The 72089-nt window shown below is 36.4% G+C and overlaps 1 protein-coding gene across 2 annotated transcripts; it reads right to left on the reverse strand.

Annotated features, from left to right (window-relative positions):
* Nucleotides 1–17918: 17918 nt before the first annotated feature.
* On the reverse strand, nt 17919–56290 carry NAF1 (nuclear assembly factor 1 ribonucleoprotein). Of its 2 annotated transcripts, XM_025874404.2 has the most exons (8): nt 55772–56289; nt 51176–51344; nt 38534–38627; nt 35357–35439; nt 29110–29270; nt 25881–25932; nt 23048–23150; nt 17919–18796 (listed from the first exon to the last, which is right to left on the reverse strand). In XM_025874404.2, exons 1-8 carry the CDS (start codon nt 56104–56106, stop codon nt 18333–18335), a joined length of 1461 nt encoding a protein of 486 aa, XP_025730189.1. In that variant the 5' UTR covers nt 56107–56289; the 3' UTR covers nt 17919–18332. The 2 variants fall into 2 exon arrangements, with proteins under 2 accessions (XP_025730189.1, XP_025730190.1); XM_025874405.2 differs by lacking the exons at nt 35357–35439; nt 38534–38627 and having other exon boundaries at nt 55772–56290.
* Nucleotides 56291–72089: the final 15799 nt, after the last annotated feature.

Consider the following 72089-nt stretch of genomic DNA (forward strand, 5'->3'; position numbering starts at 1 on the left):
ATTTAAATGCAATTTCTCAGTCCCAGTAGGCACATTGCAAGTGCTCAATATCTCCATGTTGCTAGTGGCTACCATATTAGAAAGTGCCAGTATACATCATTTCCATCACAGCAGAAAGTTTTATTGGGCAGCACTAGTCTAAAGTTTCCATTTCCTATAGTAATGGAAACTGTTCTTTTTTCTCATTTTCATCCCTTTGCTTAATTTTTTTCTCTTCTTTCTTCTGCCTATTCACTCCTCATCTCAATAGAGTATCAACCAATATGATTTTAGTTTCAAAATGAAATTAAATACTTTATTTTAATTAAAAATTAATTTCAAAAAACGAAATCTTATGTTTCCTGAGAAATTTAGAGAACAATATAGAAAATGATGTTTCATTTTGTTTTTTTTTATTATTCTGATTGAGGTATAATTAACATACAATACTATATTAGTTTCAGGTGTACAACACAGTGATTTGACATTTGTATACATTGCAGGATGGTTACTGTAATAATTTGAGTTACCATCTGTCACCTTACAGAGTTAACAAAATATTACTGACTATAGGCCCCATGCAATACTTTACATCCTCATGACTTATTTCTTCTGCAAGTTTGTACTTCTTAATCGCCTTCACTCATTTCACTCTCCCTGCAATTCCCCTACCCTCTGGCAACCTATTCTCTGTTTCCATGAGTCTGAGTTCTGTTTTGTTTGCTTTGTTTTTTAGATTCCACATGTAAGTAAAATCCTGTAGTATTTCTTATTTTACTCAGTGTAATACCCTTGAGGTCTATCCATGTTGCCACAAATGGCAAGATTTTATTTTATTTTTTACAGCTGAGTAGTATTCCATTGTGTGTGTGTGTGTGTGTGTGTGTGTGTGTACACACCACATTTTCTTTATTCATCCATCAATGGACAATTAGGTTGTTTCCATATCCTGGCTACTATACTTAATACATCAATGAATATAGGAGTACATATATCTAGAAAAGGATATTTGAAACACTCTGCAGAGATGAATATTTAGTTACAAATGTAATTCCAACACGAAGATCTATTCATCAATAGTATATTAGGCAAAATTAGTAAACAAAATTCATTTTGATTTTTAGTACTACACCTTAGAGAGAATTCTCCATCCTCTTCTCATATTTTCAAAAAGAAAGGTATATTTCAGAATTATTTCTCCACACCTACCTATATAAGGAAAAGTGACTAATCCCATACTCTTTAGGCCATTCGCTGGTAGTGGGGACCACTGGGCCCCCAGAACAGAACCTTGTGTTTCCACTTGCTAATGGCTAAGTGCTCAGGTTCAACAGGCACCTTCGCCTGCTCCTGCAGGGGCAGTTCAGATACACGGTGCTCTCCCTGTGCTGTTTTCTCTCCAAAACAAGCCTTTTCCTTTTCCTTTTTTTTTTTCTTTCAAGTTTAGATCATTTTGCAGGAATGAGTTGACTTCAATCCAGGCAAGAATGATGTCACTTCGGTCCCAGATCTAGGAACATTTTACAAATAAGCTAGCTTTAACCTGGAAGTCCTGCTTTGGTTCAACTATTTAAAAAATTGGTTCCCCTGGAGCTATTAGGTCTTTACCAGTTATTCCATTAGCCAGAACCTGGGAGAGGAGAAAAATCTTTAGAAAGATAAAAGCACAATATATAACAGTGCTTCTTAACCCTTTTTTTCTCATTACTGCCCCCTTAAGAAGCCTTTCTAGACATTTTTTTTCCCTAAACCCCCATCATGAAATTTTAATACCTCGGATTTCCTATAATTACCGTCTGTATGCTTGTGCTTTGTACATAAAAAGAGTAAGAACTTGTCACTTTCCAAAAATCAGGTTTTATCTCCTTAGCAACAATATTGCCTCCTTTGATAATGCCAGATAAACAGGAATTGAAATATCAGAAATAGATACTATTTTCAAGATCATTTACTTATGTTGTAGTGCACTGTCATGAATATTTCAAAGCTTGTAGTTTGCGAGTGTGGAGATTAGAAAAATATTTTTTCCTCCTGCGTACATCATAACTTGCATACATTAGTAGTTTAGTAAGGAAATAACCTCTTTGGGCTTTCTGAGAAATCACAGTATCTGAAGTCACTGGATCTTGATCTTTGAGCTCTTACGTCATTCTACTCCTGCATTTTCAATGCCACTGCTTACAGGCAGGAAGAGGGGGTGGTTAGGGTCAGAGGGAAGTGGGAAAGGGTAAGGGAAAGGACATGGAAGGAGGGGAGGAAAGGAGGAAGATACCTACATAACAGCATATAACATTTATTCTATTTTCGAATAGTCATTCAAATCCATTAGCGAATAGCTTACCCATGTCTCTTGAAACCTCTGAACATGAGAGATTAGCACTTGGAGAGCATCTCTTATTCCCCACCCTCAATTATTTTTTAAAAATATTTATTTGTTCATTTGAGAGAGAGAGCGAGCGTGCAGGTGAGGAGAGGGACAGAGGGAGAGAATCTCAAGCAGACTCCCTGCTGAGTGTGGCGCCAGATGTGGGCTTGAGCTCACAATCTCACCACGTGAGATCGTGACCAGAGCCGAAATCAGGAGTCTAATGCTCAACCAACTGAGCCACCCAGGTGCCCGCCTCAAACCCTCAATTATTAAAATCACTTCCTAAAAAAGAAAGTAATATTCAAATGTTGAGCACTGAGTTCAATATGAAGTCTGCCATACTTTAAAGTAATCATTGCTAAAGATTTACACTCACCTATGTTTCGTTTAGTCAAAACTTTCCTCCTGTATTATTTGATAAATCAACAATTTTTTGGCAAAAATCATCAACTCTTACAATTAAGACAATAAAGCTTGTCACTGATACTTTCCTTCATTATGCTTTGCACAGTAATAAAGAGAAGAAATATGGGGATTTTAAAGTGTAATGAATTATTGTTCTTAAGATGTAATCAGTTAAAGTAGCAGGCAAAATGTACTCTTTGATTTACACTATCACTCATTCATTTGTTCATTCAAGAAATATTCACCGTGGGCATCACGTGCCTGGTGCTATGCCCTAGAGGAAAGCTGGTGCTGGGTGATCATTCTTGCCCATCTGTGGAGCTCCCACTTTCCAGGTTAGATCCTCACTAAAAAAGGGCTTAATGTCTTTTCCCTTTGGTTATATTTCTTTAACGAAATTAGGCTTCAGAAGATACAGTTCCTTCTTTTCTCTCCCCAAATCTTTGCCATAAGTTGACAAATTATTTAGAAGTCTCCATCTGAACCTATCACATCCAAGACATGTCTGTTTGGAGAAGAAATGAGCTTTTCAATAAAACAACTCCAGTTATACAGGGTCTAGTGCTTTAATGCTAATATTACCTTCCTAGACTATACTGAAACATTGGCCCGTGACTGTTATTTATTCATCTGGGGACAAGCGAAAAACAAGTTGTAAGTATTTACTCTGAATTCATTAAAACTCCTTTATTTTGGGGGCACCTGGGTGGCTCAGTTGGTTAAGTGGCTTTCTTCGGCTCAGGTCATGATTCCAGGGTCCTGGGATCGAGTCCCGCATTGGGCTCCCTGCTCAGCAGGAAGCCGGCTTCTCCCTCTCCTTCTGCTGCTGCCCCTGCTTGTCACGCTCTCTCTCTCTCCCTGACAAATAAATAAATAAAATTTAAAAAAATTCCTTTATTTTCTAGTGTCTAAAACATTTAAATTTGTCTAGGAAGAAAAAAACATCCTCTTATTATAAGGCTATTATTTGTTTAAAGTATTTTTCTATGAATTAGTGCATAGAGAAAGTAACATTTGGAAACATATAGAAAGAACACAGATGGTAACAGGGGACGGACGGTGACAACATGACCCTACCTCACTGAGACAGAAAAGCATGTCACAATTTGCTTTGTGACATCCGCCATTGGGAAGGAGAGCATTCTTCCATGGAGAGCTAAAATCTGACATCAGTCTGCTTAGAAAGGTGTTCGTCAGGACAGCTCACACTCCTGCACTTCCAGGTGATTGCAGTCCTCAGTGAGTGTGAGAGTGGCCCATAAATAGGATCAGGTGAAGTAGGAATGGCTAGGGACACATGTCTGATCTTCTGATCTGAGGTGAAATGAAAATACAATTTCTTAACACAGATTGTGCTTTTAAAATGCAGAGATGGAGTCTTTACTTTGTCGTGCCCTCATTTTGTCTTTCTTCACTGCAAATGACATGTGAGGTGGCATCCTCCCCATTGAGTATGCAGATCTGCAGATCATTAAATACGAAGGAAGACAGCTTTTCATTATTTATTTAGCCAGAACAAATAGTACATGAAATCTGTGTGTTGCAGACGGGGTTTCCATGGAGACTATTCTATATGAAAGAATGCCTGACCAGGCTGGAAGATTTACTGTTACCGTCACCAGCCATGGCAACATTTGCAAATCCCACCACCATCTTGACTTTAAAAGTAATTTGCATGGTAAATGGACTCTACCTCCTCACTGTTCTGGAAATCTAAGGTCAAGCAAAAATGATGCCTATGTGTTTCAGTGCATTTCTACAGATTTTAATGTGGCTTTTAGTTTTGCTTTTGGTTTTTCTACCCAAAAGAGCTACAGAGCTGCCTGAGATTGTTTCTCCTTTCTACAATGACTAGAAATAGCGCTGATTTTCACATATGGTAAGTTAAACCCCAGAAATTACTCTTCATAGGGCTCCTTAGTAAATTCCTTGTCTTAAGCGGATCCTGCAAAAAAAAAAAAAAAAATCTCCTTATATATGCAATAGCCAGATGTGACTCTGGCTCTTGTATATGTACCCTTTGTGGGTTTTTACAAAGTGACAAGTGTTGAATATATTCTAGATAGAAAGCTGAAGGATTGACTTGATGTTAAACAAATTGACAGATACCAGAATCAAGGGAGAAAGGAATGAGGACCAGCAGAAAGGGAGGGTGCAGAGGGCACATTTCTTTGGTCGTTGTCAATCCATTTAAAATACTTAAATTCAGAGAGCTACCCCTAGAAAACTGAAAGTAGGTTAATTCTCTACTTTGATCGCTACTATTCCCTCCTCATCTCCAAGCATAAGGTAAAAGCCATATGCAATCCTTAACTGTTTTTCTATTTTTTTAAAGATTTATTTATTTATTTGAGAGAGAGAGAATGAGAGATAGAGAGCACGAGAGGGAAGAGGGTCAGAGGGAGAAGCAGACTCCCTGCTGAGCGGGGAGCCCGATGCGGGACTCGATCCCAGGACTCCAGCATCATGACCTGAGCCTGAGGCAGTCGCTTAACCAACTGAGCCACCCAGGCGCCCTATTTTGTTTTGTTTTGAATGAGGTGTCTAAGGCTTGACTAACTGGAAGGAAGGAGTTGTCATCAACCGAAAGGGCAGGAACTTCCTTCCGGTGGGGCAAGCTGGGATGAAAGTTTAGAACTCCGTTTTGCACATGTTCAGATATTTGTTAGTCATGTAAGTAAAGATGTCAGGTAGCTTTTGGATTTCTGAGTCTGAGCAAAGTCTTGAAAAGAGATGAGTGTACTTAGAAAACAGAAATGCACCAGGCACAAAGCCCTGTGGCACTTACATTAAGAGTCAGAGCAAGAGAACAAACCAGAACAAAAGACTGAGAAGCAGAGCTGCCTCACCCCGTAGAGACCATTTGTATTCTTGTCTGGGTAAATGGCATCTCCTGGAATTGTGCAGTTGATGGCCCATCTGAGAAAGCATGACCAGTGAGGCAGAATAAACATGAGAGTTTGATATTCTAGAAGCCAAGTGGGAAAAGCTTCAAAGAGTAGAAAATTATCAACCATGAAAAGAAGCGTGATGAAGGCAGAGACTAGACCACTGTAGTTTGCTTTGTAGAGGTCATTGATGCCTTTGACAAGAGCAGTTGCCACTGGTCAATAGGGGGCAAATGCCTAATTAGAACACGCTAAAGAGAAAACAGAAGAATTGGAGAGTGGGATTATATAGATCATTTTTAAGTAGACTTTTTTTTCAAAAGAGAGCAGAGAAATAGGGCAGTAGCAGGTGAATTGGGCCAAAAAAGAATGATTTCTTTTAAATTATAAGTTGGAAGAAAGAATAGACATAATCTATTGTTATTCCAGTAAGAGATATTATTATTATTATATATTCTTATATATTACATGTAATATTACCATATTATTTCCAGGGAGGAAAGATTGGTGATGTAGGAGCAGGGAGGGAGAACTGTTAGAGTGATGTCTTTAGTAATCAAATACAGTGTACAAATGACATGATAGCCTTCAAATACAAGCACCCTCTGAAGAAGACAGTCACAGAGGACTGGAACTGATGCAGGTTGGTAGATGACCATGGTGACGGGACTCTGGATGCTTTGTGAGGTGTCACAGATTGGGTTCTCTGGTGGCAAACTGAGATGAAGTTTAGAATAGTGTATGTGCATTAGGGATCAAAACCTATGGAAGGGAGAGGGAGGAAACAGGATTGGGTTGGAAGAAAAATTCAAAGTACAATACATGCCGAACAAAGCCTTAACCAACTCCAGAGAGAGAGAGCTCTGAATTTGTCCCTCAGGGATGTTTATGCCACCCCCATTCCACTGTCCCTAAAAAGACATTGGATTTGGGGTCCCTCTGGAAGTGTGCACTCTTGGGCTCTTGTTAGGTGAGGTAGACCCCACAGTAGCTGCTTGCAGGGGAGCATAGCTGCTCCCAGTTCTCCCAGCAGCTGGGCTAATAGCTCTCTCGTTGAAGGGGGTGTGTGTGTGGAAAATCATCTCTATGTCCATTGCATAGAATCCTTTATTTCAGAACAAAGAGGCAAGGAAATGGATACTTGGAAGTTAGGAAGGACGGTGAAATTGGGGGTGGGGGGAACAGAGGGCTTGCAGCTAGGAGAGGTATGATGCTGTCACCCAGGTGAATGACCGGTGAATGGACTAGGGAAATACAGAGCATTTCCAGGCAGCTTTAAGAGCCCATTTTATGTTAGGAGTTAGGAATTTCAAGCTATACCAGACAGTGTGGCGCTTTAGTCTTCTCTAATCACGTTCAACTGTGTATGTAGAAAAGAGTGAGAGAGTGAGAGAGAGGAAGAATTGAGAAATCAAACAGTTACTAGGGGGCCAGATTGTTGAGGGATTTGCAGGCCATTTAAGGACCTTGTCTTCTTACTCTGAATGAGATGAGAAGCCATTTCAGGGTTATTTTAATCCTTCTTATTTTGAAAAATAATATACATATAGGAAATTGCATAGAATATAAATGGACAGCTCATTAAATCATCACAGGTGATCAACCATAGAACCCTATCCAGGTCAGGAAACGGCATGGCCAGCCCTGTGAAAGGCCCACTCTTGCCCTCTCCCAGGGATTATTCCTTTCCTTGCTGTTAATACTATTTACTCTCCAGACATTTACGGTATTACTTTCTTGCTTTTTCTTGTAATCGTTGTGCTATCAAACATTGTATCTGTAGAAACTAAAGATTAGGTTAGCTAGTTTTTACTTTTCTTTTTTCATCTTCTCATAAATGGAATCAAACAATATATGCTTTCTGTGTCTGGCATTTCTGCTCTATAGTACATTTCTGACATTCACTTATGCTGTTGCATTTGTAAGTTCAGCCAACCACAGGGTCAGACTTGGGTTTGGTTTTCAGAAATTTTAAGCCTGCAGCTATAGAAGATAGTTTTGTGGAGGAAGTTGTTTTTGTTTATTTCAGAACAACATAGAATTTTTCTGAGTCCATACCCAGATTGTGACATTAGAATTTTCTTCCTTTTTCTTTTTCTTTCTTTCTTGCTTTCTTTTCTTCTTTTTCTTTCTTTCTTTTTTCTTTCTCTTTCTTTCCTTCTTTCTTTTTCTTTCTTTTCTTTCTTTTTTCTTTCTTTTTTCTTCCTTCCTTCCTTTTCCTTCCTTTCCTTCTTTCTTCCTTTTTTCTTGCTTTCTTTTCTTTCTTTCTTTTTCTTTCTCTTTATTCCTTCCTTCTTCCTTCTTTTCTTTTTCTTTTTCTTTCTTTCTTTTCCTTTCCTTCCTTCCTTTCCTTCTTTCTCTTTTCTTTCTTTCTTTCTTTCTTTCTTTCTTTCTTTCTTTCTTTCTTTCTTTCTTTCTTTCTTTCTTTTTTCTTTTTCTTTCTTTCTAGATTTTATGTATTTATTTGAGAGAGACAGAGGGCAAGAGAGAGTATGAGTAGGGGGATCGGGGCAGAGAGAGAGGGAGAAGCAGACTCTCCGCTGAGCAGGAACCCAATGCAGGGGTTCCATCCCAGGACCCCAGATCACTACCTGAACCCAAGGCAGATGCTTGTGGCTCCTGGTGAGGTTAGAATTTAAAGCCCAGAGCTCAATTCCTCCTCTCTCCAAACCTTCAGGTGTACTTAGAAGCAATCAACCCAAGGCAAAGTCTTTATTTTTTATAAAGTGTTTTATGGCAGCAACTACTTGATCACTTAAAAACTTTGTCTTCCTAAACACAAGCTAACTATACAGTTGCTGCATGCCTAGGGCTACTCCTGTTTTATTGACCATGACAATGGGTCAATGTTACCTTTAAATCTAGTCAGAAAAATAACTCCAGATTCTTACCCTTAAAATTCTATTTCTTCTACTCAAATTCAATTCCATTCAAGGTTCAGTCAGGAAAATATAACCATTAAAAAAGTATTATGAGAATAAGAAGTGTTACTATGGAAATTAAAACATACACAAATGTGGAGGGAGCTGGAAAAGGGATGACAGGAAGAAAAGAGTTGAGAAATAATAGCAAGTCACCACCAGGACAGAGGTGGGATTAGGTAGGAGCATGCAGGAAAATCTCCACAAGACTCCCTCTTCCTTCTTTACAAAATTATATTAGTATTTCCTATCTCACAAAGGATTAAAACATATAATGCCAAATATATCCCTTTTCTCAGAGACTAACACCTTACATAGTCACTCAAATCATAACCAGAGTGTTATTACAGAGGATTTCCCTTCTCAACCCCACCCCCTAACATTGCAAGTCCTTATCAATTCACATTCCTGAAATTTCTATCATCCAAAACCACATCCCTATTTCAACCCCTAGTAAGTCTTCATCATCACTCTCCGACACTGCCTTCATCAATAATTTCCTGATCTGCCTCCTTCCATCCTTCCATTTCGTCCCTCTAACTCATTCTCCCCGTTAGTGGTATTTATAAGATATGAAAAAAAAACAGAAAAAGTCAGTAAACCAGGGTAAAACTCAAGCTCCCCAGAGCTCTCAGTCATCTGGCTTCAGTTCCTTTCCAGGTTCTGGGATCGGTTTCCTCCGTTCCAGCCACACCCTCCACATCCATCATACCTATCCGCCTGCTGGCTTCTAAACACCTTGACTGGTTTTACACTTCCATAGCTCTTCTCAGGCTTATCCCTTATATTGTAAGAATCAGCTCCAGAATCATGTCCTCTGTAAATTATTCCCTTTTCTCCCTTTCCCCAATCCCTACGCAAGGTAGAATTGACCTCTCTCACCTCCATGTTCCCACCATACTCTGTACAAACATATACTTGTATGATACAGCACCTGGTACCCTTGTTTATTTCCAACGGCTGCACTCTAAGGGTTGTATCCCCAGCATTAAATAGATGGTCAATAATAAGCACAAAACAGACGTTTATTAAATTAATGAGCAGTTGAAAGCTCAATGGCTTGGGATGCCTGGGTGGCTCAGTCAGTTAAGCGTCTGCCTTCAGCTCAGGTCATGATCTCAGGCTCCTGGGATCAAGTCCCACGTCGGGCTCCCTGCTCAGCCAGGAGCCTGCTTTTCCCTCTCCCGCTCCCCCTGCTTGTGCTCTCTCTCTAGCTCTCTCTCTGGCAGATAAATAAATAAATTCTTAAAAAAAAAAAAAAAAGGCTCAATGGCTCCGTAACCCCAATTTCCACTCGGGTGGTTAATCTAAAGAAATATTAACAGCAAATTATAAGTACCTCCCTATCAGTTGTTACAAGACATTCACAAGATTTGTGCTTCTATTGTTTTTTTTTCATATTTACAAATGAATCTAGTGCCATGATCTCAAGTGGCTTTCTCATCCTGAAGCCATTTTACAAAGTAGAGAAAATTTGGAGGGGAAAGGAAATATCTCCTAGAATACTAAGCCTTCTCTTCTTAATCTTTAGTTTTAAATTCTCTGGAAACCTTATTATATATATGTATATCATTCATTATTCTTTGCTATCTGTAAGGTTAGCTCTCTGAAAGGTATATTTATGGATAGAGCAGCATATATATAATCTTACTGGATGACCAATATAGAGATCAGCCCAAAACCCCACAGTAAATTTATCATTCTTTGTTAATAAAGAATTTAATAGTCATATTTTGATATCATCTAAAATATGAATTTTAAGCATATTTTATTATCTTGAGGAAAAAAGATCATTAATTTTGCTGTCAAAATGCTATCATTTCCACATTAGTGTTGATAGAGTATTATCAAAACCAGTTCCAAAAAACAAGTGAATCCATTTTCTACTGATCTCTCTGGGCCATTTTTGAGGCACATCTAACCTGAAAATCGTTGCCAAAATAGATTTCTGATATCCTGAGAAATACTTTCAAGTTATTAAATAAAAACAATTATCAATAACACTGTGGCATTCATCGGAATGAACACACATAAACCACTGTATTCTAGAAACACAAAGTAGAATCCCACAGGTTATGAATCAGCAAGAAGCATCTGGCAACAAGGTTGCAATTACTGTCTCTTGAATACCTTTTGCGTGCTCAGAGTACAGAGAGATGTGATCAAACAGTACTGGTCCTCAAGGAAATTATACTTCAATATGGGAGATTGATACAATCAGTTACAATAAAATGTCATGTGTATTATGACCATGTAAGTAGAGTACTCTATGAGAATTAAGCCTATTATTATATTTCATGTTGCATTCACAAAAATGAAACTTTTTAAATGAACATTTTGAACGGGATAATGCTGCTTGACCATGCTGGGAACAGTCTTTAAATGCCTACTCAGTTCAGAGATCTATATGTAAAAGTATCTAGATATATTATCTGACTGAAAATTTATGAAAACTAAAAAAGTATATCAATTAGCATGGCTGAATTCACATTTTAATGAGCAATCTATACATTTTCCTTTTCTGTAACAAAAATAAATTATACAACTTTAAGAGATAGTTTATATGTAATCTTCCACATCCTCTGTCCTGAGGAAATGGGAGAGATGCCATTGCTGATTATGCCTGGCTGGTCTCATCTTGGCTTAATCTCCACTTTTCCTTCCAGAAATTTTTCTGGATCATCTGTGTTCCATTCAGGTCCTTCCCTTTTCAGTTGTTCCTATGTATGGACATTTATAGTATTGGTAGAAATGTCCTTAGACTGTTAATTTGGTCAAATTTCACCTCTCATCACAATATGCCTAGAATGAGTTCTGTAAAATGGACATAGACAACTAAATTTGTTAAACTGAAGATACTGCCCTGTTCTCGTAATGTAAGAGTGACTTCCTATCTAAAGTCTAAATTATAAAGAAATTCCCCATAGTGCAGAAACATACATGCTGGACATTTTCTAGACATCTAAGACTGTTAAATGTTTACTCCTGGCTATACTCATTTGGAAGTTTTTCCTCTACAGCCATTTGAAACCCAAGATTGTCTAAGACAATTATTTAAGTTGAGGTCCATAGATATATTTTTGCAGGTATAAAAAATCTGTAAGAAACTGAAAGGAGATTTGCATAGAAATTTAGTTTCATAACTCAATGTTTCCCAAACTGTGGTCTGTGGATATGTTCTTGGAGATCCACAACACTTTTTTTTTTAAGATTTTATTTATTTATTTGACACAGAGAGAACACAAGCAGGGGGAGTGGCAGGCAGAGGGAGAGGGAGAAGCAGGCTCCCCAGTGAGCAGGGAGCCCAATGCGGGACTTGATCCCAGGACCCTTGGGATCACGACCCAAGCCGAAGGCAGATGCCCAACTGACTAAGCCACCCAGGCACCCCTCCACAACCCAACACTTTTTAATTAAAGAATTTGTGTATTATCAAATTTGAGAAAGATTTATACTGTTATACCTGCTCCAAAAGGAGAAAACTTTTTGAAAGACTGACTCTCCATCTTCTTTCTCTTCATATATTACTTTTTTTTGTTGTTTTTTTGTTTTTTTTAAAGATTTTATTTATTTATTTGAGAGAGAGAGAATGAGAGACAGAGGGCATGAGAGGGAAGAGGGTCAGAGGGAGAAGCAGACTCCCTGCCGAGCAGGGAGCCCGATGTGGGACTCGATCCCGGGACTCCAGGATCATGACCCGAGCCGAAGGCAGTCGCTTAACCAACTGAACCACCCAGGCGCCCATCTCTTCATATATTACTTAAAAACAAGATGAAAGTCAAGGACCCTCTCTCCTAGAAAAATGTACATCTCAGGTTTTTAGTGGGTTCTAGAAAACTGGGGAACAAACCTCAGGTTAAGAACCACAAAGTCTACACTAAAGAACAGTATTTTCCTAACCTAATACAAAATATTTTTTTTTAAAGATTTTATTTATTTATTTGAGAGACAGTGAGAGAGAGAGAGAGAGAGAGAGAACATGAGAGGGGGGAGGGTCAGAGGGAGAAGCAGACTCCCTGCTGAGCAGGGAGCCCGATGCGGGACTCGATCCTGGGACCCCAGGATCATGACCTGAGCCGAAGGCAGTCGATTAACCAACTGAGCCTCCCAGGCGCCCCTAATACAAAATATTTTAATAGTTCTTCTGGGCCCCATGATCTTCTCATAGGGGTTGTCCTCTTAGCAAGACTAGAGATAGAGATCTCTTAGAAATGTTCACTACTATAAATTTCTGCCAGCTATCATCCATGACAAATATTTCCCAAAACGTGTTCTGGTAAGTAATGGTACAGAGGGATGTTCTATGAAGAAAAATAAATATGAGAAGCAATATATTTTATAGTCCATATATTACATTGGACCATTTGAAATGTCTTACTGTGTAGGGAATTTCATATGGTTCAAACTAACTACATGAATGTTAACAGTTACCCTTTGGGTCATATATCTTGTTAGAAACAATGTTTAGCCCATATATCCTTACTGTAAATAAAAAGCTTTCACCATATAAGGTTAGTTTGTTCTGTTTGGGGGATGGTGCCATGAAACTAACTACAAAATAAAGCAATGGAACATTTATTCCCATTTTATCAACCTTATAAGTAGAAACAAAAGGTACTAAAATATGCATTATAATCAGGCTTTTTTGTACTAGCCTTCGTGTGTGTGTGTGTGTGTGTGTGTGTGTGTGTGTGTTTTATTGAATGTGAAGAAGAAAATTTTGATATTTTTCTTCATTGGCTATTTTCATTATGTTTGATACACAAATTTGTCCCTTGTTTCCAGGGCACTAAGTAACTGTACATGTCTAATACACCAATGGTAACAATTTAGGTACAGAAAGCACACAGAGACAAAAATGAGATGCAATTTCATTGTTGCAAATAGCTCAAAACAAGTACTTTGGTCTGACAGAAGGTATTAAGAAGATATTTCTCAACTTTAATTTCAGGCACACTACAGTAATTGTTTCCTTGGTTTTCTGGAACATAATTGCCACATAATCTAGGATCAGACTAGTTCTCAGAGTGAAGTAAAGAAAGCTTTTGGAGGGCGCCTGGGTGGCTCAGTTGGTTAAGCGACTGCCTTCGGCTCAGGTCATGATCCTGGAGTTCCAGGATCGAGTCCCGCATCAGGCTCCCTGCTCAGCGGGGAGTCTGCTTCTCCCTCTGACCCTCCCTCCTCTCATGTGCTCTCTCTCTCTCTCTCATTCTCTCTCTCTCAAATAAATAAATAAAATCTTTAAAAAAAAAAAAATGAAAGATAGTGTTGGAATTCTGGCAATTTATTTGCAGAAAAAGATACAAATGTTTTTTTTTTACCCGAAATGCATTAAATTATAAATAGTGTAGAATGTATTAAATCATAAATAGTGTGACTGCAACAAAACCTGGCAATAAATTCTCATAAATAATTCTATTTTTTCCAGCTTGCATTCTATTAAAAATATTTTTTATAGTTATACCGCAGAATTATTGGTATCAAATTTGCAATGTCATAATATTTTATGAATGTACATGAACACAAATTCATTTTCCAAAATAATCTAGTTTTAAATTTGTAAATTTGGGTGCCTGGGTGGCTCAGTTGGTTAAGCGACTGCCTTCGGCTCAGGTCATGATCCTGGAGTCCCGGGATCGAGTCCCACATCGGGCTTCCTGCTCGGCAGGGAGTCTGCTTCTCCCTCTGACCCTCTTCCCTCTCGTGCTTTCTATCTCTCATTCTCTCTCTCTCAGATAAATGAATAAAATCTTTAAAAAAAATAAATTTGTAATTTTTTTTGAAATAATCTATTTAAAAATCTATTTTCCCTAGTACTTAATTGTAGGAGTACATGACTATTTTCAAAAATTCTAAATACCCTAAACATGTGAAGACAGCATCCTAAGTAAAAAAATTTCTCAAGCCAACCTCAGGTACCCTAGTGAAAGAGACTGGGAATGGGTGAGAAGTAGACAAAGAAAGGACTTACTGTTCTTCCTGTGGTTGAATTCCCCTGATTTGTGTCACCCAGAAAGGAGGCAGGATTGCCACCTTCTACAACAAAAAAGATCTCAGGGATGGGACACTGTATAAAAGAACTAGTAGAAAGCATTGAAAACCAGTTATGATTTTTTATGCAAATTTTATATAATTGAATGCAAACACTAACATTATTGTCCAAAAAGAACATATAAAGATGATGCATTATGGAGAAGCTGAGTGGCTCAGTCGGTTAAGCGACCGACTCTTGGTTTTGGCTCAGGTCTTGATCTCAGGGTCGCCAGATGGAGCCCCACCTTGGGCTCTGCACTGAGCAGGGAGTCTGCTTGAGATTCTGTCTCCCTCTGCACCCCCCACCCTTGCTTGCTCTCTAAAATAAATCCTTTAGAAAAAAAAAAATTCTTTCTCGCTCTTTGCCCCCAAACCCTGCCCCGCTGGTGGTGCCTGCCCTCAAAAAAAAAAAAAAAAAAAGATGCATTATGTCTGAGGTTCTGTCTCTCCCTAAATCATTATGATTGTTATCTTAAGAAACCTTGTCCTTCAAAAATACACTAAGATTTTTAGCACCTGGAGATTTAAAATACCACTTCTATCTATTAGTTTAAAATTATAGTAGACTAGGGCGCCTGGGTGGCTCAGTTGGTGGAGTGACTGCCTTTGGCTCGGGTCATGATCTCAGAGTCCTGGGATCGAGCCCCGCATCGGGTTCCCTGCTCAGCAGGAAGCCTGCTTCTCCCTCTCCCACTCCCCGCTTGTGTTCCCTCTCTCACTGTCTCTCTCTGTCAAATAAATAAATAAAATCTTTATAAAAAAAATTATAGTAGACTAGAACTTAGATTCTATTCATGTCTTAATCATTAAATGTTCTGAAATTTTTAATGTACTTAGTGTACACCAACTCCAAGGAAGCAACAAAAAAATGTAACACACAAAGCAGTGGAGGTGGAGGGCAGGGAAGAATAAATCAGAATGTGGGTGAGAAGAGGGAAAAAGAAGGGAAAGCATTCTATATTCCTCACTAACCCGAAACAATGGAGACCTGGGCACACACACAGGCCCCCTGCCATTGCTTATTCCTTTCATCTCCCCTACGTCCAATTAGTATTGACAATTAGGTCTACTAATCATTTAGCTGCACAAAAGAGATGGATACACTTTGGTCCTGAAACTACACATTCTATTCCAGGTCTCCACTAGACAGTCTCAACCCAGTTCTTTCAATAGCTATTTCTATTAAGTAGACATGTCATCCAGTTACCATGAACTTCACTATCCTTTTTGGGGCAGGGGGGAAAGGAGGAGAGTTATTCATCTTAGTAAAACAAATATGTTAGCTTAGGCAATCATTTTAATTTTACCATTTGCAACATGGATGGAGCTAGAGAGTAAAATGCTAAGTGAAATAATTCAGAGCAAGACAAATACCATATGATTCACTCATATGTGGAATTTAAGAAACAAAACAAAGGAAAAAAGAGAGACCAAGAAACAGACTCTTAACTACAGAGAACAAACTGATGGTTACCAGAGGGGAGGTGCGTGGAGGGATCGGTGAAAAAGGAGATGGGGATTGAAGAGTACACTTATCATGATGAGCACTGAGTAATATACTGTTTAATCACTTTATTGTACACCTGAAACTAATATAACATTATATCTTAACCACCCTAGAAATGAAATTAAAAATTTAATAAAATTTAAAGAAATAAAAAAGAACATTGGGAAAGCAGACCAAAAAAAAAGAAAAAACAATTTCCTAGGTCTCATCTTACATCTACTGAGTTGGAATCTGGGGATAAAGTTCAAGAATGTGCATTTTTAGTAAGCTTTCTGAACCTTAGGTGATTACAGTGGGTGATTTCTGGGCACTCTGAAGTTTCAAAATCCCTCAGTTAAGTATAATGAGGAAGCATACGGGATATAACTGTTTAAGGTAGCAACTTATTTGAAGATAGATACCAAATGGTATATCATTCAGGTCTATGTTTCATCAGATAATACCTACAGTCAGACACCAGTAGTTGAGGCACAGAGGTTCCAAGATTTTTTAAAAGCCATGGCAATTACAATGGCTTGTTGATAAACTGTAAGTGAATGTTAACATCTCACTCTTTCCATTCTTGTAGAAAAATGTTTTTAGTACTTCTAGATATAATCTCAATTCTGAGAATATTCTATCAACCAGAAAAAAAAAGACTGCCCTAAACTATGAAGGTTACCTCCTAAAGAGAAGCTACAAACACATTTCAAGAAAGAATAATAAAGTACAACATATGATAAAGTCAATGTGTACCAAAGCAAGAACTTCTCAATTGGGCCCCAGGAAACTTACAGTCTCCCCAGCCTCTGGGGATGTGAAGGACCTGTGTGCAACCAGAGTCCACGGGGTTGTGATGAATGATCTCCAGATTACCCCAATGATGTGCATAAAAATATTATTTTCTAAGAGTGTCAAGGAATAAAAGATTGGGAAGCAACAATTTAGTAAGAGGTACTGATGTGAAAATCAAGAAAACTAGGTTCAACTCCTTCTCATCCCACTGAGTTACCTTAAATTACTTAAACTGGAACCCTTAGGTTCCTCATTACTTGCTAAATGACGACTAGTTTAACCTACTTCTAAGGCCTCTTCTATTTCTAAAATTCTGTAATTTTCTTTGCATTTACATTTCACGAAGTAAAATAATACTTAGTGGTAATTTAATTAAAAGCTCTAAATTCAGTCATTCAATAAATACTTATTAAGCACCTAATCTGTGCCAGGCATGTGAGAATCTGGAAAATAGATATAGAAGATAGTGTCCTAAAATGGGGTTACATATACTTCATTGTGAATAAATATTATATTTTATTATGAATAACCAGTGTCCCTTTAATTAGTTAAATAGTAAAGTCTACTGAATAATGCCTAAGTTCTAGAAACCTGTAGATAATGAAAAGCTTGCCTGTGCAAAATTAATAAATGTGAACTTCATAGTCAGAACATCTACCAATATTGAAGGGTTTTCTTCTCTGTATCCTTCACTTATTTAAAAAAAAAAAAAAGGGTGGGGGCACCTGGGTGGCACTGTGGGTTGATGTCCAACTCCTGGCTTTAGCTTGGGTTGTGACCTCAGGTTGTGGAATCAAGCCCTGTGTCCAGCTGTGCACTCGGTGCAGAGCCTGCTTGGGACTCCCTCTCCCTCCGCCCCTCCCCACCACACTCTCTCTCTCACTCTCCATCTCTAAAGCACTGGGTGTTATACGCAAACAATGAACCATGGAACACTATATCAAAAACTAATGATAATAATGTATGGTGATTAACATAATAAAAAAAAGACATTTACCTTTACTGGTAAATTGCATTGACAATCAAAATCACTTTTCAAAGTATACATTTGTAAAAATAGTTTATTTCAAAGACTCTCAATAAGACTTCAACATCTTATTTTCAGATATACCAAGACAATCGATGTGTTCAATATATTTTAACCCACGATGAAAGTTGCTCCAGATCTATTAGACCTATATACATTGTTAAATTGAGCAGGGATAGGGAAAACATGGACTCAGTTTTAATTAAATATTACATAGTTAGATTTTTTTTCCTCCACAAAGTGAAATTTTCATATGGATACAATTTCACAAAGGTTACAAATATATATCAACTTACGACTGAAGGAATCATTTAGTATTTTACAATGTTAAAAATCTAGCTCCATAACTGCTTTCTTTAAAAAAAAAAAAAAAAATTCTTCCCATATAATATAAAAAATCCAGATTTCTCCAGAAACCTAATATAGTCACCTAGTAGTAGGATCCAAAATGGGAAGAAGTACTATCCCCAGAAGAGGGTGGTGGAGGCAGTGGTGGGGGGGGCGGGGGTATGGAGTATGGTAAGGGAATTAATGGATGAGATGCCAGGTTAGGTGCAGCCCACCCCAGGTTTACAGATGCAGGTGGTGGAGGTGGAGGGAGTGGTGGCAGAGGAGGAGGGAGTGAGAAACTGTGCATGTCAAACACTGGAGGAGGAAAGGGATACTGTGGCATGATAGGATTCTCTTGCCTCTGAGGTGGAAATCCTGAAGTCTCCTGAAACACCATATGCTCAGAATTATAAAACTGTGGCGATGGAGGCCTGCCGTGGCAAGGTCGAGGATATCTACCCCGGGAAAATCCTCGTGAGAATTCTCTGTTACGATATCCTTTTGAATGCTCTGAAGCAGAGCTATGAACATTCCAATTCTGATGTACTTCTGAAAAATTTTCACCTTTGAGTGAAGAAAAAAGCATAAAAACAAAATTAAAATTAATTTTAGTACATCAAAAAACACTGCTTAAAATTTCAATAATGCCTTTTCTTTAACTTCTGGTATTGTCTTATGGTAACTAAAAAAGCATAAGGCTTAAAATTATCAATTTTTAATGAACCCAAAAGGCCAGAGGATCAGGAAGGACAACAGATGTCTCATCAGAAACCATAGAGGACAGAAGAAAGTGGCTCAACATTTTCAAGTGCTGAAAGAAAACTCAATCCAGAATTCTAAACGGAATGAAAATATCCTCAAGAAAAAAGGGAAACTAAAGACATTCCACAATGAAGAAAACTATTAATTTATCTCCAGCAGGTCTACATTGAGAGAATGACTAAAGCAAGTTCTCTAAGCAGAAACAATAAAAGAAACTTGAGACATCAGGAAGGAAGAACATGACAAAAATATGAGTAAATACAATAATGTCCTTCTTTGAATTTTCTAAATGTTTGACGGTTGAAGCAAATATAATTGGTAACATGATTCTAATTGTATATATGAACTATTTAAGACAATTTACATTATAAACTAGAGAAAATAAAGGAACATAAAGAGGTAAGGTTCTACAAAAACTGGCAAAACAATGACACCAGTAGATTGTGATAAGTAACGTATATACAATTTAATACCTAAATTTAATACCTACTGAAAAAAGTCATACAAAATGATACATTCAAAAACACTACAGATAGGATGCCTGGGTGGCTCAGTTGGTTAAGCAACTGCCTTCGGCTCAGGTCATGATCCTGGAGTCCCAGGATCAAGTCCTGCATCGGGCTCCCTGCTCGGCGGGGAGTCTGCTTCTCCCTCTGACCCTCTTCCCTCTCGTGCTCTCTATCTCTCATTCTCTCTCAAATAAATAAAATCTTTAAAAAAAAAAAAAAAACCACTATAGATAAAATAGAATTCTAAAAAATGTTATAGTGCTGACAAGCAGTGAGATAAAAGAAAACAGAAATGAAAACTGGAGCGAATGAACAGAAAAGGGCAGACAAGCCCTAAAATATCAATAATTACATTAAATATGAATGGTCTAAATACATCAGTTAAAACACAGGGAATGACTGGCAGAGTGGGTTAAAAAACATAACCCAGGGCGCCTGGGTGGCTCAGTTGGTTAAGCGACTGCCTTCGGCTCAGGTCATGATCCTGGAGTCTTGGTATCGAGTCCCACATCAGGCTTCCTGCTCAGCGGGGAGTCTGCTTCTCCCTCTGACCCTCTTCCCTCTCGTGCTTTCTATCTCTCATTCTCTCTCTCTCAAATAAATAAATCTTAAAAAAAAAAAAAAAAACATAACCCAACTATATGTCTACAAAATACTCATTTCAAAGGATACAGTTGAAAGTAAAAGGATAGTGAAAGCTACAACATGCAAACATTAATCAAAATAAAGGAGCAGTGGGACGCCTGGGTGGTTCACTCGGTTAAGCATCTGCCTTCAGCTCAGGTCATGATCCGAGTCCTGGAATCGAGCCCCATGTTGGGCTCCCTGCTCAGTGTGGAGTCTGGTTCTCCCTCTCCCTCTGCCGCTCCCCCTGCTAGTGCTCTCTATCAAATAAATAAATCTTTCCGTTTTTTTTAAAAAAAGAAAGTAGTTACATTAATATCAGATAAAACAGATTTCAGAACAAAGAAAATCATCAGAGAAAGAGACAAGAAAATTCAACAATATATATATAAAGAATTATACACTGTGACCACCTCTGGTTTATTCCAGTGATGCAAAGGCTGGTTCAATATTCTAAAACCAGTGTAATCTCCTTATTAACAGGCTACTGACAAAAAATCATGTCATCTTATCAAAGTACTGTCAAAATTTAACACTCAGATTTTTTTTAAAAAGCTCCAAAAAGGAATAGGTAGGAATTTTCTTTACTTGATAAAGAACATCCACAAAACCCCTATACCTAAATTATACTTAATGATGAAAGACAATGTTTCCTCCTAGGATCAAGAACAAAGCACATTTGACTCAACATAGTGCCAGAAGCTAGAGCTAGTAAAAGAAAGAAAGGGAGACAAAAAAAACCGCACAGTTTGAATAACAAAAACAGAAAGAATATTCTCCCTATTTGCAACTGACATAGTTGGCTAAGTGAAAATCTCAAAGAAAAAACTCCTAGAGCTAGTGAGTTCAGCCGGGTCACAACATATAAGCTAAACGTACAAATAATTTTATTTCTATATTCTAGCAACAAAAACATGGACACTGGAACTAAAAATGCAAAACCATTTACAATGATTTGAAAAATTAAATATTTAGGTCTATACTAATGAAAACAAAAAACAGAATTTGTAAACATGACAAAATGTTGCTGAAAAGAACTAAAAATCTAAATTAACAGAGATGTATACCATTATTGCACAATGGAAGACTCAATACAGTTAATTTATCAATTCTCTCCAAACCAATAAACAGGTTTTACATGACTCTCATTAAAATCCCAGCAAGTTAAGAAGAAAAAAAAAAGGGGCGCCTGGGTGGCTCAGTTGTTAAGCGTCTGCCTTCGGCTCAGGTCGTGGTCCCAGGGTCCTGGGATCGAGCCCCGCATCGGGCTCCCTGCTCTGAGGGAAGCCTGCTTCTCCCTCTGCCCCTCCCCGTTTGTGGTCCTGCTCTCGCTGTGTCTTTCTCTGTCAAATAAATAAATAAAACCTTAAAAAAAAAAAAAAGTAAGACTTTTGCCAATATAGAGAAGATTATTATAAAATGCATATGGAAAAGCAAAGGAACTAGAATAGCTAAGATAACTTCGAAAACTTTTAGGAAAAGAAACCAGAAGAAAAAATTTGGAATGTAGGTCTAGACAAGAAATTCTCAGACTCCACAAAAGGAAAACAATAAATTGGGCTTCATCGAATTTAAAACCTTTTGTCCTGCAAATGGCCCTCTTGAGAGGATAAAAATACAAGCTACAGGCTGGAACAAATTATGTACAAACTTCATAACTCAAGAACAAAAAAGCAGAAATATAGTTAGAAAATGGGCAAGAGACATGAACAAATATATCACTGAAGAAGATATGCAAATAGCAAATAAGGACATGGAAAGATGTTCAAAATCTTTAACCATTAGGAAAATGCAAATTCAAATCACATTTAGATATCACTACATACCTATCAGAATGACTAAAATAAAAAAGTGACAAAACCAAATGCTGGTAAGAAAGCAGAGAAACTGAGTCACTCATATACTGGTCATGGGAATCCAACTACCGCATAATCCAGCAATTATTCTTAGACATTGATCCCAGAGAAATGAAAAGTTGTATTCACACAAAAATCTGAACACAAATACATAAACAACTTTATTCCTGTAACCAAAAAATGTTAACAACCCAGATGTCCTTCAACTCATGACTGGTAAACAACCAGTAGTATAGTCATACCATGGAATACTGCACTCCTAAATGAAAAGAAACAAACGTGAAACATAAAACGATCTGGATGAATCTGCAGGAAATTATGTTCAGTGACGAAAGCCAATCCCTAAAAGTAACATACTGTGTGGCTCTATTTATGTAATCATTTTTGACACAAAATATATTACAGAAATGGAGAACAGATTAGTAATTGCCAGGAGTTAAGGAGGTGGGAGGGAGGGAAGTGGGAGTGACTATAAAAAGGCAACATGAGGGATCCTTTTCTGTGGTGGAAATATTCTGGATCTTGATTGTCTCAATGTCAATATCCTGGTTGTGATATTGTACTGTATAGTTTTACAATATGTTACCATTTCAGGAAAGTGGGTAATGGACATTCAAGAAAATCTCAATTATTTCTTACAACTGTGCGTGAATCCATAAAAAGTTTAACTTTTTTTAAAGTTTCCTTTAAAAAAGGCATAATGAAAGGAAATGCCATGTTAAAATATAAAATACTTTGATTTAGGTGTAAAGTACCATATCATTTAATTCTAAATATGGAAGCAAAGAGGTTTCTTAAGAAAAAAGTGCCTATATGCACAAATGACTAACAAGGCTTAGTTTTACCCCTAGAAGCCATTTTTACATACGTAATCTCGAAAAACTAACACTGAATATCCCTCATGACTCTCTTCTGCCACATCTTGTATTGTGTAAAGCCTCCTATGTTAGATGAATGCCACGAGGTAAAGAGAGATCCCACATGTTTCCTTCAATTTTATTAGTTATCGACTTATATAAATGTTAAGTGAAGATAAAAAATTACTATATATTGCATTTACTCACTTGATTCATTAGATTCAGACTTGAATTTTTTCCGGCCCTGAATCTGAGACTTTTTCCTCTGTTTGGCTTCTTTTTCCTTTTCATCATCACTGAAATCCAAAGCCTTGCAGAGGAAAAATATAATTATGTCACATGGATTTACCAATTCATTGGTACATACTTGGAAGTGAGAAGGATAGACCTATTATTTAACACTGACCCTGAAAGAATATTACTTTTTGATATGTAGTATTTTCTAGTAATATCTGAATTAACTATTTATGACTCTTAATTAACACAGGCCAGAGTACTCAAGGCTTTTATTTTTTCCTAGAAAGTTTTGGATAGATAATTCTTTTTTTTTTGCAGATAGGTAACTTTAAAATGCCAATCTTTAACAACCTTCAGATATGGGTATTCCCTAGCTAGAAGACTGACTTCAAGCTTGAGTCAAGAATGTCAACAATGCTAAAGGGAAGGAACAGTTAGGAATATGCGAATAACATAAATGATCAGAACTAATATAAAAATAGAAGAGAATGTTTTATCTTTCATTCATTCAAAAATTTATACGTACCCTTTCTACGCCAGGCACTGTTCTAAACACTCTATAGGTATTAATTCTTTTAATAATATAATGTCAAATATAGTAAGGGCTGTAAATAAATAAAGCAAAGTAAGGAAAGAGAAAATCACTGCAGATGCAATTTAGACTGGACTGCAGGGAAAGGCTTAGATAGTACCTTTATCTTTAGAAGATAAACTCAAGATAAATCTCTAATGATGAATTAGCAGTGAATAAAGGAAAGGAAAATTTCAAGAAGCAGGAATATGTGCAAAGGCATGGTGTATTTCAGACATGAAACTGGTTTTGTAAAGCAAAGCAAAAGCTTCTTATATAGTGAAATCAGAGATGATAAAATTGGAGAATAAAGAACTTTATGTCCCAGTCACTGGGCATGTCCTAAGAGCAGGAGGGAGGTATTAAAGGATTTTAATTGGCATTGTTTTATTTTAGAGAGACTGCTTTGGCAATATTTTGCTATCACCTCCTAAAGTCAGAAAAAAATTCACGTTTCTTGTATACATATTAAATTTGCACTTAGACACATTTATTCAACTACAAATTATATATTCATGTATTAGAAATGAATACCAAAGTGAAGAAGATGCATGCCTTATACATTATCTATGATTAACATCAGGCAATAATTCTATACTACAAAATTTCATAATAAAATAAACTTTAAAATCTCAAGAGTTTTCCCCTATTACAGAATTAAAGGACATTCAGTCAACTACTTAAAAAAAAATAAACAAAATAAAACCATGAAGTATGCTGAAATTTAATTTTAAAATTAACCTAATCACAGAAATTTTATAAACAACATTACCATAATTAGCAACTTCAAAGCTTAGGTCTAAAACAACAGAGATGTATTAGGATATTTTCATTTCACAAGAAATATGTTTTAAGACCTTTGTGAATTTTCTCAAATACTTTAAAAACATATAATTTCAGTAATTACTGAAGATGACCTAAACATAACTAAGAACATTAAGGGAACCTTCAGAGCCGTAACAGAAATCACATGTATATATAACATAAATTAGAAAACATAACCCCATGGCATTGTGGATACTAAACTAGGATCACTCACTGGTTAAGTGAACCTGTAAGTTAGCGTTACCTGATTCATGCCTCAGCAAAATTAGAAACTAATATGAATCTTCAGCACTGCTTGAGAACATCTAAAATGAATAAAGTTAAATCTACAAACCCAATAAATTTATATACTATAAAACTTCATCAGAATTCCTGAGTATGTTTAAAAACTCTCACTTATAATAATTGTATTTTCCCCTATAGTGTATAAATTCATACTATTTCCAAGAAATGTATACACTCATTGCTGCAATTTTTATATTTTAATAACTTAAAAAAAAAGAAAATCTCCATGGAAAGTTAAATAACCCTACAGATTATTCCTGACTATTCCACATCTCTAGAAAAACTATACATCAAGTTACTTGAGACATAAAATTAATCTTGCTGGGATGGGTTAGCCTGGTGATGGGTATTAAGGAGGGCACGTACTGAATGGAGCACTGGGTGTTATACGCGAACAATGAATCATGGAACACTACATCAATAAAGAAATAAAGAAGGAAAAACAATCTTCCTGACATGGATTCAAGAAAGAAAACCAAGAATCCTCTTTTTAGGAATGTAATTATATTATAAAAAATGGGAGAGGTAGGTAGATTCTAATGATTTTGTACCTCCACAAGAAAGGCAGCTTATTACAGGCACCATTAAATGTATTCATGTCCCATACGGTTAATATACTATATTAAAAAATAATTTTTTAAAAAAATAATGACAATTCTGCCTTTACCAGATGTCAACAAAATTGATTTTTAAAAATAGGAAATTACAAGGAAAATAATAAACTGGTACTTATTAAAATATGACTGAAAATTTTTTTTTTTTTTCCTGCAATGATCCATCAGAAACTCTTATTGAGGGGTATAAAATAGTCATCTGGGAGAAGGGGAAAGTACATGCTCCCACAGATGGCTGTATGACTGCCAGGCAGCATGAAAGACCTCCTTAAGGTCAAGATGAATTTATAAAATTAAGTTCTGAGGTGCTGGGTGGCTGTGAGTTAAGCATATGCTTTCAGCTCAGTTCATGATCTCAGGGTCCTGGGATCGAGCCCCGCTTCTCCCTCTCCCTCTGCCCCCACCCCCTCGTTTGTGAGCGCACACACTCTCAAATAAATAAATAAATAATCTTAAATTAAATCCTGCTTTACTTCCTAAAATATTATGTAAAGAGACTTATACTTACTTCTGGTGGTGGCTCCTGATCATTCTTCCATGACGCATCCGATCCCCTATCCCTAGAAAGAGAAAAAAGTTAAAAGAAAACATGAAGTACTTAAGATTCTGTGTTTATAACTCAGTAGTATAGAAAATAATGAAGTAGCAGACATGAGCTCAATCCTTAACTTTAAAATATACATGAAAATAAGAGCAAAAAATAAAGGACCATGTATATGTTCTTCACCTTGTTTCAGAAGATGTGGGAAGCTCCTAAGAAAAACACAAAATCTGGACACATATAAAATATTAGGACTGGGGAAATGAGAAGCCAAGACTATGGTGTGCAGAGGAAAGTGGCTTTGTAGTTCATAAGCATCTCTAGATGCTATGACTTTGATTGATGCTTTCATGACACTTGAGCTCAGTTCATAAAGCTCACTTCAACAAATGTTTATTCTATACCAACTATAGGTCAGACACACTGTTTCAGGTGCTGACACAAAAATGACCAGGAGGCATTCCCTTAAGATTTTACAGGTTTAATGGTAGAGGTAACAACATGAACTTCTTCTTCCTCTATTTACCTGAGGAATATCAACAATATTCCATGAGTAACCAAAGCTTATTCCAACAGTATTCCTCAAAGCAGAGAGGGTGGAATAAAAGCTATCTCATTTGGTAAGGAGAAAGAATTCTGAAGAGTCTGAAAGACAGTATAATCACAAGCACTAACTACTTTTAGTGGAAAGTTTTATACTCTACAACCAACAAAAATACATATATTATTATGACTATGATTTCTAAAAGCTCATCTTTATCTCTTTAATCTTTTTGATTTTGTAAGTTTGACAGTATCTTGTTACTCAATTACATTAAAATATTACAAAATATTAGGAGTAGACGTTGTCCTCACTGCTTTAAACTAGATCCCAAAAATAAATGAGATTCTCAGGATTTAATTCATTAAAATCATTAATATATTAAACCATAATCCATAAAAACCAATGTACAGATGTCAGTGGGCTGGCAGAGTAGGAAAACCATTAAGTCTGATCTGAAATTTTGATTCGGAACTTCTGACATTGTTTATGGGGCATTATCAATGATTTTTCTACCATTTAAAAAAAAAGCTTACTCATTAATGATCAGTTTACACCTATGCATTTAATATAGCTCCAGTACTCCTTTTTGCATATATGCCATCACATGGCCTATGGGGTTTAAAGACATAAATGGGGAAAGTTCCCCAATAGTGCATGTACCACAGAAAATCAGAATCTACTAAAGAAGAGATCAAGCAACATTTCAAAAGCACTTTCAACAAGAATAAGTTCATGGAAAGCTAAAATTAAAATAGCCTTACAAGAGGTGGATAAACTAGAGAGGAGGTGACCTTCTCTACCTCAAAGGCAAAGTACTACACTGAGTGCCCATGCAGACACCAAATTGCAGTCTAGAATAAAATAATCTTTGTTAGAAGAGGCTTCTGCCCGGTGGGCCTAATTTCCCAACTGTTTATTGTTTCTTTCCAGGAAAAAATTCTTATTCTTGCAAATCAAGAACACAGATTTCTCTTGTTTAAAATCTATTTAATAAATGTCTTTAGAGAAGCTTTTCAAGTTTATCTGTTTTAAGCTAAAATATTTTTATTTGTTAAAAGCCAAAAAAAATCACATAACCACAGCAACATCCTAAATTTAAAGCAGAATGAAATGCCACCTATTTAAGGCATGATTTTAAAACACGACTTTTCTATTTAATTTGCCTTTCTTTTCAGAGGTTACTTAGAATGACCAACCTGAAGAACTTAGGCAAAATGTTCCTCAGATAATTATGTGGATTCTTAAGCATGAGTTTAATGAATTATGATAAATGAAATTCAGAGACTTGATTTAATATATAAGTGCTTTAGAGATTTTACACCATGCAATGGGGACTAATACTTTTGAGGTAGCAGTAAGGCTACTCACTGACTGAAGTTCCCCTCTATGTTCTGCAAAAACCACATTCCTACTGCTTCAACTACACTTCCAAGTTTCCCATCAAAAGACAGCTAGACCTAAAACGGAGTTGTGTGTCAAACTGAGTGCAAAATCTTTTTGGATCCCCACCCTTCCCCCAATCTTTCTTAGTGTTTTTTCCACTTCTACTAATTTTACAATATTTTTAGTGGCTCATATTCAGTACATCTTTCCAAAGCATTCAACTTTTTTTTTCCTGAAAAAACTATTCTACTTGAACCATATACCACTGATTTACCAAAAATAAATTATATGATTATAATAACAACTGATATAAGCAGCTTTATAGCTAACACTTAGCAACACAAATAATACATGGAAAATGCACAATTAATGAGTAGCATAAACATGCAGAAATATTACTACCCACATGCCACAGGCATCATTTAGCATCCACAAAATGGAAAGCAGTAGTTTGCTGGTTAAATCAACCCTGTTTAGGGGCGCCTGGGTGGCTCAGTTGGTTAAGCATCTGCCTTCGGCTCAGGTCATGATCCTATGGTCCCCGGATTGAGCTCCACATAGGGTTCCCTGCTCAGTGGGGAGTCTGCTTCTCCCTCTGCCCCTCTGCCCCTCTCCCCGGTTGCACGTGTGCTGCGCATGCACCCACCCCCCCAAAAAAAATAAATAAAAATTTAAAAAAGAAAGAAAGAAAGAAAGAAAGAAAGAAAGAAAGAAAGAAAGAGAAAGAAAGAAAAAGAAAGAGAGAGAAAGAAAGAGAGAAAGAAATCGACCCTGTTTATCAACTTGATACACAACTTTTTAGAGGCATATCTTTATTGTCTCTTCTATAAATTTACAATATATAAACAACCAGAAATTTATTTTCTTTTTTTTCTTGAGAATTACCAAGTTTTATTAAAACAGTTAAGCCTATAATGCAATCCAAGGAATAATTCTATTTAAAATGGAAAAGAATTCTTCTTAAGTGGTAATACTAATGCTGAAGTAGCAAGTTTATAAAAAAGTATGTCATGGAAAAAAATATGATTTAGAATTCATTTATATGGCCTAAATGTAGTCCTACTAGTTGATTATGTCATTTTGGGTAAAAGATAAAAATCATCTCTACCTGTAAAATCTGATAACAAATTGTAGCTTTCAGAGATGTTATTAGGAAAATGAATGCTTTGGAACACAGATACTTAACAAGAAACTACCTTCACTGAAAATTATTTGTAAAATATAAATTAAATAAGCAGACAACAACTAACCTATCAGTAACATACTTACTGTTTAAGTTTTTCTGTGAATATGTACTGGGTGAAGTCTTTCATTGATGGAGCAAAATACATAGTATCCTTTATTTTAATACCTTTACTCTCAATGTGCTCTGAAGAATTAAACCGTAACACATAAAATGGATGTGCGACAGGTCCAAATATCTCAAATATCTATAAAATAGAAGAAACGTAAAGACCTTTAATATGCAAAATAATAACTCAAAAAGTAATTTTTTAAAAACTGATAATTGTTATAACAAGGTAATTTTGTCATGTCAGAATAAAATTGTATTTATATTTAAGTCATTTTTGCATACTCACAAAGTCTTCATATTTTGATTATAAATGCACCAACTCCTGTCCAGATTTCCTTTTTATGAGAATTTAAAACAAGTGTAGCAAATGTGTTAATTGCTAAATTCAAATCATCTTGGTGGTGTATGAATTAGATACAAATTATGAAGTTTTTTTTATTATTCCTCATTTAAGTTGTAAAGTATGAAGAATCACAATGGGTAACTTTTGAGAAATAAAATGCTGTCACTTGGAATCTTATAACATGAAACTTAAAAGCAAGCTTCTGCTTTAGCGGGTATTTAATCATTTCTGCTATTTCCATACAGTAGTTAACATTTTTCATAAAATTAAACCACAACTGTTTCTAATTCAAAACTTAGACAAGTAGATTTGAACTTGAAGTTGCTTATTTCTCAAAAACCAAAGAAGCTTATACAGCCCTTAACTTTTATATAAAGGAACTGCTTTTAGTACAGACATATTTTATTTCTGAAAATGTTTTGTGAATGATTAAAGGAAGCCTCTTGTTTTCAAACCCTTCTCAAATACCTAAATTTTTTGAAAAATGTTTCTGATAGTAAATATATGTATGCTATAGAAACCAGACCATGACCAATGTCAGTGTTCAACTTTTCTAGTCTTCTAATTCTTTTCTTCTGAGACCACATTATAGTTTTGTACACTGTTCCCTTTTAAAAACTAAAGTTGCATTAAGTGTTTCCATATTATAAATATTCTTCGTAAGCGTCATTTCAGTAGCTGTATCAATAACTCCTTTATAGATCTGGCACAATTTAACTTGTCTTATAAATAAGCACATTTAGGGAGCTTCCAATTTGTTCAATATATAATAAATGATGCCATGATGAACATGCTTTTATGTAAATTTCTGTACTTCAGGTTTCCCAAAAATGTATTTGTAAGGGGTGGAATTATTGGAGCCAAGAGTATGATTATTATTAAAACTCTGGATATAAATTACTAAATAACTTTCCAAATAGCTTGGACCATTTTAAACCAAGTGTACTGAAAGTGCCTGTTTTAGTACATTATCAGTTCTTCATTTTTGATAGTAAATATTCTCATTTTATTCTCTTTAAGTATACCATTCAGGATTTTTATTATTGTTCAGTGAGGCATAAAACAGTTCACCTATCAGGGTACCAATATTCTGAAGGCATGAGTACCCCCAAAACAACTAGTAGTATTCAATACAATTAAAATGCCAACATATTCTGAAGGAACACTAATAGCATAATTTTTTTTAATATTAAAAGAAAACAGCAAATTTGCTTTGAAGAATTTAGATACAAAGAGTAGACCTCTTCCAACTAGAATTGCAAAGGACAGAGGGATATACCGCAACATAACTCTTACTGGCTCACATTACATAAAGTAATGGATTATCTTACTTGTCACTTTTTAAAAAGTCTTAAAATAATTCGTTTTTAAACTCCTTTGATAAATATTGACAAATCTGATTCTTCGAGTTTGAACGGGGATAAAACATTTGTTTAGAAACATTTCCCATAAAGATATAATAATCACTGTTAGCAACCTGGTACACAAAGCTGTTTCCCCATGATTGGTTTCCTGGACAAAATAATTCCATTTCCTAACTGAGAAATGATTTCACTAGAGAAATGCCTGAACAGCTTCAGGCTTACACAGAGACTGGTTTGAACTAAAATGTAAGTGACATTCAAAATGCCTTGATAAAATCAAAGCATACTTGGTTGACTATTCTTAAGATCTGAAGTGTTAATGAGCCATACCAAATGATAAAATCATTAAAAGGTTTTAAGTAAAATAACTCCACACACAACTGTTAAGAGGAAGCTACTTTAAGGAATCCATACATGTCTTACACCAAAACTGAGAAGTATTTATGCTCCTACCTCGAATAGCCATGGAATACATGACTGAGTTGACATAAGCAATTTAGCTAATCCAGAGTTACAGAAAAAAAGGTTTAACAATATTTTAAATTACTGTAAGCTAAAAAGTATAGATTTTAGATCGGCTAATACCTGAGAGCTAAACTCTGAAGAGCAACCTCAGACAAAGTAGGGGTCGGGCCAGCCCACTTCATCTCATAGTTTCATTAAACCTTGCATCCTGGCTCACTCTTCAGACCTGCCTTTGCGGATTCTGCAAGTTCCAAACTACCTGACTACAGATAAAAGGAAAGGAAGGAATGGCTGAGACAACAGTGTAAGAAACAAAACTCAGGATAATAATGTCTAAGACATTTAGTTTAAGGTAGGCAAGAAGCTTTCCTTATACTTTAAATAATAGTATATATCCCGTAGAAATACTCATAAAAATTTAATCCAACTAATGTTTTATACTTGCCCTGTCATTTGAAAGGTAGTTTTCAGTGTCTTTCCACTTGGCTCTAGCTTATAATACTTACCATCTCTTATTCAAAAGCAGTATCTTTCTGCTGAAAGACCTCAAAGGATTCTTGTCACACAGAGAGATCACAAACACACACCACTATCACATTATACAGATACAGTATAAGGTCTGTTAGGAAAAAAACTGACAAGCAGAGAAGTAAATTCATTCCCCCAAATTCTCATTCCACAGCATAGTCCAGGCTTAGGTGTTCTGTATGCTGCATGGCCAAAGTTCTAGTGGCTGGAGGCCAGCCTGAGTCAGCTGGCTAGACACGCACAGAGAGCACTCCAAGAGAAAGAATAAGCTGCACTCTCCCCTCTCCCCACACATTATATACTTATTGGTTAGCCTAAGAGGGACTAAGTAATCCTAGTTTCTACGAGATCTAACGAGAAACAGATCAAAGACCAGGAATAATGCTGGAAGACTGCAAATGGAGAGCCAAGATCTGCATACTTCTTCTGCTCTGAGAACAGCCTTCAAAGAATGCCATCAACAAAGGCCTTATGGTTGTTCCAGCTGAGCCACTTCTTGGCTAACCTACCAAAAGGGGAAAGGGGGAATTGAACCCCTCATAGCCATTCAGAATTAAGGGGAAAGGGGGAATTGAACCCCTCATAGCCATTCAGAATTACCTCTTATCAATCACTTTACACTTGTCACTGTGTGTTATTATTACTTCACAAGTTGCTGAGGGAGGAGAAAATAAACCACTGTATCAAAATAATACAGACTTCCAGAAAATCAACACATACTACCAACCAAGATTGTAGCATATTCTTTTTTTAAAAAGATCAGTAAAAATTCCGGCCCAACTCTAACAAACACACTGAAAACTAATGAAAAACCAGTAAGTAATTCATGTTATATAGGGATAATAAATTGCACAGGTTGGTCAATTTTTAAATCCCCTGATAAAGAGCTAAACATTCAAAATAAAAATTCATTCATCATTTATCAAGAGTAACTAATCATCATTAGGATTAAAGAGCAAAAGCCTGAAACACAAATCCAAGGTTACCTCCCTTAAATCAGTGGGTAAGGGGGAGGAAGGTGGAAGGGAAATGCAGCACTTAATATTAACTAGGTTGTAAACTCAAACTTTGTTCCTTTTTAAAACTTTGTGATTTTTGAGTAAATGGGGATAATTCCACTTGCTTAGAGTTTCAATGAATTTAAAAAGATACACAAAATATGTATCACTCTGACTCATTATTATTGTTGAAGAGTAAAGGGAAAAGAAAAGATGTACAAAGGTTTGACATTGAAGGTAAAACTAAATCAGTATATAGGTAAGATCTAAAACAGATTCAATTTCATTTTCTGGTCACTGGTTTGTTTAATTGATAGTCCCAACCCTCCCCACCCCTGCACCATTATTTTGGGGAATCATGTCAAGGCACTTAGATGTATAATCAAGTATTTTTTAAAGGCTTGTCACTTCTTGAATTTACAAAGCTCTCTATGTAAAATTTAGAAACAGATTTAATTTTTCCCTCTAGACTTATGTCACATTAAAGTTAGAGGCATAAATGTTAAATTTTTATCTGACTCCTTTCAAAGTCAAATGACAAAAGAGCTGAATATTAACATTAGTCACAATTATAGAACTAAAAGTTCAGCTGTATTGGGGGATATAAGAAATGTGAATTTAGAGGCTTTTAATTAGCAAAGCATTGGGTATTCTGAAATTAAAACTGTCTCAGCTAGCTACTTAAAAAGACAACTGTCATGAATATCATAAATAAAAGGAATCATGGAAATTGTCGGTTTCAAATGAGTTAGAAAACCAAGAAATAAGTTTCCACTCCCCGTTCTCCCCTCCAGTCTTCTACTACTTTCCGGAGGAGAGTGAAAAATGCTTTGCCTTTGTACCAGAGCAGAATACTGGTTTCTCCTAAAGTAGTATACATACCAATGGGCATGGAGAGCTACTCATGGCACAGTCACTGACTCATTTCCCATCCCTTTTCTCTCTCAACCTTCTCTAAGGTTAAGTCCCCTAGTCAATCTCTAACCACTTACAAAGGCACCAACAGAACTCACTTGAAACAAAGACTGAGCTTAGGTACCTGAAAGGGAAAAAAGTACAGCACCACTCTTTAGGCATTATAGTCTTTCTTCCCCTCGCCAACTTTCTCAAGAATTGCCAAAATATATTAGCTCTAGACTCCAATTAACTCTGTCACTGATTGCTCTGCCATCCTAAGTCACTCATTTCTCTTTGGTAAATCAGCCTGTCAATCTAAACAAAAAGAAAAACAAAACCAAAAAAGTATGTAGGTGGTACAAGGTAGGCAGGACCCTGATAAAAATCTGACCTCTTTCTAATCTGTGTTAGAATTGGACAGTAGGAAACAGCATATAAAAGGGAAAATTATATGAATGACCCAATAATATAATTGAAAAGATATGCTTTTTTTCTGATTAGATGTAAATTAATTATATCTCCTAGAACAAAAAGGAAGCCAACTATTAGTTATCTGGGAAAAACTAAACCCCAAAAAGTGACTTCCCCAAAGATAGCGGCTGGTTTCTTATTTTTATTTGTTTTCAACACAGTACACATTTACTTAGCACTTATAATTTACAAAGCACTGTACTCTGTGTAGTGGAGAATGCTGAGGTGAATAAAACTACCCCTACAGCCAAAAAGGGAACACTTGGTTGGTATTTATATATATATATATATATATATATATATATATATATATATATATATATAAATTTTTTTTTAAAGATTTTATTTACTTATTTGACAGAGACAGAGAGAGCACAGATAGGCAGAGCGGCAGGCAGAGGGAGAGGGAGAAGCAGGCTCTCCGCGGACCAGGGAGTCCGGCGTGGCGCTCGATCCCAGGACCCTGGGGTCATGACCCAAGCCAAAGGCAGATGCTTAACCTACTAAGCCACCCATGTGCCCCAGTTGGTATTTATATTTTTGATCTTAGAGGTTTTACATCCTCTGCCGACAGCTCAAAATTGCATTATTTACTGGGTAAAATGTGTAGTCTTCCATATTAAAGATGGACATGCCAAACTGTTCCATTCAAAAGATGTTATAAGGGACTTGACTTTTTGGTGAGTACACATACTCATTAATTCCCCACAATGTGCTTACAGTGACACTTTGTAGCTATTGTTGAAATCTTTTCCCCCTTTTTCTTTTTACCACTCTAAAGATTTCACCTGAGGAAGCCAAAGTCTAAAAAGTTTTGAAAGCCCCGACTCAAAGGGACTCACAAACCAAAAAAAAGGTTAAGAACTACTACACTGTAGAAAGTTTGCTGCACTCAACTCTGAGTACCTGGAGATATTCAATATGAATACAGACCCACTACTTCACAAGTTACCTGACAAACAGGAAAAAATTATATACCAACAGACACGAAGTATTGAAAAAAATCAAGAATAAACTAACACTTCAGAACTCTAGACTGCTCATCTACTAAAATTAATAAATTCTCTTTAGGACAGATAGGGAAAGTCAGAAAAACCAATCAACAAAGAAACAGAATAACTGTAAGATTTGAATTTTTTTTTTTTTTTTTACAAACCTTTCCTGCTGCCTGTCGATCGCTTTTAAAAATTACAGTTTCCTCATTAACCGGAGGTAGGTTAGTCACAGATTCAATTATTACTGAAAAATGAAACAAAGGAGATTATTCCAAGATTTAAGCAGAAGATAATGTAAAATTTAAGTGGGAATTTTTAACTCCAACATAATTTAAAATGAAATTTAAGGTGAGATAATATACCTCAGTAACTATTCCTCTTAAAACAACAGTCTACAATCAAGTGGCACAAGGAAATGGAATCTACATATTTTTATTTAATACAAAAGCTACAACTCTAAGAAACAAAAACTAAAGTAAAAATTTTCACAGAAAATTTGTATCACTCACTAAAAAGTCAATAAATTTAAGTCATGTACATTTTCCCAAGCAAATTTTACCCAAAAAAAGTATAATCACATTTAGTCACAAAACTCCTGTTTTAGGAAAAATTAGTCTTCTTCCTCACTCTAGAAATTCTTTTCTAGAAAGCACTGAGTACTTACTGATCTATGAAAAAGCTAAAGACTTCCCAAAAGCATCTTCCTCTGAATAGAGAAAGATGAGAGAACTCACAGTAATTGTTATCATTCTCCCTCTCAAAATGCAACAGCATTATCCAACTCGTCTATCATAATCTCCAATTCCTGTATGGGCCACAAATGTTAAAACACCAAGCTACCATAGCAAAGAGAGAAAACAAACAATAGGCTCTAAGAAAATTAGAGCAACAAGCAAGAATATTTGCCACGTTATACAGATAATACCATGTCCACTTGAGAAATGAAATGTCAGTTCAGATTATTAAAACTTATTTTAAAAATTTCAACTGTATCCAATTAATTGCAAGAGTTAGTGCTTCTAAATTCTGAACATACATGTGGAGTAATAGATCAGAGGTCAACATTTTCTGAGTTAGATCTGTTTCTGGAACAAAGATGATGAGTAAGGATTAATAATGATAGTGAGCACTTACAGCATTCATTTTCAATCATTTATCCTCCCTAATCCCCTTCCCAAGAATCAAATTACATGAAAATAAAAGATCACCTAATTCAATTCCCTCATTTTATAGAAAGATGAAAAAACAGGACTTAAGAGATTAACGTTATCACATGGCCAATTCCAGACCAAGTCATCACCAGAACCTAGAATAACCTAGATCCCTAGTTCCAATGCTCTTCCTTTAACAACACAACTACTGACTGTGTTTCCACAGCCTAAAAAACCCATTCTTTTTTTATTATGATTCTAGGTGGCAGTTGCAGGTAGCTGGATACAAATCAACCTTAAGTTTGTACCATACATTGATAAAAATTTCCAAAGCTATCAATAGTCAAAGTATCTTCTAGTACATGATCCTTAAATTCATGAAATCTCTCTACTTCTACCTAGGTGGATATTTAACTAGCCTCTTATATTTTCCAAATTAAGTAAGAGAGAGAAAGAAAAACAAGCCAGCACAACTTGTGGAACCACTGCAGAGTACAAAGCCAAATCCTCCCTTTTTCTCCTGGGGTTATTTGAACTCACATATTTTCTGCTTCATGTATTAATATTTATTTTATTTTCTCTTTTGTAATTTGGTCCAAATCATGTTAGATATTTTAGGCTCTCAAAACAGGGTAGCAGGTGCTGATTTTCAGTCAATCTTTATTCCTAGCAGCTTGAGAATTTTGTTAGTCTATTACGGTATGCTAGTAAAAACAATATCTTTAAAAAGCATTATCTTATGCATATTGTATAGTTCACATTTTTTTCTTGATGAACATTTTGACCTTTATTTTTTCGATATACATCAAGTCTAATAAATGCTCAACTCACACTATGTAATCAAATGATTACTTATTTAACTTATTTATGCATATTATTAAATGCCATAAGATAACTCAAATACTAATAAATGTAATGACTCAAGAATCAGGTAAAGAGTTTTAATAATCATGATTTTTGTAAAAATAAATAAATAAATGTTTCACTTTAATCAGAATTTTGACTAATAAATTGCAAAAGTACAAAATTATATAAGTATAAACTTTTCAAAATATTGGTATGGACACTGTTAGAAAAAGGTCAAAAGTCCAATTTCTACCACTGACCCATTATACAACTAATCATAAGGGCAAGTGAGTTGGGTTTTTCTGTGTCCCTTAAGTCCTATAAACTAAGAGGGCCGGTGGATAATCTAGGTCTTTTATCCAGTTCAAATATCCTTTGACTTTGTCAACTCTGAGTTCTACTTTCAGATGGATCTTACTATGAGATATGAGAGCTAATGGTAGCTACGTGAACTTTAAGGCCTTTAGTACCTACCTCACAACCTGGGGCTAAAAGAAATCTATAATATCTAGTTCTCTTACAACCAACAACTTTATATTTCATGATATTAAATCACAGAACTTTCTAATTTACATGTTTCTAAAATAAAAATCAAAGGCAGTAGGCAGAATAATGTTCCCCCCACCAAAAGACACCTACACCCTAATCCCTGAACCTATAAATACGTTACCTTACATTAAAAAGAAAAAAAAAGGATTTTGCAGATGTGATTAAGGTTAAGGACCTTGAGATGGGGAGATTATTCTGGATTATGCATGTAGGCCCAACCCATGGAGTCCTTCAAAGCAAATAATCTTTCCAAGCTTTGGTCAGGGAGAGATGTGATGAAGGGAGAAGGGTTACAGACAAGGTATACTACTGGCTTTGAGGATGAAGGAAGGAGACCATAAGCCAAGGAATACAGGCAGCCTCTAGAAGCTGAAAGGGACAAGGAAATGAATTCTCCCCTAAAGCCTTCAGAAAGGAACTCAGTCCTGACAGACCTCTTGATTTTAGCCCAGTGAGACCCATATCAGACTTCTGTTCTACAGAACTATAAAAAAATAAATTTGTGTTGTTTAAAGCCACTAAATTTGTAGCAACTTAACAGCAATAAAAAACGAATATACCAAATCAAAGAAAATTCTGGAGAAATGTCAGTAAAAGCAGACTTCAAATTTTAAAAAAGACACAGCATTTATGAGTTATGTATATAAGTAAAAAATGAATTTATCTATTCAAACGTACTAACTATAAAATGAAGTATTAATATTTCACAGAAAATGCACTAGTCATAAAGTCTTTGATTTGATGAATGCATACTTGGATATAAGTTATTTTATTCAAAAATTATTTACATACCTAATTGCTCAATAATACTTGAAACCATCCCAAGAGGCTTTAATTCAATATCTTCAGGCAGAATAATAGTGAGTTCTTCAACAGAAGGTAGTTCCTATAATATAAAAAAAGCATTGATCTTCCTCCAGCTTCAACAACTAAAAAAAATAGGACATCATTTCCATTTAAAGTACTATAAACATTTCTGAAGATATAACATTACGCACTTATACCATCTCTTTGATGTTATCCTTTTTAGTGTCTGACAGTATTTCTTCTACTTCCAATATCTCCCCACGAGTGATGCAACAGCATCTATACTTGAATCCAGCTAGACTAAGAATATGGACAAAAATACCTAGATTTTTCCAACCATACTTTTGAAAAGAGAAACAGCAATCTTTTCTGGCACTGTTTGAAAAAGAGTAAATGTCTAGCTTCTTCAGGAAAAAGAATCTAGAATTCCTGGGAAACAGAACATAGGCTCCACCCGGAAAAGCTGTGAAGTGTTGCCTAGTATGTTCTTTCTCTATGTTAAAATCCAAATTCCTTTACGTTAAAAATTCCTCTTTTCTGACCCAGCTACTAACTATACCTCAGTTGCTATAGAAACTAGATGTTGAAGTAGAGACGAAGTTGAAGAGAAATCTAAGAATAAAACTGACCTTAGCCTTTAAACTAAACAGAATTTTCTATTTTTGACCTTTGCCAAAAGACCACAATTAACTTTTAGAAGGAAGTTCTTCCTTAAGAAGGCTTGAAAGTGTATGTTAGAAGTTGGTTTGGGAGGAGAAAGAGAACTTCTGAAGAAATGTTGAAAAAGATGGGAAAAGCCTAAACAATACAGTGTATTACAGATGAACGGATCATGGGTAATCATTTTCCTCTTCAGGGACTCAAACAAGGTTTTTAATAAACCATATAACCAGAGTTAAAGTATAACTTGCTTCTGGGAGATGCTATTTTCTGATCAAGAATAACTTACGAACAACTGTATTAAAGGTCTCAACCAACTTCACGCAGAAGACTTAACCTCTGCACGGTTAGTCTGGATGGTGTCGTGAGGAAATGAATGTTTTATGTCAGAATTTTTCTGAGTACTTTTAGGGAAAGGACAACTACTTGTCATTTTTGCATATTAAATATGGATAGTTTTTCTTGGCAAGACCATGGTTTGAAAGTGGCCCATATGCGTATTAGAATAGAGAAGGGAGTACAGTTCTTAGAACTGGTAAAGAACATGTGACATGGGATAGCCTTGTTAAGAAGCTCTTAGCAAAAGAAATCCCACACCCAGTTAAATACAAGAATAGAGAACTATAATGTTGGGAGACTGCAGACAGGAGGGCTTTCCTGATATTTCAGAGAGCAAATCACACTGCCTTCTGCTTCTGGGAGGGGGGTGCAGTAGCTCTTATAAGTAGCAAATGGCATTTTCTAATGCAGAAGTATGTAGTGATGAAATCTGTAATCTCCCCCACTGACTAACCAAATCACAGTTAAATCTAGAGTAAAAACTTTTCGTACTTTTGGACTGCAACAGAGCCCACTGGTTAAATTAAGTCAGGATCACGTAGGTAGAACAAAGGAAAAGGAAGTCTCTAAAAGTGCTGTTAGATCTTTTGGGAAAACCTCTGAACTGAGGAAGAGGGTAAACCAAATCCTGTTAACACTTAGAACACAAAATCAATGTTATTCTCAAATAAATAAATGCTATTTGGCCACAGAATGAAAAGCTCCTGTTTTGTATTTTCTATTAAGAGGAATTAAGGTCCATGCAATATAATTATGTTTTGGTATAGGCCCAAATTCTGATACTGTTTTGATTTAACTTTAAAATATAAAATACATGCTCCTGTTTTTTAAAGAAGAAAAAAAAATTAGTACCGAAGGACTCAGAGTAAAAAGCAAAAATTCCCCTGATTACTTTCAACCTCCCAATCCCTCTCCACAGAGAGCTAACAGTTTATCCTTTAAATACATCTACCGTGCAGATATAAATGTTACATTTCTAATTGTAAAATGTTTTACTTATATTCACATTATAATGCAAGTTATCCTTTTTATCTATCATATTTTGTACATCTTTCTACACCAAAACATCTAATTTTTTAAACATTCTTATAGTGTATCACTATACAACTGTAACTTAACACCAATTACCTGATAAAACATCTGCTTCTTTTTAATTTTTATCATTACATACAATGATAAAATGAACTATCCTTCACATACATCTTCATGTAACTCCTGTGATAAATCCCTGTAAGTGGAACTGCTAGATCCAAAGATACCAACACTTTTGACAGAGACTGCCAAGTTTCTTTTCAAAAAGGTTCCGTCAATTAACAATTCCACAAATGATGAGAGATTTTCTCACATTCATGCCATCACTGAGAAGCAAACTAAATCTCTGCCAGTGTGATAGGTCTACAATATAAAATAGCATCATGCTTTTATTTTAATTTCTTCATTAATCAGGAAGACTGCATCCTTGCATGTTTCCTGGATTATCCAATTGTGTTTATGAATTGTTTGTATATTTTACACATTTCTCTTTCAAAGAGTTTATCTTTTTATTAATTTATAAGAGAACTTTGGTTTAAAGAACATTCACCCTTTATCAAATACGAAGAAAATACCCACTGCCTTTCCTCCCAGAATGGTTTTTAGTATTTAAGTTGCTTAATGAACTGCAGCATTTTAATTTTTATGTAGTCAAATATATCAAGCTTTTCTTTTTTTTTTTGGCTTTTGAGACTTATGTCACAGAAAGACCTTCCCTATACGAAAATCACTTTTTAAATTCACTCATACTGGGGGCCTGGGTGGCTCAGTCGTTAAGCGCCTGCCTCTGGTTCAGGTCATGGTTCCAGGGTCCCGGGATCGAGCCCCACATCGGGCTCCCTGCTCCACGGGAAGCCTGCTTCTCCCTCTCCCACTCCCCCTGTTGTGTTCCCTCTCTCACTGTGTCTCTCTCTGTCAAATAAATAAATAAAATCTTTAAAAAAAAAAAACTTTTTTAGGGCACCTGGGTGGCTCAATCGGTTAAGCGTCTGCCTTCAGCTCAGGTCATGGTCCCAGGGTCCTGGGATCGAGCCCCGCATCGGGTTCCCTGCTCAGCGGGAGGCTTGCTTCTCCCTCTCCCTCTCCCCCTGCTTGTGTTCCCTCTCTCGCTGTGTCTCTCTCTGTCAAATAAATAAAATCTTTAAAAAGAAGAATTTTTTAAAATAAAAATAAATAAATAAATTCACTCATTTTCATTGCTTCTCCAATTTCATTTCTAACATTTGCATATTTGGACCATTTATAAATTATATTCTTGTATAAAAGCAAGGCACAGATTGGCTTTACCTTTATCCATATTACTGGCCAATTATTCCCACATGTTATAGAATAATCTATCTTTTCCCCTGCTGATATGAAAAATAAATTTTAACACATACTAAATGTACTTATATTATTTGTTTTTTTTTTTTTTACTGAAATCTCCATTCAGTTCTACTAGTCTATTTCAGTGTCAGTACTAAACTATTTCAACAACTCTGCCTTTCATTACATGTTTAATATTTGGGAATAAGGCTAGTTCCTCTATGCATTCCATCCATATTTTTCCCCTTGGAATCTTCCTATTCTCGTGTTTACTTCACCAGACAAACTTTAAAACCATCTTGTCATATTAGTCTTGTTAGTATTGATTAAAATCACACTTAATTAGATTGTTTTAGGTCCTAAATAGTCCTTAGGTTTATTTGAAGCCATCTTATACCTTATTTGCTATTATAAATTCTTAGTTATTTAATATCTTTTATTTCTGTTCTATAAATGCATCCTTTATAGGGTATCATCTGAACACAAGAAAGCATCATGCTAAAATTTAGGTCTAATGACTTTTTTATGTATTTCCGAAAAATAAGTCCTGCTCCTCCTCCAATATTATTGTATCATATTTTTCATTTTTCAAGTAATATTGATTGGTATGTCCAGAATATCAAGTGTCAAGAAATTGTAATGATAGTGGGCATGATGTATGACTATTTATTAGACAAGTTTCAAATATTAAGCATAACGATGTTTCTTGATTGAAATTTCTTTTTAAAAAGGTTTTTTCAAAAAGTGACCGCCTATTCCTACTTCTGTTCCTATTTGTGTTTTTTTAAATCAGACTACTGAATTTCATCTAATGCCTTTTCATCATCTTTTGAGATAATTATAACATAATTTACTGTAAGTTGAGCAGGTCAGCTCCAGGGTCTGCTGCAATCATGATGTCCTCCTCCTCTAAGGATGTCTATGAGACACATCTAGCGATGAGGAAAACAGGGGAAGATATACAATGCTAGAATATTTGTAGTGATGCAGGGACCCACTCTTGTGGTCAAAAGCAGAGTCTGCCAGGCTTCCTTAATTTCTGTTATCCTGTTTCCAACCTATGTGTTAACAGGACGAAATTGCCTACAAATGGGGAGGATCTCTGTCTCACATAGAACTAAACTTAGAGAAAAAACAGACAGATAACTGTTATCTTGTGATCACCACCATACCTCTAATTCCAGTTCAGTGATCCCAAGCATTCCTTAAAAAAGACCAATGAAGGCATTAAATTGCCTCTTGATAATAACACACCTAAAGTGATGTGCATCCCCAATGTTTATAGCAGCAATGTCCACAATAGCCAAACTATGGAAAGAGTCCAGATGTCCAATGACAGATGAATGGATAAAGATGTAGTATATATACACAAAGGAATATGATGCAGTCATCAAAAAATGAAATCTCGCCATTTGCAATGACATGGACGGAACTACAGTATATTATGCTAAGCGAAATAAGTCAATCAGAGAAAGGCAATTACCATATGATCCCACTGATATGTGGAATTTGAGAAACAAGGCAGAGGATCATAGGAGAAGAGAGGAAAAAATGAAACAAGACAAAACCAGAGAGAGAGAAAAAGAATAAGAGACTCTTAATCTCAGGAAACAAACTGAGGGTTGCTGGAGTGGAGCGGGGTGGAAAGGAAGGGGTTGTTGGGTGATGGATATTGGGGAGGGTATGTGTTGTGGTGAGCACTGTGAATTGTGTAAGACTGATGAATCACAGACCTATATTCCTGAAACAAATAATACATTATGTTAATTAATAAAAAAAAGTGCATGAAATCTCCATCCCAAATACTCTGCAGAACATAAAAGGTATATAAAGAACTATATATTATACATAAAACGTATAAGAAAGAAATGACATCAGCCTAGTACAATTCCAGATCAAAAGCCTATTATGGAATTTACCTTTGAAAGTATAGTTATGTCAAGCAGTATATTTGCTTTGAAAATAGCAGTCATTTTGAGGGTTGGATCAAAGAAGAAGAGATATATTTGTCCCTTTTAAACAAGCATGCTTTCAGTGGGCTTTCCAGAAAGATTTTTGTCAGGCTTGAAGAGGCAGAACTTCAGAAGGTTTAAAAGGAAAGTTCCTTCGACTGCGATGTCAGACAGGACAGTATATGATCTTGTCTTGATATTTGGATGTCAAATGTTACTTTCTCTTCCCTATGAAAGCTGAAGTACTGCACCTCCACCAAGCCTAGTTACCTCTTTATTAAATTATCCTGATTTTCTTTTTTGTAAACATACTACTGTCTAACATCCTATGTGTTTTCTTGCTTAAAGTCCATTTCCCTAACTCTACAATAAATCCAACAATAAACAGGATTTGGTCAGCCTTGCCCATTGCCATAGCACCCAGAACAATGACTAGCACATAGTAGGTGCTGAGCATATATTTATTAAATGACTTACCTCATCAGTCTGGGTTAAACAAAATTCTCAGAAGAGATCACAGTCTTTTTCAATCAGAGCAAAATCAGATAATGAAAATGTAATTCCCAGAATTCAAGAGAATCCTTAAAGAATGAAAGTTAAAAAGGCAGGCTTCTAAGGAAGCTTCATTGCCCAGGACTAATGCATAGATACGTCAGATTTGCAGCAGCAAACATTATTACAATTATTAGACTGACACCTGGCTCCCTGATTACATAGCAGCTGTTCAGCAGCTGTTCCCGGTAAGATAACAAATAAATCTGCTCAGTCGCATAATCTCCTTTCAAGAAATAAAAATCCATCACTTTACTTTTCCATGAGTGGGGAAAGGATGTGTTACAGCAAAGAGGAAAAACAAACTCCAATAAGGAAAAAAAGAGTAGCCAGAACACACACTGAAGGACATTACCACTCTTGACAGAACACATAGAATCTAAAGAATTAGAAGTAAAAGGCATACTGATAAAACTAAAACACTTAAGTTAGAGTTGATGAGGAAAACCTGGGATAGAAAGACCTTCTCCATCATATAAGCAAAATCCAAGTGTCCTGAAAATAAAAGACAAGAAGGCTATTTACTGCAGGTAAGGAAGATTAAAGTATGAGCCTGGATTACCCTATAACCCTCATGGAAACATGGATAAGTGGGTAAGAAAGGCTCCTTTTATTCTGTTTATCCAATACCAGACACTACCTACATTTGATTATTTAAATTTCATTAATGAAAATTAGGTAAAATTTAAAATGCAGTGTTGATTGGACTAGCCACATTTCATATGCTCAACTGCTACAGTATTAACACAGTGTGGATATAGAATATTTCCACCATTGCAGGAAGCTCTACTGAACAGCACTGCTTTACATTCTCGTACATCCCAAAAGCCCTCCCTTACAAAACATACACCCAAGTATTAATAGCACCACTCTATTTTCGGCCATTAATACAGATATAATTTTAAGGCCACATTATAACAGCATACACCATACTGTTATGAAGTCTTAATGATAACCTGAAAACTTTACCTGGGAAACAAAGATTTGTGATAAATCTCTATTTTTACCACTGTTACTTCTCCCAAATTAAAAAGAAACTAAAACCTGTCTTGGGTGTACAGTATATACAGCTAGAGATAAATATCCAGCTATCATTTAAATAAAGTTTATATTATGCTTACTGACTCAAAACAAACGTTATCTGTAATAACAAAGAACAGGCAAGGAAAGGAAGAAAAATACCTCATTCACATCATTAGCAAAAGAAAAGGCCACATGGAAATAAAAATCCCCAGATACATAATACCATTTGGCAATGAACTACTAAAATTCACCATACTAAGGAAATTCAATCACGTATTTCCTACAATCTACAGTTCCAAGTCAAAGGCTCTATTAAAAGATAATATGGCCCAAGCATATGCAATTTAAGAAAGCTTACATGATGATACAATCTATTACCATGACAAAATACACTACATTATTCAGAAACCAAATAATCAAGGAAGTTCAAATGACCAAATTCTAATGTCGCTATGTATGGACGTCTACACAAGCACTAAAAATACAGCAGACTAAAATCTACCTGTTACTAGTTCCTGTTACTCTGCTCTCCCCTACTTAAATACTACCTCAGGCAAATCACTTTCCTTCTGGGAATCAGTTTTCTTATCTCTAAATAGTGAGAAAACTGAGCAAAAGTTCTGAATATTTCATGCAAATGGCTAATACAATTTTAAAAATGCTTAACTGCATGTAATCAAAAAGACAGCACATTAAGATAGAAATATGCCAGCCTCAAACACAATTACTATAATTCTGGATAACAGATACCCTAACTATGGCATTAAATAAATGCATGGTCCTACCTATACTTCTGGAATATCCATGAAAGAGCAATTATTGTTTGTGTTACAAAAATATTATTATATTCTGATTCCTGAACATCTGTATGGCCTACAAGGTTGTTCAGTTGAGTACCACATATTAAAAATCTCCCCTATTAAAAAATTAAACTGTAGACACACTAGTTAAAAAAAAAAAAAAAAAATGGATGTCTAAGACTTCCAGTGCAAAAATGGAAGGAGCTAATGGGTCAAAAATGGCCCTCTGAGAAGATGACCTTTGTACATTACAATGACCTTGCCCTGTCTAGTTCTTTGAAGACTTGTTATTGGGCAAGAAAAAAAAAATCAGTAATTTATGATTTTCTGAGGAAAATTATCTAAAGAACTTTGATTTGGGTTTTCACTCACAAATCTAGAAAAAGGGCAGCAGGGAATAATGGGAAAGGAATCAAACATTACAAATCGCAACTAACCCTTTCATGGTGCTAGACGGGGGAAAATTTTTAAAAAGTGAGGAAAAGTGGAATAAAATTATCTGACCACTTTCCTTATATTACCCAAGAATAGAGGACATGCATGTGGCAGCCAATTACCTGATGCTATTAGGTGAGCCTTCACTTTTCAGATATGGTTGGAAAGTAGGATCCAATCCCTGGAGTACTGAGAGCCATGATTGGAAACTTTTTTTTTTTTTTTCCCCTATAGTTGGTAAAACATATTGGAAAAAAGAATGGATTAGGTCTGTACCCTGTGTGGTAACTAAGACCACACATAACATTTAGTCTAATTCATCAACGTAACAAAAGTACTTTTACAATGTTCCATGGAACTCAATACACTTTAATTGCCCTTCTTAATTACCCTGTTGTGTATGACACTAAATTTAAGATTGAGACTAGCCCATTAAATATTTTCATCTAAAAAAATGAAAACCAACACTCCTTTGCAGTGTTTTCATATTTTTCTTTTTAAATAAATACTATGTTCTTACCCTGTTTTTCTCTAAAACTACTGTCAGAAACAAAGTTCATAAGAGTATCTTCAAAAGTTGACTCACATTAAAATAAAATTATAATCCATCTCAGTAAGAAAAAACCTTCAATGATATAATTCTAAGCATTATCTTTTATGTTAACTGAGGAGTCCATATTTCATCAAATCTAAGACACTGACTTTATATATCATGAAGATAAAACCACTACCAAATTACTGTAAAATGTCAACAATTATTAGTCCCAAATTTCAAAATGAAAAAGTGCCCATTTTGGAAGTGACAACATCAGGTGTATGGATGATAAGCAAATGAACAAAGAAACACTCCCTGAGTTCCTACTATGTAACCAACACTGGGAATACAACTGTCATGCAACAGACTCTTATCTGTCAGTGGGAAAGTTCAGATTCTCTTCACCCATCACCTTTCTATACCTGTCCTACCCATCCTGCAATCTAGGAGGACTTCCTTGACCCTTGCACTGTTAGCTATCTCCTCTTCCACTCAATCCTACAACTTTGTATGTCCACTACCACTCATCTCGCTTTCAATCATTAACTTTCTGGTGTCACTTTGCTTTTAGCAAAAGTGCGTATGCTCACTCTCTAGCTAGATTCCCTTTTAACAGACATTTGTCTCTATCCTCTAAAGCAATCAGAACTTACTAAAATCTACTGAGGAATGGGGGAATCTAATAAATGGAATGCTTGTGTGTAATAACCATATATACACACAGAGAACATACATGCTTATTACTTCACTGAAGACACTATTTATCTGAAGTTTAAGGGATCATTTCTGTTGGCTATAAGTTTTACTAAAATAATTTTCTATAATGAAGCACAAAATTTTAATTTTTTAAAAAATCTGAGCACTATTTTTAAAGAGCACCAAGAATTAATTTAAAAATATCTCCTCTCAAGTACATAAGCCATTTCGTAAATATCAAACATTTTGAAAAGGATGTTAAAAAGTGTCTTCAGTATTCTATGATACAATGTAATAATTTCAAATACATTTAGAGTCACAAAATGCTGAAGTTGAAAGAGGCCTGCATTTAGGGCAAAATTTATAAAGTAAGCTAGGCCTTGAAAACAACATATTCAGTCAACGATTATTAAGTGAAAACCATGGTGCATTGTAATTGCATGGATGGTGGGAGATCAAAAGTATGAAATAATCCGCTGTAACTTCTGACCACTTGAGGTGTCCAGATATTTCCAAAACCTCATGTTAGGATGTTTTATGTGTTTGCACTGCCAAAATCAGAAAGAAAATATAGTTTACTCAACCTAACTACAAAATACATTTGTTTTACAATATAATATAGGCAGCAGTTTCCAAATTACGAAGGTACCAAGAACTGCCTACAAGCATTACATTTTTTGTTAGTCATGCTATATTATGTGTATGAATACACATTAATATGCCTACTGCAGTATTATCCATTTTTTTATCCCCATAAACACTGTAACCATAACTTTTAAATGTTATGTAAAACCTTTCAGGTTTTCAGAAGAGAAAATAATAGGCATTAATTTATAAAATTCATTTCTGATTAAGGTTCTGAAATGTCACAATCCCATAAATATTTTTATGATTCTAGATTTTTAATTATACCTGATTTATTTAAATAAACAGGCCAGGGCATAAACTGCTGAGAAAATTTTTCAAAAAGGACGTAATTTTCCAATTCACTGAAACACTGAATAAACCCTATGTGGTTTAATGTAGTTCAAAGCTGTAATACATATGCTGTTTTACATTTACTATGTAGGTTATGTATAAACCTTCTCAGCATTAAAGAGGAGTTTATGATCAAAAGAATAATTCCACGTGGTTAAATTTAACAGCATATATTACATAACTGTGACATATAAAAAGAGCCAACTAAGACTACTCTCCTTTTCAATGCCTCTTTAGCTAACCATTCCCTTTTTTTCCCTCTTTTCCTCACCCCTTTTTCCAAATCAAGATATAACCATATCCTGTCATCCCAAGAGACTGCTGCAACTCTCTAAGGTTTAATTCTAAAAAAACAATCTTGAGGTTACTTCACTGTAGCTCCCATATACTTACCATTAAAGACTGCAATAGTTAGTAGTTAGATCACCAGGATCTAACTTTCCAACAAAGTGAAAAGATTTAAAAAGCTAGATACAGGGCTAACTGGAGGTAAAAATTAAGCTCAGCACGCCTGCATGGCAATAGGAAACAGCCCAGAATATGAGACACTTTATAAAGAGGTGGGGCATAAAACTGAGTTAAATTGGGCATGCCTACGTTCCAGAGATCTCTAAAGATCCAGCACAAACCCTGAAATTGATAGAACTGTTTGGCCCATTTTAATTTATGTACACCTTTTAGCAAAATAGAATACATAGATCAAATGCTCCATGCACAATCCCTGCTAAGAGGATATACCAGAATGACCTGAACAAAATGGTACATCTGACACTGGCTAGAGCTGGTTTTAACAAGAGGGGACAGTTCCCAGGAAAAGTGGATTGTCATTTTCAAAAACAAAACAAAACAAAGAAACCCAAAAACCAAACACACACAAAAAAACTAATCTAGTAAGTAACAGGACTGTCCCAAAAATCAGCAAAGAAATATAGCACTAACTGGCTGGTTCAAGAGGAAGATCAAAGTAGAAGACAATGTATTTAGAGCCAAGGTCACAGCAATCTACACGCAAGCTAGAATTTTAAAAGATTAATCTATAGGTAAACAGAAGAAGTCGGTGAGTAAAGAAAGAATAAAACGACACTCAGGAAACTATGTGAATATCCAAGAGGCATATAAAAGAAATAGCATGGCTACCCTCAATAGCTGCCTTAATTCCCAATGGCTTTCTTATCCAAATAAGTTTACAATGCATCCCCCTTCTCTTGAGGTAAGTGGAGAGTCTTTTTGCTCACAACCACAAGAGTCCAACATAAAGTCACATGTGATAACCCCTTCCATGTATTCCCCTTTTACTCTCTACACAGGATGACTATTATTACTGACTAAACAGCATCCCTTTTTGAAATGGATAGAAGACTTCCTTTCCTACGACAGAGAACCCATTCCTTGTGGTTTGCATGGGTTGGTATCGCCCACCCAACCCTCAAGTTTCTCAAAATACACATACATTCACACTCCCTTTCTGTCAGCCGGCTTTTACATGTTCCCGCCCTCACACTTGCCCATGTGCTTTCTCTAAAGCACTCACTTTCCTACATACCCTCCCACACAAACAAGAGTGACTATGTGACTCGGTCCCAAGCAATCCAAATACACATTCCACTAGCCTCAATGATGTGTTCAGGGTTGTCCCCAGGTAAACCAGTACAAGTCCTCCCTGTGACTTTCATATAGAAATATCAATGGCCAAACTGCCAGCCCCATGGAGAAAAACCTACCGAGCAAGAAAGAAGCAGAGTCCTAAAGATACTGAGTACAGGTAGCCCTATCATCCTGGTCTTCAGGGCCAAGTCTTTCTCTCCCCTTAATTCCAGAGTTGAAGTCCTGAAGGAGTCCTAATAATACTCCTTCACAGCCCTAAGTCAAAGATTTATGGCAATCCAGGGAACTCATCCCTCTACCTAACCCATTAGCAGTGGTCTAACGGACTAGGAACTTCCAGTAAGTTCACTTCCTAATCATGTAAATATAAAATAAAGCAGACAGCTAGCTACTCAAGAATCCAAAGCTGAAAAATGACTATAACTGCTTCTTCCATCCTTCCCAAAGACCCCTTGGAACTGGCACAAAAAAGAACAGATTGGCCCACTGTTCAAGTTTCAAAAGCTAACATACCTTTTCCAGCAAAAATGTAATTTTCTGATATGAGCCAAAATACAAGAAAACCAAGGCATAGCAAAAGTATGCCCAATAAGAGGTTGAGAAGTCTTCAAATTTACAGAGCCAGATATACACCAAATAATAACATCAATATTAGTATCATAACATATATTTAATAACTTTCAAATTAGGTTTAATAACAAATCTAAGTACTTACATTAAGGAGTAACTCATCTTTTGTTTTAAGAGGAAAATTCTTATTTTCCTTCTCAGTTTGTAAATCATCTTCTCCATCTGACAGCAGTGGAGGAAGTGATATACAAGAGGAAGATGATGAGGAAGATGATGAAGATGAGGAGGAGCTTGAACTATCTGAATCTGTTTCACTGTAGGGAAGAAAAGTCAAAAACTTAGGAAAGCATTATTATAGTGGTATTAAGTTATAATTTTTCAACTAGGAAATATCTACTATGTATTTACTGTTGCTGATATAATTCAAAAGCTAGCAATTCGAAGTTGACTATGGTATTTGGAAAGCAGTCTTTAATCCACTGATAACATTTTCAAAACCCCTGCTATAACCCAAACCCTATTATTATAATAGTCTCACACATCACACGTTTGTCTTAATCTAGTTAAGCACATGACAAATCACTGACAAGAGATAGGTCTGGACAAGACACCTTTCTTATTAGCCATCAGTGACCAGATCACTTAATTGCCAATGAAATGTTGTCTTCAGGGGGCGCCTGGTTTGCTCAGATGGTTAAGCAGCTGCCTTCAGCTCAGGTCATGATCCCAGGGTCCTGGAATCGAGCCCCACGTCGGGCTCCCTGCTCGACAGGGAGCCTGCTTCTCCCTCTACTGTTCCCCCTGCTTGTGCTCTCTCCTTCTCTCAGCCAAATAAATAAAATCTTAAAATAAAAAAATAAAAATAAAATGTTGTCTTCATACAACTTGGAAACTCCTGAAAGTTACCAACCATGTTGACCACTCTACTCTTAAATTAAAACTCCCTTAGCCCTTGGCTTCACAGCAATTGTTACCAGTAATCCTCTTAGTTTAAATTTTGTTTGCTGGCTTTCTCCCTCAGCCCATTTTATGTGCTGTTTTTAAAAGTTACACTCTCATTTTCTCTTCTATCCTCTTCCCATTGATAACCTCATTCACTCAAATGATTTCAATCATCACCCATGTATAGATAACTGCTAAATCATCAGCCTTGATATTGATAACTCTAGGCTCCACCCCTAATCTCCAGCTGCATACTGGCCACCTCTATGAAAAACCTACACCTACCTCATTCTAGCAACAAATTTAATTAAAAAAAAAAAAGCATTCTCCTTACTGAAACTGCTTCTGTCCTTGAGCCTCTATTTTATTCCATTGCTTAGTGTTCAATCCAGTCACTACAGGTAGAAACCTTGGAATCACTTTGAGCCAATGCCATCTCACAGTCAATGATAAAAGCCTACCTTCAGATGACAAACATCACTCCTATTCCATTTCTCAATCCCATTTCCACTGTTACTATGACCCTATTTGGGGGCAATCCTCATTTCTCAGCTATTTTTCTGTAATAATTGTATAACTGACGTCAATACTCATAGTCTCTTCCCATAACAATCAACCCTTCCTCCTACTGCTATTACCTTCACCCTCTCATGACCTTCCATCCTAATCAGTTCACACGCTTGCTTTAAAAAAAAAAAAAAAAAAATCCATGACTGGACATTAGATCTGAAGGAATTATCAATTTTGTTATGTGTGGTAACTGTGATTACATAATAGAATGTCCTCTTAGAGAATGCATGCTGAAACATTTAGGGAAAAAGTGTCATAGTATCTGTAAATGACTTTAAAAGGGCTCAATAGCATGCATATGTGAAACAAAGTTCTGAAATGTTAGTAAGTGTTAAATCAAGGTGATGGCTCTATGTGTTTGTACCATTCTTTCCATTTTTTTATGAAGAAAACATTAAACATACAGAAAAGCTTTAAAAGTTTCTCCACAAATCTACACTGTGTACTAAAGGCCATCTAGGGCCCTTTGCAATCAGGTTCCCAATAACCTTCACAATCCCATCTCCGGCCACATCTAGCACAGAAGCATATAAAACGTCCCAAATCCAGTTGTACTTTCACTACCTCATGCCATTATTTGTGCTATTTCCTTTGACTAGAACGTCTCCAGGGCAAAAAAAGTCCATTCCTCTTTATAAGCTCAACTCAAATGTTATCTCCTCTGAAGTCATCCCCTATCCACCAAAAGTAGATTTACATCTTTCCGTGTCGCCCAGAGCATTTTTTTGAAACTGCCTAGTACAGCCTGTCTCGTACTCTCCATAATTCATGGAAAAACATGTCTTCTCAGATGGATTATGAAGTGCTTGAAACAAAGGCACTAGTTCTGGCAAGTATGGTCTTTTTCTGTTTACAGGGGTAAAGGGACATCCCATTCACGACTCCTTCCTACTCTTACCACATTATGAATCTTTCCCTCTCTCCCAGATCATTCCTATCAGCATACCAAATTCTATAGTACCTCTGCTGAATTCCTCCAGCTATGGCCTCATTTCTCCCCTTGAAGTTTCTTTTCTTTTTTTTTTTTTTTAAAGATTTTATTTATTTATTCATGAGAGATGGAGAGAGAGAGGGAAAAAGAGAGAGAGAGAAGCAGAGGGAGAAGCAGGCTCCCAAGGAGCAGGGAGCCCGATGCGGGACTCCCAGGACCCTGGGATCATGACCTGAGCCGAAGGCAGACGCTTAACCATCTGAGCCACCCAGGCGCCCTCCCCTTGAAGTTTCTTGACAGAGTTGTTAACATATGCTATCTCTGCTCCTTTATTTCCCATTCAGTCTTTACCCCAAATTGGCTTCCATCACCACCACTCCTTTACAAGGTCACCAACAATCTCCATGTTATCAAGTCCACTGGACATCTTTCTGTCATCTTAACTTTTCAGCAACATCTGACATGATTCCCACTTACCTTCCCAAAAACCTTCCATATTTTGGGGTGGTATTCTACCCTCATGTATCTTCTTCTGTCTCCATGGTTTTAAATATGACCTTCACTTAAAAGAGACTAAATCGACTTAACATCCAAATGTACTGCTTGAGAATCTTGTTTGAATTCCAATTCAAACAAACCAACTGTTAAAAAGACAACTAGAGAAATATGAAAACTGACTGGGTATTAGGTGATATTAAGGAATTAGGGTTAATTTTACTACATTTGATAATGACATGGTGGTTGCATAACAAGTACTTTATCAGTTAGAAATGTAAAGAACATACAGATATGGTAACATACTGTTTGAGACTTGCTCTAAAAATCTCAGGTTAAAAAAAATGTTAGAAATACTAGATGAAACAAGATCAGCAAAATACTGGAAACCGTTTAAGTGTGGTAATGGGGTACATTTGCACTCATTATATTACTCTCTACTTTTAACAAATTTGAAAATGTCCATAACAAAAAGTTAAAGTAAATCCTATCTGTAATCTCATGTTCAAATTTACATCTCCAGTCCAGAATTGTCCTCTCAACTTTAAATTCATTATCCTACTGCTTCCCTGACATCTCCAATTAGCTGTCAAAGAAATCTCAAATTAACTGTCCAAATTAAACACTCATCCCAGATAGGTTACCCCCCATTTTACTAAACAGCACCATCATCCACACAGTTGATGCCTCCTTGTCTAGCCCACTACCCCATTTATTAGGGTGACCTCAAAATACTTAGCTCCGATAACCATGGTCACGTCTAGGACTCATTCAACATCTTTCCAACTCTTTCCACACTAAGCCCTGTTCCACTCGTGCTTCTCTGCTTTCACTCTTGAACCCAGTTCAATTCCTTCTCTACAGAGCAAAGCTTATTAGAATATTAACCTGAGCATGCCATTTCTCTGCTTAAAATTCAGTAGCTTCCCTAACACTTAGAATTTAAAACTTTAACATATGGCTACACAGTTTTACAGGGCTGGTCTCTCCTATTACTTTCTCCATGCCTTGCCTGTTCCTTCATTGTAATTTTCACCACCTCTAATTTATGTAGTGATGTATTTAGTTTTATTTTTCATCCTTCTCACTAGGGATATTTTGTTCACCTATTCAGTATCCCACGTAACACACTCAAATACTTGTAGACAACGTTCAGTGTGATTTAGTAACATCCCAGACCTTAAGTCCTCTCTCACCATAGGTTTCATATTTAAAAGACACGGCGGCGGGTGCTGTCTATAAAACCTACCCAGATCATAAAACAATGCGAAATAACAATGTTTCGCTAATTTCATGAACACATGCTCCCTGCAAGGATTCTACAAAATTATCAGGAGCCAAACTGGAAACGTATGAAATCCTTTAACTGGTCCTTAATTCATCTGGTTCAAAAAACAAGGCCACACTCTAAACCTGATTAAAAAAAAAAAAAAAAAAAGGTCTGACACAAAATTCAAAGTTAAAACCACAAAGAGACACGCCAAATTGAGTAGTTATCGAAATAATCCAATATCCTCAGGGTTTGGTTTTTTTTTTTTTGCGATCTACACATAAGACCTTTCAGACTACCAAATTTAGGAAGAAGAGGGATCTGATTATTAATCTCGGATTCGCAACGCGATTTGCAGAGAAGGGCGAGGAATGGGCGGTCCGAGCTACTTGTCAACACGTGCGCAGCGAGCTTCAGCTACCTCTCCTCTCTCCCAGGCCCACGCGGGCACCCTCTCAGTCCCCGACCCCGGCTTTCCCCCTCTCCCCCACCCCCGCCCCGCCCCGCAGCTCCAGGATCCCCAGGCACCCGACCTGTCCGAGTCCGAATCCGAGTCCGAGTCCGAGGTCTCTAGAGAGTATGGAGTCCCCGCCTGCTCTGCGGCGCTCGGGGCGGTGACGCAGTTCCCTCCGGGTGAAGGTTCTGGCCTTGACTGCGGCGCAAATTCAGGTGGCTGCTCCTCTGCAGGCTGAGCCTCCGCGGCCTGTCCGGTGTCCGGGTACGCCTCATCCGACTGCAGTGACGGCCGTGGCTCTGGGACAGGTACAGAGCCCGGAGCCCGCACCGCCTGACCTTGGCCATCCCCCAAACCGGTGCCATTAAATTTCAGAGTTTCCAGCTGAGCGGCGGCGGCCTCCACTACTTCCATGGCGTCGCGCCAGAAACCCAATCAGGCTCACGTTCAGGGCCCCCAGAAGGCTCGCGGCTCGCTAGGGAAGAGATAGAACAACGACGCGTGTTGTAACCGCACCTGGCCCGACTTCCCGCGTTTCTCCGGTAACTACAAGCCGAGCTGCCTGGAGACACGCCCCCGCCGTTTACCCAACGGCACTTCCGGGGGAGCGTACTACGTGACGTGACGCGATGGCGCCCAATGGGAGCGGGACAGGGCTTTTGGAAACCAGACCACGCGCGGCCCTAAGCCCGCCGTTTTCATTACCTCCTCGAGCTACAGCTCGCATCTTGGGGTCAAGTGGTCAGGCTTTCCTTTCATTGGATGTGGGCCAATTCTACTTGGAGCGGAGATGCGAAGGAAAGCGTGTAGGACAGGGGGGATACCTGATTGCACGAGTCTCTGTACGTAAGAAACTTGAGCCAGGAAGTCTTGAACAGACACGTCTGGTAAAAACTTCATTAAAGTTAAATGAAGCTGAATCGATAGATAGCAAGCACGTTAACCATTCATCTCAAAAAGATTACTACAACTATTCCTTGTGTTTCTCCAGAGCACTCTCAGAAAGAGCAGTAATAGTGGACGTAATGTTGCTGCTTGTTGATGTTATGGCGATGTCTATATGGTAGTTGATGCCACTACTAGAAAGAGTGGGATGGGACTAAAATGAACTAACTTAGCCGGGGAAACGATTACTCTAGATCATTAGGAAGATAAAGCAAAAAGTTCTTCCTACTGAGGCAGAGATCAGAATTTTATGGTTTCTTTTTAGGACTTCAGTTCGATGCATCAGCCGCTCCAGCAATAATAAATAATAATCCTTGTTACCATTTATTAAGCATGCATATGTACCAAGGACGGTGCTAAAGATTTTATCAATTATTCACTGAGAATGTATTGTGTGCACACCACAGTGGCAGACCTTCATAGAAACTTAAGAGTAAGACATAGTCTCTTATTTTAAGGAGATTACTCTCTAATTGAAGTAAAAAGGTCAATGCACAGGAGATAACTAGAAAAATATTTGAAATGTGGAATACAGGATGCAAGTTCAGCAGTCACAGGAAGTTAAGTAAAACTGGTGGGCTGTATCATGGAAAGCCTCCAAAGAGAAACAGGAATTTAAACCTGAGATACCGCTCAATGCAGTTATTAACTAAAGCACAGTGTTCCCAGCTAAATAGACCTGTGTTCAAATTTCAGCCCTACCATTTCCTTACTGGTGTAACTGTAACTTTGAGCAGGTAGTCTAACACACCTAACACTTGTTTTCCTTACCCATAAGATGGAGATAAAAATACTATCTCGTTTAGTTCATGTGAGCACTAATTAAGGTTTTATACAAGAAAATGGCACGTGCCATACACATACTAGTGTGAGAAATGGTTGATAAATAGAACAATGAATGAACTTATGAATAAAATGATACTTCAGTAACAATGATCTTGCAGAGATATGCAGTACAATGTGAAGAAAGAAGAAATTTAAGTCAGAATGTCTTTCCTGCCAGGTAAAAGTCTGTTGCATGCTTACAGGAATTAAGCAATGAAAGTCTGAACCAGGGTTAGAGTCAATGTAGTCGAGTAAAGGAAATCCCCAACATCAGAAGAATCAAAGTACTCTAAAATTTCTAACCAAGGAAACTAGAAAGAAGTTGGTATTACCAGTAAATACAGAGAAATTGGAATGAGATGAATGGAAGAATGAAAAAGAAAACAAATAATGAAGTTTTATGAAACAATGACAGTAAAAGAAAAAATGACTTACAGATAAAGGTACAGATGGTACCTAAGTTATTCATTCAGTTTAAATGAATCCAATGATATCTAAGAAAGGCTAATGGTTTCGAATAAAAATCTCTGTTTTCGAGGTGGGATGGTCTCCATGTTTCAGGATAAGAATAGCTATACCTCTGCCTAGATTTAGACTATGTTACTATTTTGTAATTGGTATTTTTTTTCTAAGCTCTTGAATGTTTCAAAATGTCTTGAATTTACCTACTTCCAGAGCTCACCTCTCTAACTGCATTACTTCCAACAGCTGCTAAACTTAGCCTGAAATCTTTAGCCTTAGACTAAAAGTTAAAAAAAAAACAACTCCTAGAAAGAATAAGTAGCTTATGGGATCACATTAAAATTAAGAAAGTTTGTCTTGAATTAAATTATGAATTACAAGCCATATTAAACTTCAAAGTGAACTTGTAAAACACCTAAACATATTCTTTGAAGTGCAAAAACAAAGTTTATGAGAAGAAATTCACTTGAAAAAATTTTGCAAGTTCACCCATTTCTACTTATTATAAAGATTGTGAAATTTTACAAAAACAAAAAACAAACTGACAACAAGCTCTTAGTGCCATTTTCACTGATTTGCAGTGTCTTGCTTCTCAAAATGTACATAAGCAGCTTTGGTATCATGTGGAAACTTGTTAAAGACTGCCAAAGCTCAGGCTCCACCTTCTGAATTAGAATCTGCATTTTTAACAATATTCCTCATGTGATTTGCATGCACAGTAAAGTTTAGGAAACTCTGCCCTGGTGGCTATGTGAGGGTGGGACAAGCATAGTGCTTAAAAGTGAAAGGAATGAAAGCCTTTTGCAAGAATAGTTGAAGTGCTAGACCATTGAGTCTAAGCTAAATAGACTGAGCAGGGGCAACTGGGTGGCTCAGTCCATTAAGCATCCAACTCTTGATTTCAGCTCAGGTCATGATCTCAGAGTCCTGAGATCAAGCCCCATGTGAGCCTGCTTTGGATTCTCTCTCTCCTCTCCCTCTGCGCCTCCCCCCTCTAAATAATAGTAATAATAATAATGAATAAATAGACTGAGCAGTTTGTTGTCTGTGGATACCTCTACCTGGATGCCCGTAAGGCACCTCAAACTCCAATATCCAAGACTGACCTCAGCATCCTTTTTCCTATATTTCTTCTCCTTTATCTCCTATTCTGGTAATACCACCTATATCTACCCGGCCACTCACTATATGTGAAGTCTGACCCTCATCAGTTTGCTGTGTGACTTAATCCAAGTCACTTAATTTTCTGTGTCTAATATTTACTCACTCATTCATTCAATAAATATCCACCAGACACCAAATTTGTGCCAGGTGCTGCACTAGGTATTGGGAATAAAATGATAAAACAGAAAAGGCCCTAGAGCTCATGGGACTCACAATATAAAATTTCAGTTTTAAAATAATGAATGGTCACAAGAACAGAGCTCAATAGACCTTTCAGAGTTCATCAGGAGCCAAAGTGAGAGCTAGGGAATGGGAAAATTGGCATTCTAGATCCTTACACTTGTTGGGTTTCAAGTAAGATTTCATGTGAAGAAAGATTTAATGATAAAAGAAAAAAAAAAAACACAAACACCTAAAATTGAAACCTAAGACTTTTTCTAGAAATGTGATTTCATATAGTCCTTGGTTTTCATTTTCAAATATTTTGAATTCAGGAATTTTTATAGAATATTATGACACAGTGATTGATCTTTTTATTTCTATATTTAAAAAGATATGAATAGCACATGTACAATTAGAAGCATACAATGCCCTTGTTAAATGGAAGTGAGATATTCTAATATTTGTCGTATAATGATTAGAAGCGCTGTTTATCACTCCCTCCACTTGCGGCATTTGTGATATCATTCTTATATTTCTCCCCTTTCCACTTTATTTTCATTTTCTTAGTTTTACTTTTGGCTTTTTCTCCATTCTGTCTTCACTCTTGATGTACTGGTTAGTCTGACTTGTCTCTACCCCATCCTCTACACTCTTGCCAGAATAAGATGTCTGAAAGGCAAATATAATCATATAATTTTTCTGGTTTAAAATCTTTCAATAATTCACCATTGTCTTAAGATAAATGAAAACTCTTAAATATGGCATGAAAACATAAGATTGTAAATCAGCCACCCAAGAGGTGATGATGGGAATGAAGACAATGTTGTCAGAGACTATTTTAAGCAAAGCACGGAGACAAGGAAATAAATGTTGGGCTGGTTTTCCTTTTCTTGTGTTGGAAATTTGGTCATTTTTATGTTCAACATACTGTTCTCAGATATGTCAAAATATACAGAATGTGATCTTCTAATACTTGAGTGCCCTTGAGATTTGGAACCATAGACTTTATCTTAGACCGCCCTGAGGACTCCACATACTTTTTTTTTTTTTTTTTTTTTTTGGTTTCAGGGGTAGAATTCAGTGATTCATCGCTTACATATAACACCCAATGCTCATCACAAGCGTACTCATTAATACCCATCACCCATTTAGCCCATCCCCCCACGAACCTCCCCTCCAGCAACCCTCAGTCTGTTCTCTTAACTATACAGTCTCTTACCGTTTGCCTCCCTCTCTGTTTCTATCTTATTCTTAACACTTAAAAATAATCATCTGTTGATTGCATTAGATCATCCTCTGACCCTGTTCAAAGTAACAGTTACATAGTCTTGGCCCCAGACTTTCCCCACCATTTAAGAATGCCAGTGATGTCAGGTCTTTCAGGGACTCTTCAAAGCCCTCTTAAGACAAATATACATTCCCGTTGTCCACTGCTGCTAGAACAACCAGATGGACTATATAAATCAGACCCTTGAAGAATGTCTCCAGGGACACGCATCCTTTAGACATGATTATAGGATTGCCTCTTTCCCCGGAGACAGAATTCATGTATACCTGCGTGTGTGCCCCCAAAATTCATATGTTGAAACCTAATCCTGGATGTGATGGAATTAGGAGGTGCAGTCCTTGGGAGGTGATTAAGTCATGCAGGCAGAGCCCTCATGAGTTGGATTAAAGACCTGAGAGAACACCTTTGCTTTTCTAGCCATGTGAGATTAAAAAAGCAGCTGACATTCTGCAAACAGGAAGGGCACCGTCATCGGAACCAGAGCATGCTGGCACCCTGATCTCACACTTCAAGTCTCCTCAACTGTGAGAAATAAATTTTTTGTTTTGAATAAGTCCACAATACTTCATCTTAGCAGCCCAAACTAAGATACCAGTTCCCCATGACATAGTTCTAACAGGATATTAAATCGGAACTTTTGAACGGAGCAGAAGAATCTAGGTGGTGCTGCATTCAAGAAAGTGCTAAACTCCCTTGAAGGCAGAATTTCAAAGGAGACAGCCAACAGTCATTTATAAAAGCCTTAAATTGTCCTTACTCACATCAGAAATAAGAAAAAGTAGAAAGATGGACAGAGGATTTTATGAAGTGGTTTTGAAGGAGAAAGTTGATGATGGGAAGTTGGGGATGTGATTTCCACCCCCACCCTGAGTCTGCCTTCCCTCTTCTCTCTGCCATTTCCCATCAACACAGGAATGACTGAAAAAAAACTAGAATGGTAACAAGCTAGAAAAGGAAGAAAAATAGTAGGAGAGGTTAAAAGAGAAAAGGAACACCGTGCCCCCTTCCTACTGTCGGCAGTCAGCTCAAGAAAGGCTTCAGCTCGAGGGAAGTGTGAAGATTTGATGTTGAAATCAAATTTAAAATTTTGATTGTTATGTAAGAATCATTATTCTTTCTGCTTGTTAAAAGGTTATAGGACTTTCTCTTATAGCACAGTGACCAGAAAAGTCAGAGGGATTGAGTTTTCACACAAACAGAAGGATTGCTCCCATTGGGCAGATTTAATGGGACAATGGAAGACATAAATTTTGTTTCTTGGCTTATATTGCTTGAGTCCCATTGTGTTCAAAGTAACAGTTACATAGTCTTGGCCCCAGACTTTCCCCACCATTTGCTCTTTCAAACCTAGAAGAGCTGTCCCACTGTACCACACTCTTTTATAGCCAGGACCAAACACCCCTCAAAACCTCCCAGAAAAACGTGCTCCACCGAGAGCTGAAGGGAATTCAAAGACAGCCATGAACTGCTGCAAAGTGAATGACCAAGTTCTTGGCCCATACCAGAAAATCAGTGTTATTTATCTCATCACTTTCTTGCCTAAAATCCCTCACTTTGTATATTAATTTCATTTTTCTTCATTCTTTATTATGCCACATTTCCATACGGCCTTGTTCCTCTGTCTCAAACCAGTCCTGACATTCAGCTTTGGTCCTTCGGTAGATTATGGGCCTCAGGGGGCATAGCTAGGGCCCCTAGCTTCCTCAAGCACACTCCAAACCAGGCACTTCTGTGTTTAAGGTGGAGAAGGTAGGGGAGAGGAGTGAGTGATTATACCATTCCTGGCAAGCCAATTTCCACTGCAAGCTCAGGGCTTCAGGTTAAAAGGGGTCTCAGAATGTTAACATTTTACTATATGTTATCAGTTTCGCCCCATGTGTCTACATATACATGTGTGTCTGTTTATGCATGTGTCTATAAGATTATAGCCCATTTGAAAGTTAGCAACAGACATGATACCTCTTTAGCCTTAAATATTTCAGTGCATATTTCCTATAAAGAGGACATTTCATGTGTAAACACAATTATCAACTGTATACAATAATCAATTGTTTATTTAGAGAACAGGACAGTTATTTTGAAGAATGTCCCTAACTAGGGTTTCTCTGATGTTTTCTTATTATTTGGTTCATGTGATATATTTATTTTGTAAGGATATCACAAAGGCAATGCTGTGTTTCTTTCTTTTTTTAAGATTTTATTTATTTATTTGAGAGAGAGAGAATGAGAGATAGAAAGCACAAGAGGGAAGAGGGTCAGAGGGAGAAGCAGACTCCCTGCTGAGCAGGAAGCTCGGTGTGGGACTCGATCCCGGGACTCCAGGATCATGACCTGAGCCGAAGGCAGTCGCTTAACCAACTGAGCCACCCAGGCACCCGGCAATGCTGTGTTTCTGTCAGCAAATTACATCAGAAGACACACAATTTTGAATTGTGCCATTGTGGTGATGTTAATTTTAGGTAAGCTGGGTAAAGAGTCAATGGAAGTTCTTTGTCCTATTCTTATAACTATTCTGAAATTGTTCCAAAAAATTCAAAATCTAACTATGTATCATTATAATTAAAAAAAATAAGAAATAAAGGCTTAAAGAAGTTTTCCAAAAAACGGAGTGGTGTCTGAGACATATTGAACTGTTCAACACAAACTATACTCAAATCCAAACTATACTCTAAATCTCTTTGTTTAACTCTTTATTCTTCTGGTGAACTCGATGTAATTTTTTTAGTCCCATCTCATCAGACTTAGCATTCATCATTATATACCTATTTATACTTTTGATCCTTTTAAACATTGTCTCTTTATTCCATCAACACAGCTCAAAACCAGGTGGGCTAATATTGCTTCAGAATCTCTACTTAACCTCAAATAACCTCTAACACAGCACTATGAGCAACACTGCCACCAGTTTGGCTCATCTATGCTTTAAGGTGTTAAAAAGAAATAATAGGTGCCAAATGGAGTCACTTGTGCTAAGCCCATGTCACCAAACCAAAGCTTAATACCTAACCTAATTTTACTTTCAAATTTCTCCAGGAATGTAGTCTTAACCAGTCAGTCCAGAATTTTCTGGTCAGCAGTAATGAGGTAATCTGTCACATAAACCCTTTCCATTCCCCAAAGGAAGAGGAATGAATTGGTTCTTTCTTTATCCTTTCCCCCTCTGCCTATAACAGTCTTCCATCTTGTACAGCTTTTCAGAGCTCCTTTCTGCTTGCTAGATGGGATGATGCATGATTCATGAATTGTTGAATAAAGCCAATTAGATCTTCAGATTTACTTGGTTGAATTTTTGTTCTTGAATGGATTTGGTGATGGCAGCTGGATCCAAAGCAAACTTCTGATGGCATTCAGAGACAATGAAAAACATAGGCACAGTACTCCGAGTTCACGGTCTTTCTTGCTATTTTTGGGGGCCATGGGCAAGTCCACCTGGTTCTGAGCTCTGCTGTCTTTACATTGAGCTCCTGATCTCATTGGTTTTCCAGTTCAGGGCTTAGCAAACAGTTTCAGCTGTCAGATGGTTCCATTTGGAACCCGAGTCCCTAGCCTTTGGTTTGGTCCAAAATTCCCCATTGTTTGGAACCCCTTTCTCCAGTTCTAGTCCATAGTCCTCATTTACTGAAGTCTGCTAGTTTAATCTATGCTGGGATTTGCTGTTGGTATACACAGGCTATTTATTCTCTTGGCCAGGAAATGGTAACATCTCTCAGTTACTGTTAGTCTAATTGGGATTTACATGTTTGTTTGCCTTGTTTTATGTAGATAAAGGATAGTTGCTAATGGGGATCTTGGGAGGAAAAAAGCCACGAAAATTGGCAGGCAAAAGTTGAGCACTTAAAGGCGGTCTTAGAATGCTTGCCAGCTAACTCAAAGACTCCCGTGTGGGGATCAGTTGGTCACAGAATGGGTTAGACACTAGGCCACCCACCAACCTCAAGATAATTTGTGTGGAATGAGGTACACTGTGAAACACCACACAAGCCCAACACCATGGTACATCCTCTTAGGTATTAGTTTGGCTTGAGAGACCCAAAGGCTTAACTAAAATAACAAGAACAATAATAGTCTTCTCAAAATTCAACAAGTTAAGCACACCATCTTCTAGCACACCTGCTTATTTTGGGTCTAAAAATGGTGTTCCTGGAAGTTTTTAATATCCACAAAAATGGCAAAATTTTACTAAAGACAATTTAGAATTCAGTGGCCATTATGGGGAATGTTCCTATTATATATGATTGTTTACTTAAGAAGTACACTTAAGAGTTCCCATTATCAATCAAACTGAATGGGATACCTATTTTAATTGGTATATTGACGCTTCCAAAGGCTTCAAGATTCCAAAATAGCTTAATTTAAAAAATTCATTGCCAAAAAAAAAATTATTACAAAAGACTAATGGAAATTTAAAGACACAAAATCATAAACAAAAGTCTGCTGAACTCTTAGCTTTACAGCTACAACAGCTCCAAGGCCAGACACCTAAAATAAAATAACACCTGACTCTCCAACCCCCACATCACAGTCTCTTACGGGTCCATCGTTAAAATGTTGGCCCAGCGATCCATGTCTCAGTTGTAATCAGCTGGGAAAAAGATTGCTCTCAGAAGGCCTACCCAAATTTTTCAACATCAACTCAAATGCCTTCAAATATATTATTAAAGCTGGGCCCCTATTTTGGTCCCTCCCGAAGTTGACCTGACTCAGAGGGATTTTCTGATAAGCTGCTGTGTTATTCTCTCAATAAAGGGAAAACTAAAACTAAAAATGATGAAAAACCCAAATTCTGGTAAATACCAGAGCTACAGATGGGATCCTAGGAAAACTGGCAGAAGCAGGTTAAGGGTGAGAATTCTTACTAGACTCAGCTATCCTGGATCTCTGCTATATATAGTACACAGTAGAAAGAGGAAAAAATATCTTTTTCACCCTCTTTGAGAAAACCTTTTCAGTCCAAGGGGTTGTTCAATACTGTCAGAAATGTTTATTATTTGTTCTGGCTAAAAACCACAAAGTAGCACTGTGGTCAGAAAATTGGTCTATTACAGAGCCTGATAGAAAATTTCTTTTTTAGGCCTTCTCCCCAGGCTAAAATAAAATTATATACTCAGAGGAAAAGAAAAACTTTCTAAAGCCCTTGTAAAAAGATTTATGGGTGGATCAACTTATGAGGTCATTTAAGTTGCAACCCCACTCCTTGAGGAAATGAGAGGAACTGTCTTTGTCTTACAAATCTTTACAAAACTAGAAATGCAACTCTAGAGGCAGTTCAGAATTTATCTATTGTCTTTTTACCATTCCCAAAGCTTCCCCTATTTATCTTAAAAGGCTTGTAACTTACTTTCTTCCTGATGCCTTTGAGATGTAAATGTTAAAGTACAAACTCCAGGGAAAGAATTCTTATGTGGGGGTGGGGAGGAGGAGAAAAGTCATTTGGAATTTAGGCTAATGGGAAATCTTAAGTGTATGGAAGTGGTAAGGTCTCTGTGTATCTATCTATCTATCTATCTATCTATCTATCTATCTATCTATTGTATGTGTGTGTGTTGTAGATGTGTGGTATTTTCTACCTCTGAAGGATCTTGCCAAAATTAATTTGTAAGAGAGGTCTATTTGATTAGTTTATATATATATAAAAGATTTATATTTATATAAATATATACATAATATAAAGTTTATATATATATATAAAAGATTTATTTATTTATTTGAGAGAGAAAGAGCGTGAGTCGGGGGGGGCAGAGGGGGAGAATCGCTGAGAGACTGACATGGGGCTCGATATCACAACCCATGAGATCATGACCTGAACCAAAACCAAGAGTCAGATGCTCAGTTGACTGAGCCATCCCCGGTGCCCCTCTATTTAATTAGTTTAAAGAAAATCAAAACCTTATATAAATTAAGCATTCTTAAAAATCTTCAAAAACACTAAAAAGTAACCCAACTATTTTTCATGTTCACCTGATATCTTTGGCAAATAAAAGATAGTTTAAGTTTGATTTAATTAAAATAAGCATGTCTTCAGAGTTATCAGCCTTAAATATAATACAGACATACGACTTCTACCTAGGTTTGATAATCAAATAAGTTCATGTTATCTCTTATAAATTTTGTCAGAAAAGGGAAAAAAGAATAGCTTGGGATGATGGTTGACTTTGTCTAATGTCTCACAAAGACTTTGTAGGTGTAGAGAGCAAAATGGAGTCTCTCATATCAAGCAGGGACGTGTGTCAAGCAATGACCCAAGTAGTTAAAGTACTACTGTACTTGCTTTGTAATTGTGACTTAACTTTGCTTTATGACTGAATAAAGCTGCCATTGTGGAAAGACACAACTCTTGTGTTTGTCTTCATAACATGCTCTTGACAATAGGTAATCTAAACATAATTGTTAAGAAGCAGTGTATTAAGTAGATGTAAATAGGATAAAAAGGTTTTAGGTGAACTTCCCAAATATTTTTGATAACCTGAAAACTTTAAGTTTTGCTAGGGTAAATTAAATGATGGATGCTCATTAAACAACTAGATCATTTCAAAATAAGATAAAATATTAGAACATTAATTACTAAACATAAGCTTCCCTTTTCAGAGAAACTAAAGATATTTGGGCCTATTAATCAACAATCCTGTGCCATACTAAAAATTTTGCATAAAAAATGCTCCTCAAAATTATAAAAAGTATTTATAAATTTGCCAAGCTACAGAATGCTAATATAAAAAAAAAGTTCATAATTGTTTACTTCTTTATTGTCACTAGAAATCAAGGATTTTAGGTTAAAAATTCTAATATATAATTAAAGCTACTAAAAAGTAATAAGAGAAACATTTCCATATCTAAGAAAAATAGGATGCATGTTTTTGGTAAAAAAAAAAAAAAGAAAGGGTATGAGAAATGGAAATGCAATTTATGTTGAGAGAAAAAAAGTTGTAAAAGGTTTATGGAAATGGGCTCTTCAAAAAGGGATTTTATGAGTGGTCAGGGCTTGCTAAGATTGTAATGAATTTAATTAAGTTAAATGAATTTTATATCAAAAGTAAGCAGGTACAAATTAAAATTTGGCTTTCCCTCTGTTAAAAGGACAACGTTTTCTTGAACTATTGGTCTGCACTTGATAAGCCACTGTAAAAAGGTTTTCTTTATCTTTTAAGTAACCTGCCTAACAAAGAAAGATTTTGTGTCTTGTCCAAATAATTTCCTTTGTCTTTATCAAATCTTTGATTACTTAACCAAGCTGAGTCTTCTCTATTAAAGGAACAAAGGTTGTTTTGTTTTTTACAACTGAATTCTGAACACAGAATTCAGTTTTCTGTATTTGCCTGTGAAGTGTTTATTTTTTTATTCTATTTTATTTTTTAATTTATTTATTTGAGAGAGAGAATAAGCACGAGGGGGGGGTAGCAGAAGGGAGAAGCAGACTCCCCACTGAGCAGGGAGCCTGATGTGGGGCTCTGTGTGGGGTTCAATCTCAGGATCCTGAGATGACTACCTGAGCCAAAGGCAGATGCTTAACTGACTGAGCCACCCAGGTGCCCCTGCCTGTGAATTGTCACTATTGCTAAATGGATAACTAAACATTGCCTCACAAGACCTATAATCCTATTTGACCAAGTGTTTTAAAACATTTTGATATTCTCTACAAACTTCCCCCAAATCAACTTCTAAAGTCTTTTTGACCTTAAACTAACTTAGGGATTTTCCAAAGGGTCCTTGGAACACCTCAAAAGATTTGTTTTCTATCCTTATAAAAAACTAGATATTACACTAATCAGGTTTATTTGGTATCTTAAATTACATGAGAAGCATTTTCAAATAAGTGGTGCTAAACCTTCTTATATTTGTGTGGATACATGTTATTAACATAAATATTGCAGAAATTGTATGAAACTGATATGTCCTGGTATGTTATCACTTGTAATTCTAGTGATCATTTTGAAATGTCATGTGTCAAAGAAATAACCAAATTTCTTTGTCAATTGCATTACAATGAACTTTCATCAGATTCTTAATAGCTATTTTTAAGGCTTTGTCATTTACAAAAAACTATTGTTTTACCCTGATGCTTTTGCAAAAGTGTTCATACCAATTGCTTCATCTTCAAGGAGACTCACGGAGAGGGAGAGGACTCTGATAAGTATTCCAGAATACAGGTCTCTAATACCTTTAAAATCATAAAACTGAACTGGATAAGAATTTCCATAACTAATTGAAAAAACTGGATTCAAACAGAACAAATATTATGGAACTACATGAACTGAGGAAGATGATTATAATTTTTTATGACTTTTTGCTTAAAAAATTGTTGGTTCCTTAATGTTTTGTTTTTCTAGACTTAAAAAAACCTCTGTTAAGCTATTGATGACATGCAACAATTCAATACAAGCATACCTTTGTAAACGAACATGAATCATTTAATTTTCTCCCTACCTGATTCCTCCAGATTTCAGAACCTCTTGAGTATTCTTTACATAGCAAAATAGCTAGTTATTTACATAACTTCAATAAAAATCAGTTTTCCTTATAACAGGACACAATTGGAAACGGTTATATTACTAAGACTTTGACTGCAATGTCATATTTAAGAGAGGTGAGCATAGACTCAAATATGACAAGACAGTTTTAAGAAACTAAGGTTGATTTTTTTTTTTTTAAGATTTATTTATTTATTTATTTATTTGAGAGAGAGAACACAAGATAGCACATGAGTCAGAGGAGAGGCAGAGGGAGGGAATCTCAAGCAGACTATCCATTGAGCAGAGCCTGATTTGGGGCTCAATCCTAAAACCCATGAGATTATGACCTGAGCTGAAACCAAGAGTCAGATGCTTAACGGACTGAGCTGCTCAGGTTCCCCTAAGGTTGATTTTATACGAAGCCAATAAAGCCCCATGGAAAAACTGACATGGTGCCTTGCTTAAAAATTCCAGCAAAGCAGTCTTTAAAAGAGCTTATATGGTTAATCACTATTTTGCTGCACTTAAATAAATAATTAGGCCAAGTTGTATGCAAACAAATTAGTTTTACCATAATTTTCTTTGGTAAAAAATGGGGGTAGTTGTAGACAGAAAATATAGGTTTGAACCTTTGTAGATAATAAAATTCTAGTCCTATTAATTGTCTTTGAGGATTTACTATATATCTGTAAATTGGGCTGGTCCCTAAATTCTTCTGGTTTCCTCAAATATTTGGTTATAACCTCCAAACTAACATTTCCAATTTTCTCCCACCCTTCCGATTTGGATTCACTGAGTACAAGACTGACCTTGATTCTCCCTGGAAAAGACTATATCAGGTCCTTTTCACTACCCAGATGACAGCCAAACTTTAGAGACTCAAGTTTTAGATACACATCTTACAGCCCAAATTAACAACGAAGAGAAGTAGCCGACGTGAGTGTAGACTGCTTCCTCCCAAGACATCGGATCAAGACTTCAAAATTCAGCTAAACATGAAATCCTTTCTTCTATTTCTTGCCTTTACATTGGCCTGGAAAGATGTCATCATTCACACATCCCAGGCTATTGTTAAAAGGGATAACCTTTTAGACTGCTGGATTGTCATCAAAAAACTGATCTGTCATTGGTGCCAGAGACATCCCTGGTCTATTTCCCTGTTTCTGGTTAACAACCCCAAAGTTGGGGAACTCTGCCTCCAGACTCGGTGCAAGGCAAGGGTAATTAGAATGAAACTGCTTGTGTGGTCTACAGACCCTTAAACTTTTTACTGGTCTACATGGCTGTCACTTCTAGTCTTGAGACAGAGTCAGACAAGAATTACCAGGAGGAGGCATTTATGATTCAGGATTCTCTTCCTATTGCTATTACAACATCATTGAATATATTCCCTATACTCTACCTTTTATTCCCATAACTTTTCATTCCAGAACTGGAAGCCTATACCTCTCATTCCCCTTCGCACATTTTGCTCCTTACTCCACCCCCTTACCTCTGGCAATTATCAGTTTGCTCTCTGTATTTATAGGTCTGATTCTGCTTTCAATGTTGTTCTTGCCAACAGAATAGCCCTTGAATATCTTTTAGCTGAGCAAAGAGGTTTCTGTGCTGTGGCCAATACCACCTGCTACCCCTGGATTCACACTTTTGGAGAAGTTGGAACTTAGTTACATATAATCACTGAGCAAGCCACTTGGCTTAAAAAAATAACTCCTTCAGTAGGTCTTTCTTTGACTTATTTGATTTTGATTGGTTTGTGTCTTGCATCTGAAGTGCACTTCAAATATTGGGAATTATCCTGCTTATAATAATCATAATAATGTCTCTGGTGTGTTGTATCCTCTCAAAAGCTTTTCATAAGTGTTTGCAGCCACTAACCAGCAAGCAAATGATCTCCTTAAGGCTGGAATATCAGAAAATGAACAATGAGAATGATCAACTTAAAGATTATGAATCTGCTGTGACCCATGAACATTACCAGGATTAAGCAAAAACATCATAACCTATGGATAGCACAGAAAGAACCAACAAAAGCTTCATGCAATAGCTGAAAGTGGTGCTAATGCCTCAAATTTTGATCACATCCCTCAGTTAAGCTGAGAGTCTGATCACAAGGGAGGAATTGTTAAAAAGAAAAAAGTGGCCAAAATGGAGTCACTTGTACTAAGCCCACATCACCAAATCAAGACTTAATACCTAACCTAATTGCAGTTTCAGCCTTTTCCAGGAATGTAGTCTTAACTGGTCAGTCTGGAATATTCTGGTCAGCACTAATGAGGTAATCTGCCACATAGACTCTTTCTGTCCCCAAAAGGAAGACAAGCAATCAGTTCTTTCCTTCCTCCTTCCCTCTCCTAATAGTCTTCTATCTTGTTCAGCTTTTCAGAGCTCCTTTCTACTTGCTAGATGGGATGCTGCTTGATTCTTGAAATTACTGAATAAAGCCAATTAGATGTTCAAATTTACTCAGTTGAATTTTTGTTATTTAACAAAGGGCAGAATCTGAATCAAGTCAGGCGTAATAGCAGACACAGGGGTATAAGAGAAGAAGATGGCATCACTAAACTTGGGTCAATTTTGTATGTCAATTATACCTAAATAAAGCTGGAATGTTAAAAAATAAGAAAAGAGAAACTGTGAGTATTTTTAGAACAACTGGAACCCAGGGTGGATGTAAAGGTTATACACTTGAAAAATTTCTTACATTTCATTTTTATTTTTAGTTCGGTCTGCAGCCAGGGCTTACATACCTCTTTTTCTAATTTCAGTTTACAGGCCAATGTTAAGGATTTCCATTTGTTGCCTATAATTCAATCTTGAAGTTACTAAAATTGATTTTACTCTTCCAAGAAAAATATTTTCTTTTTCATAAAGCAACTGTGAAAGTTAAACCGAGGTCAGTCAATAGTAAAATGTTTCATGAACCAGCCAGTTAGAATGTTACAGATGTCATCATTTCCAATTTGGGAGAGAAACAGTAAAAACAGATGTTTTGTGGTTTGTATGTTTGTGAGATCAGTGAAAATTGTTTTCACACTGCCTTGTTGATATTTACTAATGATTGACAAAAGTTCTTATATGAAATACTTTATTTTCCTCTAGAT

The sequence above is a fragment of the Callorhinus ursinus genome, unplaced genomic scaffold, assembly GCF_003265705.2.
Source record: "Callorhinus ursinus isolate GAN/ISIS: 27379988/994484 unplaced genomic scaffold, GSC_fseal_2.0 scaffold4, whole genome shotgun sequence".
NCBI classification, from domain to species: Eukaryota; Metazoa; Chordata; class Mammalia; order Carnivora; family Otariidae; genus Callorhinus; species Callorhinus ursinus.

Coding starts and splice junctions, on each gene's coding strand:
- NAF1 (XM_025874404.2), bottom strand. CDS start 56,106: ATGGAAGTAGTGGAGGCCGCCGCCGCTCAGCTGGAAACTCTGAAATTT. Junction 38,628..51,175: donor AAGATGAGTTACTCCTTAAT/GTAAGTACTTAG, acceptor TTTATATTATAG/GAACTACCTTCTGTTGAAGA. Junction 23,151..25,880: donor ATCAGGAGCCACCACCAGAA/GTAAGTATAAGT, acceptor TTCCTCTGCAAG/GCTTTGGATTTCAGTGATGA.